This window comes from Balaenoptera borealis (assembly GCF_965194805.1).
Source record: "Balaenoptera borealis genome assembly, chromosome: 12".
NCBI lineage: Eukaryota > Metazoa > Chordata > Mammalia > Artiodactyla > Balaenopteridae > Balaenoptera > Balaenoptera borealis.
The window spans coordinates 64,107,937-64,180,025 of NC_138869.1; the positions used below are offsets into that span (position 1 = coordinate 64,107,937).

The 72,089-nt window shown below is 37.9% G+C and overlaps 2 long non-coding RNA genes across 2 annotated transcripts in view; one reads left to right on the forward strand and one right to left on the reverse strand.

The window, feature by feature from the left end:
- Positions 1-342: 342 nt before the first annotated feature.
- On the reverse strand, positions 343-34,407 carry LOC309608007. The gene is made up of 2 exons (XR_014232612.1): positions 34,378-34,407; positions 343-16,715 (listed from the first exon to the last, which is right to left on the reverse strand). It is a non-coding gene; the product is annotated as an uncharacterized lncRNA (long non-coding RNA).
- A 22,551-nt stretch (positions 34,408-56,958) lies between these two features.
- The window catches only part of LOC309608005, a 702,496-nt gene continuing 687,365 nt past the window's right edge, over positions 56,959-72,089 (forward strand). Inside the window, exon 1 of the long non-coding RNA XR_014232610.1 lies at positions 56,959-57,077. This is a non-coding gene — a long non-coding RNA (uncharacterized lncRNA). The remainder of the gene's footprint in view (positions 57,078-72,089) is intronic.

Consider the following 72,089-nt stretch of genomic DNA (forward strand, 5'->3'; position numbering starts at 1 on the left):
GGGCAGCACTAAAGTGTGATGATCAGACAGCTGGGTCCTCACCTGTCAGCAGGAAGAGTGCATTTCATGAGTCTACTTTTATATGAAAACAAATGAGAAAATGATGCAGGGAAGGCTGGCCTAGAAATTGTTAAATAAATGCAAGAAAACTAGAACAGAAAAGAAAGTGGGAAAAAATGGAAAATCCTGTAACTCAAAGGACAGAAGTTAAGCCAGGATAAATCACTGTCATGTTTTTTCCTCCTATGTAAAAAGTAAGTGTTAAATAAAATATCACTTCTGTTTTGTTTCTTACTGTTGCAGACTGACCTTTTTAAAAAAAATATTCAAGCCACCCTTAGGTTTTGTTTTTGTTTTTCTCTTTCTAGCAAACACAATTCTTTTTTTTTTATGAATAAAGTTGTAAAGTATTTAAAGTGTACATTGTGGTGATCTGATACACACATACATTATGAAAGAATTCCCACATCTAGTAAATTACCACGTCCATGATGTCACATATTTATCTTTTGGGTTTTTTGGTGAAAGCATTTACGTTCTCTCCTAGCAAATTTCAATCATACAATACAGTGCTATCAACTACAGTCACCATATTTTACATTAAATCCTCAGACCTTATTCATCTTACAGCTGAAAATTTTTATCCTTTTACCAACCTGTCCATATTTCCCCCACCCACCAGCCCCTGGAAACCACTTTTCTACTGTTTCTACAAGTTTGAATTTCTTTAAGAGTCCACACATAAGTAACACCATGTAGTATTTGTCTTTCTCTTTCTGACTTATTTCACTTAGCATCATGACCTCAAGGTCCATCTATTTGTCACTAATGGCAGGAATTCCTTCTTTCTCGTGGTTTAATAATATTCCATCATATATGTATACCACATCTTCTTTATTCATCCATCCACTGATAGACACTTAAGTTATTTCCATATTTTAGCTATTGTGAATAATGCTGCAATGAACATGTACAGAATTTCTTTGATATCCTGTTTTCATTTCCTTTAGACATATACCCAGAAGTAGGACTGCTAGGTCATATGGTAGTTCTATTTTTAATTTTCTGAGGCATAATGTTTCCCATAATGGATGCACCAATTTACATTCCCACCAACAGTGCACAAGGACTCCCTTTTCTCTACATATTCACCAACACGTGTTATCTCTTGTCTTTTTGATGATAGTCATTCTGACAGGTGTGAGGCGATATCTCATTGTGGTTTTGATTTCAATATCCCTGATGATCAGTGATGTTAAATACCTTTTCATGTACCTATTGGCCATCAGTATAACTTCCTTGGAAAATGTCTATTCAGATCCTCTGCCCATGTTTCAATCAGATTGCTTGTTTTTTTGTTGGGGTTTTTTTTGTGGTTTTTGTGTGGTTTGGGGTTTTTTTCTTTCTTTTCTTTTCTTTTTTTTTTTTTTGCTATTGACTTATATGAGTTATTTATACATTTTGGATATTAACCCCTTATTAGATGTATGATTTGAAAATATTTCTCCCATTCAGTAAGTTGCCTTTTCATTTTGTTGATGGATTCCCTTGCCATGCACAAGTTTTTTAGTTTGATGTAGCCCCACTTGTCAATTTTTGCTTTTGTTGCTTTTGGTTTTGGTATCATATCCAAAGGATCACCAATAAGACTGATGTCAAGGAGCTTATGTTTTCTTCTAGGAGTTTTATGGTTTCAAGTCTTATATTCAAGTCTTGAATCCATTTGGAGCTAATTTTTGTGTGATGTAAGATAGGGGTCCAGGTTCATTCTATTGCATGTGGTTACCCAGTTTTCCCAACATCCTTTATTGAGGACACTATCTCTTCCCCATTGTATAGTCTTGGCTATTTTGTCATAAATTGACTATATATGCTTAGGTTTATTTCTGGCCACTTTATTCTGTTCCCTTTATCTATGTGTCTGTTTTGGGGCCAGTTTTGAATACTATAGCTTTACAATATAATTTGAAATGAGGAAGCATAATGCTTCTACTTTATTGTTTTTTCTGAAGATTTCTTTGGCTATTCAGGGTCTTTTGTGGTTCTGTACAAATTTTAGGATTGTTTGTTCTAGTTCTGTGAAAAATGCTATTGGAATTTTGAAAGTGATTACACAGAACCTGTAGATTGCTTTGGGTAGTACGGACATTTTAACAATATTCATTCTTCCAGTACATGAACACAAAATATCCTTCCATTTATTTTTGTCTTTCTCAATTTCTTTCATCAATGTCTTATAGTTTTCAGTGTACAGACCTTTCATCTCCTTAGTTATTTGTTCCTATTTATTCAATTTATTTTGATGTGGTTATAAATGGGATCGGTTTCTTAATTTCTGTACTATAGTTTGGTACTAGTGTTTAGAAACACAAGTGATTTTGGTATATTAATTTTGTATCCTTCAACTTTACTGAATTCATTTACTACTTCTAACATTTTTTGTAAAGCCTAGGGTTTTCTATGTGTAATATTGTGCCATCTGTGAATAGAGACAGTTTTACTCCTTCCTTTACAATTTGGATGCCTTTTATTTATTTGTATTGCCTAATTGCTCTGGCTAGGACTTCCAGTACTATGTTGAATAAAAGTGATGAGAGTGGGCATCCTTGTCTGGTAAACCCAATCCTTCTTAAACTGAACATCCATCCCACTTTATTTCAACTAGCAGTCAGGCTTACTCCCTGAATATGAAACACTCTATAGTATGAAATACACATAAGATATGAGTAATGGATACTTTAGACAGCAACTAATAACAGATCCTCTGAGTAACATAGTGCCTACCAGGCCAAAACAGAAATACAACATAACTGGTAGTGGGTCCTAGGGAATTATGTAACATTCCCTAGACAGTGTGTTTTTCATGAGTCACAAGACTACAAAAATACTTTCTTGCAATATGAACTGTATAAAATGAATTTTTTGGTCTGAGAGTCAAAAACATTAGCTTAGGTTGAGCAAAACTATTTCATGAGCCAAGGCTACAGTTTGTCCAAACATTTTCAGAAGCACATTTAAATGCTCTAATGTCTCTATGGATTTTTTCCCCTCCAGTGAACTAGATCCAAGTTAATGGGAACAATTAAATCTACTTTCGTCAGATCTCTTAACTGAGTTTTTCCAAGTTTTCTTTCTTAGATGCCTTTTGAGATTTCTTATTTGTTCCATCATAGTCTCTTGTAATTAAAACCTATCCTGACCTGTGAAATGCGTGATAAAACAAAAACATCTAACAATATTTAGAGATTGAGTGGATGTGATTTGTGGGATGACCATGTACAGCATTGTATGAAAATACAGCTCAATGCAATGTCTAATCTGCTGTGACATTCAAGTTTTAAGTGATGCTCAAGGAGATGGAAGGATTGGCTCCACATACATCCCAACCTACACTGGTCTTCTGTCTGTTAACTTGCTAATGAACCATGATTGAGTAAAGTAATGAAGAGTTTACAGAGAGCCCCAGGAAACCAATTTCAAATTTTGCAACCAGCAGGCTTTAACCTCACTGCAGCCTTAGCTAATTTTGTCTGGAAGTGGACTTGGATACTAAATGTCATCCCTGCCTTCTGATTCAGACAGACTTTTCTAATCCCCGTATACTTGCCCATTAATGAATGTCTCTTCATAAGATCCATTTTGTTTCTCTCTTTGGTTGTTATAAATAGGCTGAATAGCTAAAAATTTTTACAATGAAACATAACATTTTAACCACTTTGAAAATTAGAAACATTGAAAAGCACCGATCTTATGTCTGACCTATGTAAGGCAGGAAACTATATGTAAGAGAATCGTCTGAAATTAATTTATGATAAAATTAAGCAAAAATTGTAATAATTATGTAGTGTGTATATCTATGGTTTAAAAGAGTTTTTTTAAATGTCTTTCAGTGTGTATCCAATCATTCATTATAATTTTTGACTGTAAGTAAAGATGTAAGTCAGGCTTCATTGATAATCACCAGGCAAGTGAATGAAGCAGGTTTCCTTCAGACAAGGCCAAAAATCTTTTAACTTTAAAGCACAGTAAAGAGTAAGAATAATTTCTCCTTTTATTCTCACTTCCATTAACTCCCTCATTTAAAACTGTCTGTAAATGATCACTCATCATCATGAGCCCCTTCTGGTTTAATAAATCAAAGAAATGGGAGTGAACTGCAATCTGTCTAATATTCTTAAAAATAAACTTTATATACTCAACAAAACTTTTGAAAAATAAGCATGGAAATGTGTACTGATTGGAACTGCTGGCAGCAAATGTGTAGCTGGTGGCAATGCCTTCACCTGGTGACAACACAGGAGTCCCCAGCCATAACTTCAGACACACTGGGCTAGGCTGGTATGTCACTAACTAGTCTTAATCTGTTTAAGAAACATTTGGTTCCATATAAATATTTGATGAATGTGAGCATGTCTGTCTCTAATTCCAAGGAAATAACCCATTTTTTTCCTTTGATTATTAGAGAAGCACCAAAGTACAATTTATTTCTACATACGCTCCTTAAAATTGACTGTTCTAGCATTTGAAGTCGATTGGGAGAAAACCGTCTTAGAGCTGATTCTAATGACTCAAGGAAGGAAGTATTCTCAAAGATAAAGAAAAACCAGGACCCTTTAATGCTGGTGTGTAAAGATGTAAGTCAGGCTTCATCAGTAATCACCAGGCAGGTGAATCAGGCAGGTTTCCTCCAGAAAAGGCCAAAAATCTTTTCACTGGGAGGCACAGTAAAAAGTAAGAATAATTTCTCCTTTTATTCTCACTTCCATTAACTCCCACATTTAAAAGTGTCTGTAAATGATCACTCATCATCACGAGCCCTTTCTGGTTAAATATATCAAAGAAATGGGGGTCTGTCGATAGCTTTTCAAGATGTGAGCTGTGCTACTCAATTGGGGGGTGGGGGAGAAACAAGGCTCTTTTATTCCTTTCCATTTAAAAAGTATAGAAAGTAAAATGCATCATCCAGATGAAAATGACTCTAGACATTCGGGCTATGATATTGTTATCTCTGAGATCCTTTTCCACTGGTTTCAGCTGAGTGCAGAATGCAGGCCTCTTGGGGATAAAAATCTAAATGCTCCAATGGTACTGAAAGACCCACATGCCGGTCAGTATTAGTAAAGCTGGACATTTCTTTTGCATATTCCTTGTTTGAGTAGGATGCTTATTTTAAATTGTAATGTACAAGAAGGCAAGATATGTAAACCTCAAAGTCTACATATTTTCAGTAACCTTGCACAAATGTGAAATTCTTTTTTGCTTTCATAGTTCCATGCTTGTCCGAGTCCGGTCTAATAAATGCTGACACTCTTGGCTCAGTTTAATTAACAAAGAGCAAGCTGTGTGGAACACAGCACTAAAGCAGGGCCATGGAGGGCTCCAAGCATGCTACTGCCAATCATGGATCAGAGTGTACTTCCAAAGGAGCCCTGGGTGAGACATCCTGGCAAGGTCTCTGCTGCTAGGCAGGACGTTCTCATGGAAAATGCTTTTCATTTGCTCCTTAATGGTAACTGCCTACACATTTCATAATAATTCCAATATTTAAAATCTGGGAACCTCTCTAAAGTTTACAGATGATTTTTGTGCATTATCTCACACAACCCTAGGACAAGCATGTTTGTTTTTGACACAAGAGGAAATTGAGGCTAAAGAAGAAAAAGGATTTAATCAAAACCATAAAGCTACATAGAGTCAGAGGCTGGATGTGAACCCAGGTTTTCTAGCACCAACCCATCTTTTTCTCTTTTACAAGAGCTGCCTAGAAAGTTCAAGTATAGAAACACACGATTGTGACCATTATACATGCAGGTGATAGCCACAGGCACACTGCAAACTTAGCAGCTCTAACAGTGGTTTTATCATCTAGCACAGAACTTAAGTGGCAAAAAGAAATTTTATAATAAATGTTTACTGAATGAGCGACAGTATGTGAATACAGCAAACTGTTGATATTACGTAACACTCCTCACGTCATGTAATATGAAACATAAAATAAAAGTCAATGAAAGCATTCTCACCTTAGTTGTTCTTTGATTTGCTCACCTATAATCACAAATGCAGCACGTACAACTTAGTTTTTCTCAAGGGTGGCAGACTGGGTGTTAAAAATTAATATTGCTTATTACAAAACATCATTGCAATGCAAAAAATGAGAGAATGAGCTAATATACTAAACAGAATTGACATTAATTCAACCATATTTCGTGAGGGGGATAAGTTCAATTCCCAGTCAGAATATCATGGCTTTTTCCAGTATTTAGCTCCATGAGACTGAATGTCCATCTCTCACTGCAAAACACATGGATAAGTAAGGAAGACACGTGAATGTAATTCAGTAATGCAAATGATAGGGAGAGAGTAGGATAATTAAATAGTTTAGAAATCCCACCAGGGGACTAAAGACAGAGTGGGAATTTTAAGGGAGTTTGGGAGACAATTGTAAGGTAATGACCACTGAAGAAGAGAATCTAGTAACTTAGCAACAATATACCTTACCTTGAAGGAAGACCAGGTACATTCAAACTCCAGGCACACTCAAGCCACAAACCCTGATAGTTAAAACACAGACAATTGATATGGAGTCTGAATCTTGTTATATGAGGTCAGGGAGTTAACAGTCCTTGAAGAGTAACATTTCTGCATGTAGCCAAGACAGGGACATAGGTGAAAGGGGAAAGAAACTGGGGAAAAGGGACATTATATTGAAACCTGAGATGAATTAACATACTTTAGTATATGTCACCACCCTTCTGCTAATATACATATGATTTAAATAGTGCCTTGGCAGTTAGACCCAGTAAGACCATATAGGGTCAGAGGAGGAAGTAATGATGTAAGCCCTTGACATCTACCCAAAAATAAGGAAGAAGGTGGTCTTCTCCCCTCTCCCCTTTTCCTTTGATTTTAAAAATGTAGCCGTCTTTGTTCCTGGGACTGCACCTCCTTGCCTGCCCACTTGTATCACTCACAAGAGTCCTGTGCTAATAAACTCTTTGCCTGCTACTTTGCCTCATGCTGAATTCTTTCTGTGTTGAGACAAAAGAACCTGAGCTTCAGTAAGTCCTGACACCAGGTGAATGGTTTCAATTAAAAGACAGTGGGTTCGAGTCCCCTCCTAAGTTAGAGGTCCTGATTCAAGTCCCAATCTGAGTTTCGGCTGGGTTCAAGACCCATCTGAGCAGGAGTCCAGTTTCACAAATGACAGTGGAATCAGGACCTCTTACACATTATGAGCAAAGTCATGCACACTATGTGATTGGTGCTATTTTAGATATTTTTTGCATGAGGACAAGGGAACAGAGTTGAATTTAAAACATGGTATTCATTAACACATGTAACATTGAACGGGCATATTCCCTACACCAGACAGGAGGAGAGAGAAAAGATGCATAATACAGACTCTATCCACCTGAAGATGCTCAGTCCTCCTGACTTGGAACTCTGAGTGTGGGGGGACATGGCAGTACAGGCAGTGAGAGAATTATATGGCGAATGAAGATGTGGATTTCTGCCCTCACTGTGTCCATCTGCAGCACTGACCAGCAGTTCAGATTTGGTTGAAGGAGTTGTGTCTCAAGGTCCAGCCCTCCCCTACACATCATGGAATGCAACAGGCTTAGGGCAAACTATTGGAATCTTTTCTCTTCCACTGTAGTCTACTAAAGTATCAAAAAAGGCTGCATGACAATTCAGTCATGGAGACAAAAATATTGGGCTGGCCAAAAACTTTTTTCGAGTTTTTCTGTAACATCTTACGGAAAAACCTGAATGAACTTTTTGGCCAACCCAATAGAATCATGGCTTCTTTACTCTGAATGAAGAATTACTACAAAATAGTAATTATGATAGTACAGGATTGAAAAAATAAGTTTAATCAATGCCCTATGGTATTCACACATAAAATACCTTTAACTTACTGGTGAAATTAACAGAACTTATGAAAATGTAGCCTGTGACAAGTGAAAGTTCAAGGAGATAAGGCGTTGAGTATATATCTAGATAAACACTAAATATTACAAGGAAAGAAATTTCGTAAAAGCAGGTTGACACAACCATTTGACCCATTGAAATTTAACAAAGATACAAATATTCATGATTTTAGGCTTCCATTTTTTCATAACATGGTCTATTTTTTCTGTAATTTTTTAAAGAGCATGTTTTGTACACAAATCCTCTGCTGCTAATTGAAAATGTATTTGAGGGAAATGCATCAGTGAAACACTTTATTCATTTCCAGTAACATTCGATGACATTTGCAGAAATAGCTCTCCATTATCTCCATTGTGTTACTTGGTAAATTTAGCAGAAAGAAGGGGATGGAAAAATATGAAAACACGAAATGTGAAAATAATGAAACTTTAATGTAGCACTAAAACTGTGACAGATGTAAAGCTACAAAGAGTCATTAAATTCTTCCCAGTCCATCTCTTTTTATCTCCCTCATCCCTTCACTATCAATTATTCCTAAAGTTGTTCCTTTTTCCTGCTAGACTCAGGGAAGCAACTTGCTTGTTATCTCTCCCTCTAAACCTATCTCTGGCACCACAAGAGTGACCCCCAAATTGCGTGGCATGGAATTTCTCTAAGTGAAGAAAATTGTGGTGATTCTATCACAGATGTTTTTAGTCATTATAGTAGCTATAGTGTTTATTCTTAGATTCATTCTCAAAATGGCTAATGCTGTATTTTGCAGGAGTCAGGTAACTGACTCATCATAAATTTGTCCATTGTTTCCCAGACTCACAACATATTGCAATAAGAACTACGTTGGTCTTTTTAGCATGGATCAATGCTTATGAAAATAGCCTTAAACTGTGCTCATTTGTCATTGTCAACTATAGATAGCCACCTAAACACATTTAAAATAAAATTATACTGGAATTGCCACATGCTATCAGATTTATTCAAAGTAATAAGAACTATTGGCTCTGTAGGGCCCAATTTTAAATTGTGGGAGCTGACAAATGTGGTCATTCATCCACAGCAATATTTAAAGCCATTAGCTCATACCATATATAAAGAAGGAAATACCTTACAGTAGAAACCTCTTTTCTTTGGAGGATTTTTAGTGCCACTATCCTGTTTTTTGATAACTCAAATATAACTCCTAGTCCTATAGAATCACAAGAAAAATCCAGGCAGGTGCAGTAAAGATGGCTGGCTGGTAGTTACATGCTACTAAATAAAGGTAACATCCAAGTAATTTACTCTCTAGTGGGCCTGAGATAAGAAAAAGGTGGAGTGGGGTAGAGGATGAATATCTAAAAGGAGCAAGGGATGTTGATAAGGAACATCAGAAGCTTTCTTTACTCATATCTTTCCTTTGTATATATCCCTAATGGAAAAATGTGCTTCCAGGAATTAACCTGCATGGCAACCCTTCAAATTTTAGGATCACCTTTGGAGGCAGAATAGCAAAGTAGCTGAAGACATGTATGTTGGAATTGATCTGAGTTCTGACACACAGCTATTGTGACTTTAAGAAAATTACTTGAATTCTCTCTGATAATATGTGCAGTGGAGTCACAGCTTACATGAAAAAATAAGATTATAAACTCAGAAGAAAAATATGTAAATTACTCTCGGATATTCCTGTGTAGTTTTCTCTTTTGTTCTTTATAAACTCTTTCCATAAATTTTTACAAGGAAGTTGACAAATCTTTCCTGGTCTATGAAGTATCATGCTTCACTTTTTGTCAATGATCAGGAATTCCTAAAATTATGCACACATGTTTACATTCCCACCCACAGTGTAGGAGCGTTCCTTTTTCTCCATACCCTCTCCAACGTTTGTTATTTGTAGACTTTTTGATGACGGCCATTCTGACTGGTGTGAAGTAATACTTCATTGTAGTTTTGATTTTCAGTTCTCTAATAATTAATGATATTGAGCATCTTTACATGTGCCTGTTGGCCATCTGTATATCTTGGAGAAATGTCTATTTACGTCTTCTGCCCATTTTTTTATTTTTTATTTTTTTTTTATGTATTGAGTTGGCCAAAAAGTTCTTTTGGGTTTTTCGCAACATCTTATAGAAAACCCGGAACGAACTTTTTGGGCAACCCAATATATATTAAGCTGTATGAGCTATTTGTATATTTTGGAAATTGATTCCTTGTTGGTGGCATCATTTGCAAATATTTTCTCCCAGTCCATAGGTTCTCTTTTCATTTTGTTTATGGTTTCCTTTGCTGGCAAAAGCTTTTAAGTTTAATTAAGTCCCATTTTTTGTTTTTATTTCCATTACTGTAGAAGATGGATCCAAAAAATATTGCTGTGATTTCTATCAAAGGGTATTCTGCCTATGTTTTCCTCTAGGAGTTTTATAATATCCAGTCTTACATTTAGGTCTTGAATCCATTTTGAGTTGATTTTGTAAATAATGTAAATTGATGCAACCACTATGGAGAACAGTATGGAGGTTCCTTAAAAAACTAAACTAAAAACCTTAAAAGAGTTACCATATGATCCTGCAATCCCACTTCTGGGCATATATCCAGACAAAATTCTAATTCAAAAAGATACATGCACCCCTATATTCATAGCAGCACTGTTTACAATAGCCAACACATGGAAACAATCTAGATGTCCTTTGGCAGATGAATGGATAAAGAAGATGTGGTGTATATATACAATGGAATATTACTCAGCCATAAGAAAGAATGAAATAATGCCATTTGCAGCAACATGGATGGACCTAGAGATAATCATACTGAGTGAAGTAAGCCAAACAGAGAAAGACAAATATCATATGATATCACTTACATGTGGAATCTAAAAAAAATGATACAAGTGAACTTATTTACAAAACAGAAATAAACTCAAAGACATAGAAAACAAACATGGTTACCAAAGGGGATAGTGGGGGAAGGGGGGGAGACAGGGAGAGATAAATTAGGAGTTTGGGGTTAACACATACACACCAATATATATAAAATGGATAATAAACAAGGTTCTACTGCATAACACAGGGAACTATATTCAATATCTTGTAATAACCTGTAATGGAAAAGAATCTGACAAAGAATAGAGTTAGATAGATGTAACTGAATTACTTTGCTGTACACCTGAAACTAACACAGCATTGTAAATTAGCTTTACTTCAATTTAAAAAATAGTTTAAAATTACACGTGATTTTCATACCTTTTGTCCCTAAATATTTCAGATATTTTTAAGAGGTGTATGAATTCAGACTTGTACAATATCATAGGGGAAAATTCTGCTACCATGACCACCACATTTTTTTCCTACACAAGGCCATAGACTTGAATTTCCTCCTTAGCAGAGGTTCTTCAGTTGCAAATAGCAGAAACTCACAAAAGCTACTTAAACAAAGGAAAATGTGTTATAAGGACATAGGAATAGTTTATGGAACTCATAAACAGCTGGGTATCTCAAGGTTCTGGCATCAGCAACTGAAAAGTGTCAGGAAACAAAAGTACTCTGAGTTGTGTGGACTTCATGGACTCGAGTTCGCTTCTCTGAACATAATCTGTCTATTCTTTTTCTCTCCCTGAAAACTAGGTTTCCCTCTCTCTGAGAAGATTATGGATCAGTATCCCCCCCAAATGAGAAACTCAGCCAATGAAGACACAGCTGACACGGACTCAGGAACTTCTGCAATAGAAAAGAGGATCTTCTCCGCTGAGACTTTGTTAGAGGTTGGTGATCATCTGATGTAAAAACGGCTGTCAGTGTTCAAGCACATCGACAAACATTTCTCAAGGAAAAGGTTCTGGGTGAGGCAGATGCTCCAAATGGTTCTTCCAAAATACCACCAACAGCAGATACTTGCATACGGAGGAGGTAGGGATTCTTAGAAGAATTTCTCTAGGGTTCATTAACAAAGAAGAGGTAAACCAGATAACCACAAGGGAAACATTGTAAGGTCCTAAGAAATTAAGGGATTAAGATTTAGTTTTGTGATCCCCTTAAAAATGATCACCCAAGGGCAATTAAACTCATATCTATATGTAGCATATCAGAACATCAGAGAAAAAAATACATTTCAAATTACCAGAATGATTTCTTAAGAAACTTCCTCTGAGGTGTTGTTTAAGTATAGCCGGATTCTGTTTATGGTTATATAACTCACTATACTTCTTTGTTAATGACAATATTGGTTTTAAAATCCAAAGCAGTCAATCAGAAATAATAACCTGTTTCTGAAACAAAATATGAATCTTGAAAAACCCCAAGGGTGTAATAACAAGTTGTCTATCATGCCTGCAGAAAAATATTTCATTTTGATAAATAGTCACAAGAGTGTAAGATTGCATTTTTCTTTGGATTTAAGACAACAGTTTTTTACCCCGTGAATGTGCTGCTAAATATCTAGAAATTACATTTTCATATAAATTGCATTTTTCAAAAAAAAACCACATGATTTATCCCATTTAAATATATCAAGAAAACACTAGGATATTCTATTCAATATATACATTAGTTTTATTCCCTCAGGTCACTAACTTTTGCAGAATTTACTTAAGCAGTTAATATTTTCCCAAGAATAAACTGTATCTGAATATAAGAAAAACTCACACAATATGCCATTAACACTTCTCCATCCATGGCTCTGAGGAAAACACTGTAAATGTTTTAATAAGGCAGACAATTTTTTATTGAAGTTTATAACAGTGTTTTAGTGGTGAATTTCAAAATAATGTTTTCTTCTAAAATTGTCTATTTCTAGGAATTGATGTTAGTTTCATAGGATATTCATTATATTTGTATAATACTCTACAGAAATTTTTCACTCTTTAATTTCCATCTGTGATGGGAACTGAAGATCATACTTAATCTGAAAGACCTCCTAATAGGAGTTTATTAGTTTATTATGTGCAATTAGTTTATTATGTGCCACTCACTGTGCTAAGTTCTTTATATTGATGAAATCATTTCATCCTCCCAATAATAGTATAAAGTAAAAAGCATCATTATCCCCATTCTAGAGATGACAAAATGAGGCTTAGATAAGTTCTGTACCGTAACCAATGTCTCAAGGTTAATCATTGATAAAGCCGGTATCTGACCCGTGTATAGGACTCCAAAGTATTGATCTACTACATTACAATGTTGTGCCAACAAAAGGGTTTTAGTAAGATGAATAATTATCCTCAGGTTGACTGGACCCCAGAAATAATATCCTGGGTGTTACTTGCCAGGCTGTCTCCTTTCTCAATAAGGTTAGAGGAATTCCGCTGTGATTCACAGAAGCTGTGATGAATCTGAGGCAAAGTGGTTCTTTGATTGATGAGAATCTGTGTCATGTGTCATCAGGTTACCCTTTCCCTTAAGACTGTGTTTTTCAATCGTTTTTCTAGAACTTAGAATTCACTTCTCCAGGGAAATAAAATCTTCAGTCTCTGGATATGATCTCTGAAAATAAAAACAAGGGGTAGGGAACACTAGTCCTCCATGGAGAAGCAAATCAAATCAGGTCCCCACGGACAAGACTGAGAACACACCACCAGGACCTTAGGCTGAGGCACCCAGCCCTCACCTAGCCCCATTCAGCCCAACTGAGGACATTTCCAAAACTTCAAAGCCTCAACTTTATTTTAACTTTGAACATTTTATATACTTTTAGGATAAATTTGAGAGAATTTTCAACAGAAATATTTACTTCATATTTTTGTGGCTATTAATTCAATCCCTGGATGGTTATCAAGCACTTGCAATTTAGAATATCTCTTTGTAATTCCTGGATTTCTTTTCCTAAAGTCTGACATGTTTAGAATATCTTCATTTTAATGAATACTTAAGCCTTAATGAAACTGATAGAATGACCTCTTCTTAAGCTCAGACAAAATATTCACACCATATTGTCAATGGACCTAGTTATAATCTTTTTATCCTTCAAAGACTAATTCCCTGCCAATTTGGATTAAATTTCTGTTGCATAATTACGAAGAACCTCAGGAATCTCTATGCCCTTTACAGTCTTAAAAAAAAGACCTTTAACTTTGCTTAATCACTTTCTTGTCCACAAGGATCGAGATACGGGATGTCTGCCCTTTATCCCTAGAACTTCTCCAAATTCTTCCCCTAATGCACCAGTGAGTGATTTCTTATATTTAGAATATGTTTGCTCTCTGTATTTTCATGATGCTATAGAACTTTTGAGCTTTTTAAATGGAGTATGGGTGTCAGTGGCAAACAGTAGAGGCACTGAGGACACTGCATGGCTGGTTTGAGTTTTTCTCCTTCACCAAGCAGAACTGGACTTATTCATTGATAAATCTTTTCTTGTTCTTTAAGCAAATGTATATTGATCTGAGTTCAATGACAAAAGCCAAAACAGGATAAAATCAAAGAATATGAAAAAATATAAGGAGCCATTGTGCATCTTTACATTTTGTCTCCTAACTGGGCTTCCCACACCCATTCTTGCTTTCTCACAGATTCATCTCTACCCAGTAGAATATCCTTTTTAAAACATGAACCTAAACATAAAACACCAGGCTTTAAAACATAGAACACTAGGTTTCTGCTTAAAGTATTCAATAATTTCTATGGTTTTCTGGCAAGATCAAAACATTGAAAGGCCTAAAAACAGAAAATCTGAGTCTTGCTTACCTCACAATATTACTGCACCAAAATGACTTTTCTTTTTTTTAACATCTTTATTGGAGTATAATTGCTTTACAATAGTGTGTTAGTTTCTGCTGTATAACAAAGTGAATCAGCTATACAAATACACATATCCCCCTATCACCTGCCTCTTGCGTCTCCCTCCCACCCTCCCTATCCCACTCCTCTATGTGGTTACAAAGCACCGAGCTGATCTCCCTGTGCTATGCGGCTGCTTCCCACTAGCTATCTATTTTACATTTGGTAGTGTATATATGTCCATGCCACTCTATCACTTCATCCCAGCTTACCCTTCCCTCTCCCCATGTCCTCAGGTCCATTCTCTACATCTGGATCTTTATTTCTGTCCTGTCCCAAGGTTCTTTAGAAGTATTTTTTTTTTGGATTCCATATAAAATGGTTAGCATACAGTATTTGTTTTACTCTTTCTGACTTACTTCACTCTGTATGACAGACTGTAGGTCCATCCACCTCATTACAAATAACTCAGTTTAGTTTCTTTTTAATGTCTGAGTAATATTCCATTGTATATATGTGACAAATCTTCTTTATGCATTCATCTCTCGATGAACACTTAGGTTGCTTCCATGTCCTTGCTATTGTAAATAATGCTGGAATGAATATTGTGGTACATGACTCTTATCGAATTATGATTTCCTCAGGGTATATGCCCAGTAGTGGGCTTGCTGGGTGGTATGGTAGTTCTATTTTTACTTTTTTAAGGAACCTCTATACTGTTCTCCACAGTGGCTGTATCAATTTGAATTCCCACCAACCGTGCAAGAGGCTTCCCTTTTCTCCACACCCTCTCCAGCATGTGTTCTTTGTAGATTTTTTGATGATAGCCATTCTGACAGGTGTGAAGTGATACCTCATTGTAGTTTTGATTTGCATTTGTCTAATGATTAGTGATGTTGAGCATCCTTTCATGTGTTTGTTGGCAATCTGTATATCTTCTTAGGAGAAATGTCTATTTAGGTCTTCTGCCCATTTTTGGATTGGATTGTTTGTTTTTATGATATTGAGTTGTATGAGCTGCTTGCAAATTTAGAGATTAATCCTTTGTCAGTTGCTTCATTTGAAAATGTTTTCCCCCATTCTGAGAGTTGTCTTTTCATCTTGTTTATGGTTTCCTTTGCTGTGCAAAAGCTTTTAAGTTTCATTAGGTCTCATTTGTTTATTTTTGTTTTTATTTCATTTCTCTAGGAGGTGGGTCATGAAGGATCTGGCTGTGATTGATGTCATAGAGTGTTCTGTCTATGTTTTCATCTAAGCGTTTTATAGTGTCTGGCGTTACATCTAGGTCTTTAATCCATTTTGACTTTATTTTTGTGTATGGTGTTAGGGAGTGTTCTAATTTCATTACTTTACATGTAGCTGTCCAGTTTTCACAGCACCACTTATCAAACAAGCTGTCTTTTCTCCATTGTATATTCTTGCTTCCTTTATCAAAGATAAGGTGACCATATGTGCATGGGTTTATCTCTGAGCTTTCTATCCTATTCCATTGATACATATTTCTGTTTTTGTGCCAGTACCATACTGTCTGGATTACTGTAGCTTTGTAGTATAGTCTGAAGTCAGGAAGCCTGATTCCTCCAGCTCCCTTTTTCTTACTCAAGATTGCTGTGGCTCTTCAGGGTCTTTTGTGTTTCCATACAAATTGTGAAATTTTTTGCTCTAGTTCTGTGAAAAATGCCAGTGGTAGTTTGATAGGGATTGCATTGAATCTGTAGATTGCTTTGGGTAGTAGAGTCATTTTCACAATATTGATTCTTCCAATCCAAGAACAAGGTATATCTCTCCATCTGTTTGTATCATCTTTAATTCCTTTCATCAGTGTCTTATACTTTTCTGCATACAGGTCTTTTGTCTCCTTAGGTAGGTTTATTCCTAGCTATTTTATTCTTTTAGCTGCAATGGTAAATGGGAATGTTTCCTTAATTTCTCTTTCAGATTATTCATCATTAGTGGATAGTAATGCAAGAGATTTCTGTGCATTAATTTTGTATCCTGCTACTTTACCAAATTCATTGATTAGCTCTAGTAGTTTTCTGGTAGCATCCTTAGGATTCTCTACGTATAGTATCATGTCATCTGCAAACAGGGAGAGCTTTACTTCTTCTTTTCCAATTTGGATTCCTTTTATCTCTTTTTCTTCTCTGATTGCTGTGGCTAAAACTTCCAAAGCTATGTTGAATAATAGTTGTGAGAGTGGACACCTTTGTCTTGTTCCTGATCTTAGATGAAATAGTTTCATGTTTCACCATTGAGAATGATGCTGACTGTGGGCTTGTCATATATGGCCTTTATTATGTTGAGGTAAGTTCCCTCTATGCCTACTTTCTACAGGATTTTAGTCATAAATGGGCGTTGAATTTTGTTGAAAGCTTTTTCTGCATCTATTGAAATGATAATATGGTTTTTCTCCTTCAATTTGTTAATATCATTTATCACATTGATTGATTTGCATATATTGAAGAATCCTTGCATTCCTGGGACAAACCCCACTCGATCATGATGAATGATCCTTTTAATGCGCTGTTGAATTTTGTTTGCTAGTATTTTGTTGAGGATTTCTGCACCCATGTTCATCGGTGATATTGGCCTGTAGTTTTTTGTGTGAGTGCATGACATCTTCGTCTGGTTTTGGTATCAGGGTGATGGCGGCCTCGTAGAATGAGTTTGGGAGTGTTCCTCCCTCTGGTATACTTTGGAAGAGTTTGAGAAGGATAGGTGGTAGCTCTTTCTAAATGTTAGATAGAATTCGCCTTTGAAGCCATCTGGTCCTGGGCTTTTGTTTTTTTGGAAAATTCTTAATCACAGTTTCAATTTCAGTGCTTGTGATTGGTCTATTTTTGTTCTCTATGTTTTCCTGGTTCATTCTTGAAAGGCTGTACTTTTCTAAGAATTTCTCCATTTCTTCCAGGTTGTCTGTTTTATTAGCATATAGTTGCTTGTAGGATCTCATGATCCTTTGTATTTCTGTAGTGTCAGTTGTTACTTCTCCTTTTTCATTTCTAATTTTATTGATTTAAGTCTTTTCCCTTTTTTTTTTGTGATGAGTCTGGCTAATGGTTTATCAATTTTGTTTATCTTCTCAAAGAACCAGCTTTTAGTTTTATTGATCTTTGCTATTATTTCCTTCATTTCTTTTTCATTTATTTCTGATCTGATTTTTATAATTTCTTCACTTCTGTTAACATTGGGGATTTTTTTTTTCTCTAATTGCTTTAGGTGAAAGGTTAGGTTATTTTTTTGAGATTTCTCCTGTTTCTTGAGGTAGGATTGTATTGCTATAAGCTTCCCTCTTAGAACTGCTTTTGCTGCATCCCATATGTTTTGGGTCATCGTGTTTTTCATTGTCATTTGTTTCTAGGTATTTTTTGATTTCCTTTGATTTCTTCAGTAATGTCTTGGTTATTACGTAGTGTATTGTTTAGCATCCATGTGTTTGTAATTTTTACAGTTTTTTTCCTGTAATTGATATCTAGTCTCATAGGGTTGTGCTCAGAAAAGATACTTGCTTGATACGATTTCAATTTTCTTAAATTTACCAAGGCTTGATTTGTGACCCAACATATGATCTATCCTGGAGAGTGTTCCATGAGCACTTGAGAAGAAAGTGTATTCTGTTGTTTTTGGAGGGAATGTCCTATAAATATCAATTAAGTCCGTCTGTTTAATGTGTCATTTAAAGTTTGTGTTTCCTTTTCTTATTTTTCTTTGGATGATCTGTCCATTGGTGAAAGTCAGGTGTTAAAGTTCCTTACTATGGTTGTGTTACTGTCGATTTCCCCTTTTAAGGCTGTTAGCATTAGCCTTATGTATTGTGGTGCTCCTATGTTGGGTGCATAAATATTTACATTTCTTCTTCTTGGATTGATCCTTTGATCATTATGTAGTGTCTTTCTTTGTCTCTTGTAATAGTCTTTATTTGAATGTCTATTTTCTCTGATATGAGAATTGCTACTCCAGCTTTCTTTTGATTTCCATTTGCATGGAATATCTTTTTCCATCCCCTCACTTTCAGTCTGTATGTGTCCCTAGGTCTGAAGTGGATCTCTTGTAGACAGCATATATATGGGTCTTGTTTTTGTATCCAGTCTATGTCTTCAGTTGGAGCATCTAATCCATTTACATTTAAGGTAATTAGCAATATTTATGTTCCTATTACCAGTTTCTTAATTGTTTTGGGTTTTTTATTGTAGGTCTTTTCCTTCTCTTGTGTTTTCTGCCTAGAGAAGTTCCTTTAGCTTTTGTTGTAAAGCTTGTTTGGTGGTGCTGAATTCCCTTAGCTTTTGCTTGTCTGTAAAGGTTTTAATTTCTCTGTTGAATCTGAATGAGATCCTTGTTGGGTAGAGAGTCTTGGTTTTATGTTTTTCCCTTTCATCACTTTAAATATGTCTTGCCACTCCTTTCTGGCTTGCAGAGTTTCTGCTGAAAGATCAGCTGTTAACCTTATGGGGATTCCCATGTATGTTATTTGTTGCTTTCCCTTGCTTCTTTTAATATTTTTTCTTTGTATTTAATTTTTGATAGTTTGATTAATATGTGTCTGGGCGTGTTTCTCCTTGGATTTATCCTGTATGGAGCTCTCTGCACTTCCTGGACTTGATTGACTATTTCCTTTCCCATATTAGGGAAATTTTCAACTATAATCTCTTCAAATATTTTCTCAGTCCCTTTGTTTTTCTCTTCTTCTTCTGAGACCCCTATAATTCGAATGTTGGTGAGTTTAATGTTGTCCCAGAGGTCTCTGAGATTGCCCTCAATTCGTTTCATTCTTTTTTCTTTATTCTGCTCTGCAGTAGTTATTTCCACTATTTTATCTTCCATGTCACTTATCCATTCTTCTGCCTCAGTTATTCTGCTATTGATTCCTTCTAGAGAATTTTAAATTTCATTTATTGTGTTGTTCATCATTGTTTGTTTGCTTTAGTTATTCCAGGTCCTTGTTATACGTTTCTTGTATTTTCTCATTCTATTTCCAAGATTTTGGATCATCTTTACTATCATTATTCTGAATTCTTTGTCAGGTAGACTGCTAATTTCCTCTTCATTTGTTTGGTCTGGTGGGTTTTTACCTTGCTCCTTCATCTGTTGTGTATTTCTGTCTTCTCATTTTGGTTAACGTACTGTGTTTGAGGTCTCCTTTTCACAGACTGCATGTTCGTAGTTCCCATTGTTTTTGGTGTCTGCCCCCAGTGGGTAATGTTGGTTCAGTGGGTTGTGCAGGTTTCCTGGTGGAGGAGACTGGTGTCTGTGTTCTGGTGGATGAGGCTGGATCATTTCTTTCTGGTGGTCAGGGCCACATCTGGTGGTGTGTTTTGGGGTGTCTATGAACTTGTTTTGATTTTATGCAGCCTCTCTGCTAATAGGTTGTGTTCCTGTCTTGCTAGATGTTTGGCATGGGTTGTCCAGCACTGGAGCTTGCTGGTCGTTGAGTGGAGCTGGGTCTTAGTGTTGAGACAGAGATCTCTGGGAAAACTCTTGCCAATTGATATTACAAGGGGTCTGGAGGTCTCTGGTGGACCAATGTCCTGAACTCGGCCCTCCCACCTCAGAGGCTCAGGCCTGACACCTGGCCACAGCACCAAGACCCTGTCAGCCACACAGCTCAGAAGAAAAGGGAGAAAAAAGTAAGAAAAAAATAATTATAACTAAATTTAAAAAATATTAAAATAAAAACACTTTAAAAATTATTTAAATAAAACTTAAAATGTAATAATAATTAAAAAAAAAAGAAAAGAGCAACCAAACCAATAAACAAATCCACCAATGATAACAAGTGCTAAAAACTATACTAAGATAAACATAAACATCAGGAACAAGTCAGTTGCAGACAGCAAACCCCAAGTCTACAGTTGCTCCCAAAGTACACCATCTCAATTTTGGGATGATTCATTGTCTATTCAGGTATTCCACAGATGCAGTGTACATCAAGTTGATTGTGGAGATTTAATCTGCTGCTTCTGAGGCTGCACAGAGAGATTTCCCTTTCTCTTCTTTGTTCACACAGCTCCGGGGGTTCACCTTTGGATTTGGCCCCACCTCTGCTTGTAGGTTGCCCTCTGGTGTCTGTTCTTCACGCAGACAGGAGGGGTTTAAAGGAGCAGCTGATTCGGGGGCTCTGGGTCACTCAGGCTGGGGCGAGGGAGGGGAAACAGAATGTGGGGCAAGCCAGTGGCGACAGAGGCCAGCATGATGTTGCAACAGCCTGAGGCATGCCGTGTGTTCTCCCCGGGAAGTTGTCCGTGGATCACAGGACCCTGGCAGTGGCGGGCTGCACAGGCTCCTGGGAGGGGAGATGTGGATAGTGACTTGTGCTTGCACACAGGATTCTTGGTGGCTGCAGCAGCAGCCTTAGTGTTTCATGCCCATCTCTGGTGTCCATGTTGATAGCCACAGCTCGTGCCCGTCTCTGGAGCTCTTTTAGGTGGTGTTCTGAATACCCTCTCCTCGTGCACTCCAAAACAATGGTCTCTTGACTCTTAGGCAGTTCCAAACTTTTTCCCAGACTCCCTCTCAGCTAGCTGTGGCACACTAGCTCCCTTCAGGCTGTTTTCACACAGCCAACCCCAGTCTTCTCCCTGGGATCTGACCTCTGAAGCCCAAGCCTCAGCCCCCAGCCCCCACCCACCCTGACAGGTGAGCAGACAAGCCTCTCAGGCTGGTGAGTGCTGGTCAGCACCAATGCTCTGTGCAGAAATCTCTCCACTTTGCCCTCTGAATCCCTGTTGTTGTGCTCTCCTCTGTGGCTCCAAATTTTGCCCCCCCGCCCACCCCCTGTCTCTGCCAGTGAAGGGGCTTCCTAGTGTTTGGAAACTTTTCCTACTTCACAACTCCCTCCCAGAAGTGTAGGTCCCATCCCTATTCTTTTCTCTCTGTGTTTCCTTTTGCCTTTTGCCCTACCCAGTTACATGGGGATTTTCTTGCCTTTTGGGAAGTGTGAGGTCTTCTGCCAGTGTTCAATAGGTGTTCTATAGGAGTTGTTCCACATGTAGATGTATTTTTGATGTATCTGTGGGGAGGAAGGTGATCTCCACGTCTTACTCCTCTGCCATCTTGAAGGTCCTCAAGATGACTTCTTGATTCAGCTTCATGGTCTGATTTCAGGCCCTTCAACATGCCCTGCTCCCTCTCACCACAGGGCATTTGTACATGTGCCCTCTGCCTGGAATGCTCTCTCTTCACCCCCACAACTCCATTCTGACAATTTCCCATTCATTTCTTAAATTCCCATAAAGATACTGCTCCTTTGGGGAAACCTTCTCTGAATGCCTCCCCTCAACCAGGTTGAGTAACCAGTTATATACTCTGACTTCTGAAATAAGTCTTTTACCACTCATAATTGTAATTTGAAACTTTTATGACTATTTGGATTGATATACAACTATCTCACTATCATGTAAGCCCCAATAGGGCACAAAGTAAGTCTGTTTTGGTTTACCATTTTGTCTGCATCACCTAGCAAAGTCCTGGAAAATAGAAATATCCTTGTTGGTTAAATGAATCAATTGGTGTTTCTGGGCCAGGCTTTTCTAAAACACAGGTCTGTAAAATCATTATGTTTCTTGTATTCTACATTTAGTGTACCAATATCCTGGACCACTGCAGCCTGAACAATTCATTCTCATAATTCAGCAAAGGGAAAAGAGGACTTTTCAACCGTTGACTGTAGCATTTAGATTTCTTCACACTATTATTTTTTGCTCTGCTATAATTGTGGACTGAGTCAAAAGGAAGCATAATCATATCACAAGACCCCTGGGGCAGGTAGGGAGGTTAAAGAGTGGGAAGAAGTCACTGGCCAGGAATATGTGTAGACAGACGGTAAGAAGCCCCTAAACTGTGGTCATTATCAAAGCAATGGTTAGAGTAATTCAGGACTGTAAGAACACAAAACCTCAGAATTGGGGAATCTGTAATGGAGGAGAAATGCAATAAAGAACAGCTGGGTCTGGGAGGAGTTTTGAATTTACACGAGAACTGAGCGATTACCACTGTATATCAGATCCTGGGTATGGTCATCTGAAAAGAGGGGCCTGGGTTCAATATAAGAGCTAAGGGATCAGTTCCATGTTATCAAAGTCTTATATGATGATGAAAGGTAAGTCCTCGAACATGGAGGGAAAAAAATTGTGCCACGTCTTTCATGGCTTCCAGAACATGCAAATATATATCGATTCTGTGAAATAATGAGAAAGTCCATTTTAAACTTCTTGTCTCTATAATATCTGTAGACCAGAAAATGCTAACGTACCTGACAAGTTCTAGATTTTGGAAAACATCCAAAGATGTGGACAAGCAATGGTAACAAATCCCTAATCTAAAACGTACACAAATTCAGATGCACAATTCCACAAAACCCTGGATCTACACAAAGTCTGCAAGATTCATCTTTAATTATGTTTTGTAACATTCTGGTTCATAAGCCAAACTGTCCCCAAATTTGCATGGTAACCATAGTTATCAACACCATATATTCTTAGTGGAGAATGTTGCAGATTCCTGAGAAACACTGTTGTTAGTAACTTAGGTCATGCTACTTATCTATTAAACTGCTGGTAACAAGTGTGTGGAAGGCTGAATAGTGGGTTCTCAAAAGAACCTGTGAGCTTTATATGACAAAAAGGGGGTTTTCAGATGTGAGCAAGTTAAAGATATTGAGATGTGGATATTGTCCTGGATCATCAGGGTGGGTCATAAGTGCAATCACATGTATCCTTGTATGAGAGAACCAGAGGGAGATTTTACCACAGACAGAAGAGGAGAAGGCAGTGTGACCACAGAGGCAGAGGTTGGACCAATACAGCCTCAAACTCAGGAATGCCTGCTGCCACCAGAAACAGAAAATGGCAAGAGACAGACCCTCTCCAGAGCCGCATGAGGAAGTGCAGCCTTGATTTGGCCCCTGATACTGATTTCCTACTTCTGGCCTCCAGAACTATCAGGGAATACATGTGTGTTGTTTTGAGCCACAAATGTGTGGTGATTTGTTACAATGGCCACAGGAAGCTAATACAATGTGTAAAAGTTGTGTTCAAATTTCCCAAGAGGTAAAAACCAGCCAGTTGATTGAGGCTGCCATTTTGTCAATGAGAAAGGAGAGTGTCCACCCTTCCAGCCAGGGAGCTGGCTTCCTCACAAACCTAAGTCAGGACACCTAAGACATCTTTGTACATTTGTTCATACTTTTGTGCTAAGTTTCATTAGATAACAATCACAACTATTTGAGAGCTCAAACTACGGGAGTATCCCTTAAAGAAACTATTTATACACTATAATTTAAAGCAAAAAAAGACCCTATTATTCAAATTGTCTAATAGTTTACTATAGCAGGCTCAACAGAACACTTGAAAAACATGAGTGCAGACACCATAAGATGATTGTAAGTATGTCCACAAACATTTCAGGAACAGACATTAGGAGAAATAAGCCAATTAGAGATAAGCCCCCTGCCCTCACTTCAGTGTAAGGGAACTGGGGGCCACGGGCCTCTATGAGGCACAAGCCCCACTGAGGGGAGACCAGTGAGGCTGCTGGTCCTGCATTGTCCATACCTTGTGCTGATGATGACTTAGGGTCAGCCCCATCCCTGTCCTCAGGATGGAATAGATAACCCATGGGTCTTCTAGCACATTCACTGGATCCATCCAAGGAAATCAAACTACGCTGAAGTCATCGTCCCTCAACCTGGAGTTGGAAGAAGGGGAACCAGCAAGTTGTCCTCACCTCCTTTACTGATTTTCAGAAGACCAATAGGACTAATCCTCTTTAAAGTGCCTGAGATAAAGCTTATTCAATTGGCTTCAAGGTAATGTTGTGCTAAGGAAGACTGTGCTGACTGCACCGAATAGCTCACTCCTCAGGCACCTGGGTTGTCTCCAGGACTGGTTCCACCATCACATCCTTCTCTTCATTGTTTTCACTTTGATCCACTATTGCTCAAAGTGATGCTTCCCATGAAGCATTTTTTTCTAAATTCACACCACAGCTGGCACACTCCTCAACTCAGACAGAGGCAGTGACTGTGAGGGTGATTCACACACCCAGTACCTACTTCTCCCCATTAGGGGCAAGTTAAAATAAAGGTGGAGAGGCAGGGGCTGTGTGTCTGGGAGAGCAGAGACTCCAACACCCAACACAGTTCTCCCTCAGATGCAATTACTTCAGATAAAACAACATAATTGACAGCAAAATCACTGCTTCTTTGTCTCTCCTGCTTCCCCTTGGACAATTGATAGGATATCGGTAAGATGACTTATCAATAGTTACATGTTTTCTCCTTCATGCGGAAGTGATAGCTTAGCCATAGCACCAGTGGAAATCAAAACTTGAATTACTTACACATTATCAACAGGAAAGAATATTCTTCAAAGCTGCTGAAAACCCTTCTTCAAAGTTTATTAGCTCTAGAGCAAGAACATTTTGTCAATTGCCTGTTCATCCAAATAGTCCACTTGTTTCAAAAGACAATAATATTCTTGAAACGAGAACTGTTTCCAAGGAGAAACATCATATCTGACTGTCCATCATTCTTATCAAGAACATAAAGCACATGAGAATTTACAATAGGCTTATTACTAGCAACTATGTAGTATAGTCTACATTCTATAGGCTTAGTGGTCTAACGAGGAAACTATTCTAAGTTTAATTTTTATAGACTTAACAACTGTGGAAGTACAAGACCTTGTTTGTATGTTTCAGAAGAAGGAACCCTTAAGTCATGTAATTTAGCCCAAAGAATGTCCTCTTCTATGAGGAAAGGTAATCCTTCTTAGTTGAGTGAACTATTTTAAATAAGACACACAAAGTAGGGAGAGGAAGGGAAAAATACCCACCTCACCATCAGGTTAGTAGAAAGAATGGAATCTGGTGCCCAAAAAGGTGACAGATGTCAATTTATCCAGCATCTAGCATGTGGCGAGCATCACAGGAATGGTGTTGATAACTATGGTTACCATGCATCCAGTGTCTAAAATGGTCAGGACCTAATAGACCTGAAGCATCAAAAAGAAGCTTACCCTTGAATATCACCTGCTAACAATGGAAGCCTGAGGTGGATGATGCCCAGAGATGCCACAGGAAGGTGGGTCTTCCTGTGACTGAGGAGCTTAGCCTTGGAAAAGGCAAGGGAAATGGAAACTCTTGGTGAGAGCTGATGTGAGAGACAAATAACAAAAGACAAGTAGGAAATGAACTACGGTGACAATTAGGGATTAAACTTCCTGAGAGGAGGTTCAGTGAAGGGAAAATCTATCCTCAGCTGTCCTGTCTCTGTGTCTGAGAGGTGCCACCCAGTGCTGTAGGAAGCAGGTCTGGGGAACATGCGAGAACAGAGGAGTCAGGACCCCATTTTGGTTCAGATGCTTGAGGCTTGAATAACAGTGAGGAGATCCCCATAAACTAAAAAGGCCAGGGGTGTAAAAGGCCTTGAGGTCTGCAACCAAGATCAGCTTCACCCCACCCTAGCCCCTCTCCCATACCTACCTTTTTTTCAGCAGGATAAAAAGTCTAAACAGAGTCTCAAATGCCAACAAAAGGGAAGAAAGATACGAGATAGGTTTGTACAGGAAACAGGTTATATGTTTACATGTGTCAAACAGGAAAAGAGCCTATTAAGCTTTGCTTTATTCTTTGTCTTGTACTTCTCATGACCACACTATGGGATCATTACAATCCTCATTATACAAAGGAAAACTGTAAATGATGGGCTCAAGGTCACCTAGGCACGAAGCTGCCACCGGATTTGAAGCCGGATCTGGGCTACTTTGTCTGACTCCTCAGCCAGGGAATGTGCGCATTTCAGCAGCTCAAAGTCTTGAGCTTAACTGCACAGTTAGTCTACAGTTCATGGTAAAAGCCTTTCACAAAAGTTGTACATTCTTTCTGTTCTAGACTAGCTGAATTCTGGCGTAGGGTTTCTCAGTCTTAAATTGCTAATAAAGGTTATATTTAATATATCAAGACCCTTTTTTGGACCTTGAGGTTGAAGTTTAAAGACATTGGACTGGTGAGAATTTTTTACTTTCAAGTGATAACTCAATCAAGCTTAAGCCTAAACAGAACATCTGGAGGGTGAAAAGGCCCGTGGAGTTGGCTGCATGTAGTGGATCCAAGGACTCGAATGTCAGCCCAATGCCCTTTCTTCCTCCATAGATTTTATCTCTGCTTGCCCAGGCTGCCTGTCACCAGGGGCCTGGGAGTATGACTTGGGGCAGCTCCAAGCGAGCAGTTTACAACTAGTGACAAGAGAAATTTAGAAACAGAAATAAGAATTCTTTCTCATGTTTGCAAAATCCCCAGGTAAGATCAGACATTATTACCACCTTCTGGATACTGTGATCTCTTGTGGGCCAGGAGAAGGCCCTCTAGTAGCTGAGCCCTTCAGTCATAGTCAGGAGTGGAGTCATTACCTGGACCGGGAGACAGCATCCACATGGCCACCTGGGGAGTTACCGTGAGCAAGGCAACCACACCAAGTTGGATCTACTACAAACACACTTAAACAACTTTATTTGAGAAATACATACCAGACCTGCTAATGCAGGTTCAGAGGCCAGGGCCAAGTCAATAAATTCAGATGTATTTGGAAGAAAAGCAAGGGTTGATTGACTCTAAAGAAAGTAGAAACTCAAAGTAGTCCAAGAAAGAGTCATTCGGAAGATACCTTTTGTAAAGCTCCTTTGGTGAAAATAAAAGCTGATGAGGGTCCTTGTGAGAGTGTTTGGGACACTCTGTATTTGAAAGTGGAAAGAAAAGATTTGCGGACAACCATAAACTCAACCTGTGCTTTTGCCACCTTCTTCATCTCTTTTAAAGTAAACAACAGAAGAGTAACAGCTGATCAAATGAAACAACTGAAACACAAAACATGTCTGTACAATGTGGTCAAATTAAGACCCCACTGGTAGTAAATGCTCTGAAAGGGCATTATTCACTGGAACGAACAAATTCAGGAAACAGCTATCATACATTGGATGGTGAAAGGATAAAGAAAATACTGTAGTAAAAAGCCACTGAAAATGTTTGGAATAATACCTAAGGTGATGTTAAACAACCATATTTTGAAGTTAAATGAAATCATAAAGGAACTGGTTAAGTTAAACTTAAGTATAATTAATATTCCACAGACTGTGCTAAATGTCCACATATTTTCTTTTTTTTTATTGGAGTATAGTTGACTTACAATGTTGTATTAATTTCTGCTGTACAGCAAAGTGATTCAGTTACACATATATATATACTTCTGCATATTCTTTTTCACTATGGTTTATTACAGTATATTGAATATAATTCCCTGTGCTATACAGGAGGGTCTTGTTGTTTATCCATCCTATACATAATAGTTTGCACCTGCTAATCCCAAACTCCCAATCCTTCCCTCCCCCACCTCCCACTTGGCAACCACAAATCTGTTCTCTATGTCCATAAGTCTGTTTCTGTTTCTTAGATAAGTTCATTTGTGTCATATTTTAGATTGCACATATAAGTGATTTCATATGATATTTGTATTTCTCTGTCTGACTTACTTCACTTAGTATGATAATCTCTAAGTCTATCCATGTTGCTGCAAATAACATTATTTTGTTCTTTTTAATGGCTGAGTGATATTCCATTGTGTATATGTATCACATCTTCTTTATCCATTCCTCTATCGATAATGTCCATGTATTTTCTGATTTAATCCTCATAATCCCCTTATGAGGTCTATCCTGTTATTAGTGCCCATTTTAAAGGAAACTTAAGTACCATGGGGTTCATTTGTTCAAGGTCACACTGTGAGTGGAGGGCACAGCCAAGATTTGAAGCCGGCTACCTGACTCTAGCATCTGTACTTTCAATACTATTCTATAGAGACGTATAATTAAGGAAAAATATAAAGATATAGTGAAGCAAGCAAAAAATGCATTACTCTTCCATGCACTGTTCCTGCCTCTCACCTGGGATTATGGCAAGAATAAAACCTTGTTGTATCTGGTATTCTAAGTGATTTCCTTCAGCCTGGACCAGCACACACTGGGAGTGTGAGCAGCCAACCCAATAGGAAGTTAGACCACGTATTTCACGCCCCCCTTTGCTAACTCTCAGCATGAGGTGAGAACCAAGTCTGGTAGCAGCTCTCTTATTCTTGGTCTATTCTTGGTCCCTATTCTTCCAACGGACCAGATTCTTCAAGCTTCCTTCACCTTCTCATCATCAAAACTTGTTCTCCTGAAAGTATAGACCAATTCATACTAACATGCAATCAGATAATAGGCTTAAGTTTCAATTAAAAATATAAAAACCCTTGAGTCAAATATGTGATGCCCAACTAACAGAATAATCTCAGTCATGAGCTGGTGGGAGAAGCACTTGGCAGCTGACGGGGAGCGGAGAGATGAGGGTGGGGCCGGAGGGGAGTCAAACACCTTCACGATGCTCCTAGAACACATCCTCACAGCTGCTGTGAGCTCGGTGTGTTTCGCTCCAGCGGTGCCAGCTACATAAAAGGACTCAGGAAGAGTTAGGGCAGAAATAACATTTGCACAGACTTCCAAAAAGCATATAAGAAGCCAAGGACTAAAATATTTGAATATAAACCTAATGGTCATGTATTTGCCAGTAGAAGAGCCTTGCACTTAAGCAAGTGTTCGAGCATATTTGTTGAGCCGAGTGATGAAGACAAATGAGGTACTGGAGGGATAATCCTGCCGAGGGCACTGCTCGCCAGCAGGGGCTGAGGGGTGTTCACTGGTGTCCACAATTTCCAAGCCTTCCTGGCATACCCAGAGTTGCAGCAAGTAAAAATCGACCCCTCTGTTGTGTATAGCACCCTCCTGGCAAGAACTCTTTGAGGTGAATTCACTGAGGCTCTGATAGATGTGGAACCATTTGGCTTTGTGTGTATTTATAAGCAGTATTCCTGGCTCTGTAATTACTGTCTTAGGTAGGAGTGCTCATTACTGGGCTCTCCCACTAGTGAGATAGACACACACATACATCCATCTAGCTCACTAGTAGATATTAGGAATCTACTAGGCCATGAAAACATAATAAGAAATAGAACAGAGTTTGCACACACACACACACACACACCCAGAACACTAAATAACAATGCACTATTTTTTTCTACATTTAAATTCAGTTAGAAAATTTTATTAGCTATCTTTATTTGCTTATTCTTCAAATGAACTTCAAAAATTTATTAGCTATTCTTACTTGTTTATTCTTCAAGAGATATTTAAAATTACTACCACTTCCAAAAGAAATCTAATGGGATTATTATAAGCATTGCATTATAAATAAATTTTTAACATTCTTTTTAAATATTCTTTCCCATTATGGTTTATCACAGGATATTGAATATGGTTCCCTGTGCTATACAGTTGGACCTTGCTTTTTATCCATCCTATATATAATAGTTTGTATCTGCTAACCCCAAACTCCCAATCCATCCGTCCTTCAACCCCCTCCCCCTTGGCAACCACAAGTCTGTTCTCTAGGTCTGTGAGTCTGTTTCTGTTGGTAGATAAGTTCACTTGTGTAATATTTTAGATTCCCCGTATAAGTGATATCATATGTCATTTGTTTTTCTCTTCCTGACTTACTTCACTTAGTATGATGGTCTCTAGGTCCATCCATGTTACTGTAAATGGCATTATTTCATTCTTTCTTATGGCTGAGTAATATTCCATTGTATATACGTACCACATCTTCTTTATCCATTCATCTGGTGATGGACATTTAGGTTGTTTTCATGCCTTGGCTATTGTGAACAGTATGCACTAATTTTGAGAACTACACTCAAAGAGCCACTAAAACTCAGCAGCAGTGCCAATGTGTTTTGAGAGAGGTATGATAAAAATGCAAATCTGAAGTTGCCTATAAAAACAGAGGTGGGGAAAAATCAATTGTTTTTAGAGGAGCTCTGTTATCCATGTGTGAGAGAAGCAGAGGGCAGGTGGATGAGAAGCAGGTAGCAGAACCATGAAAGCTGGAGGGGTCTAGGATTTCAGGTGGGGCTGAGAAACTGTGGAGTTGTAAGAGAATTGATAAAAATGCTAATCCAACTGAATTTAGAAGCCTATGTGGATTTCAGAGGAAAAATATATTTGGATACTAACTTTCCACACAAATCCCTCATGATTCACCTGTGATTGCTTTGAACTCTTATACAAGTAGGACTTTCTGATATTTTTCAAACTTGAGATCTTTGAAGTGTGCCTTTGATTTTCCTAAGCTGAAGTAGGATGAGGCGTTTTGAGACCTTTAAATTCTCAGCAAAAAGTCCCAACGTACTTCAGAATTTTGGAGACGAATTCGCACTACTATAACAAAGGGTGTTTTAAAAACAACTAATAGTCTTTAGTTATTAATGGGTTTTATGTATCCTGTATCATTCACCTGGGTAGGTATATATATATATATATTTTAAATCCTCAACTTGCTGATTGACCCAGAAATCAAAGCCAGCTGGAAATAAAATTCTGGCATGGTTTTTAAATGCACCAAATTTTCAAGGAATACAGCTATTGTGTATATGGAGGATCATTACATTTTGTTTTGTTCAGAAATGTATTAAAATAGAAAATCACATTACTGATGACATCAGTGGTACTGGAGTCACCAATATAACACATTTTTACATCAATATGCATTTACTAATGTTGCATTTGTGATGATTCTGCATGTATGTGTGTCTATACTTGGTGTTTATTTCAAAATGTTAAATAAAAAGAAAATTTTTCTTCCCTTAAATCCAAAGTCATTCATTGTAAATATATGCAAGATTCTAAATGCACTGCTATATATTCTAGCATAGTTGTCCCTGGGCTACTATGGGTTGAGAAGGAAATGATATCTTAGTCCCTCTCTCCCTACCCTCTCTGCCCCCAACACCCATACTTATTCAGCTATAGAAATTCATAGGTTCATTTCATGTCAGTCCTGAACCGGAATGTAGAAGAGAATTCTCTTGGCACCTTCACCTGCATTGCCTAGAGTTTAGATTCCCACCTGGAAAAGCAGGGCAGGCTTAGATGTTGGTGATGGCAACTATTAAAGAGTGCTACAGTGGCACAAGCTGAGTGTCCGAGGTTAAGGTGCAGGGGCGAAGGGGCTGAGCTTTCTTTGAGCCTGGAAGGTGACCGAGCTGGAGGCATTTGAACAGTACACAGCTCAGAAAAAGCACTTACAAGGGTAAGGATTTACAGAGCATGCTCAAAGGAGCAAAAGCCAAGGGTATGGACAACCACACATGTGCCCAGAAAGTATGTGGTCCATATCAGAGAGAAGGATGGGGCTGCAGGTCCCTGGAGGAGGAGGGAGAGTTCTGTCATGCCCACTAAGGCAGCCTGGGAAAAGAAGTGCGTTTGAACAGCTGCCTCAGTGATGGTGCCAGATTTTAATGAACAACCAGGTTAAGATCTTGCCTTCTCTTCTAGTTCCTCCGTACTGATGATTCTAAGGAGCCAGAGTCAACAGCTAAAAAGTGGGTGGCTCAGCGAGATAGAATCCTCGATGCAATTGGCTGTGCCGCATGCCAGTCCCCAGGATGAAAGCTGTGGAGCCCAGTTACCTCTGAGCTGGAGTTGGGGGTGGGGGGGAGGTTCCAGGGTATAATCAAAGGAGAATCTTTAAACGGCATATGGAATGAAAGTTTTTTGTTTGGGTTTGTTAGCAATTTTATTGGAGTATAATTGCTTTACAATGGTGTGCTCGTTTCTGCTTTATAACAAAGTGAATCAGCTATACATATACATATATCCCCATATCCCCTCCCTCTTGCGTCTCCCTCCCACCCTCCCTATCCAACCCCTCTAGGTGGTCACAAAGCACTGAGCTGATCTCCCTGTGCTATGCGGCTGCTTCCCACTACCTATCTATTTTACATTTGGTAGTGTATATATGTCAATGCTACTCTCTCACTTCGTCCCAGCTTACCCTTCCCTCACCCCGTGTCCTCAAGTCCATTCTCAACATCTGCATCGTTATTCCTATCCTGCCCCTAGTTTCTTCAAAACCATTTTTTTTTTTTTTTAGATTCCACATATATGTGTTAGCATATGATATTTATTTTTCTCTTTCTGACTTACTACACTCTGTATGATAGACTCTAGGTCCATCCACCTTGCTACAAATAACTCAATTTCGTTTCATTTTATGGCTGAGTAATATTCCATTGTATATATGCACCACATTTTCTTTATCCATTCATCTGTCAATGGACACTTAGGCTGCTTCCATGTCCTAGCTATTGTAAATAGGGCTGCAATGTACATTGTGGTACATGACTCTTTTTGATATTTTTGATATTGAATATTGAATTATGGTTTTCTCAGGGTATACGCCCAGTAGTGGGATTGCTGGGTCCTATGGTAGCTCTACTTTTAGTGTTTTAAGGAACCTCCATACTGTTCTCCATAGTGGCTGTATCAAATTACATTCCACTAACAGTGCAAGAGGATTGCTTTTCTCCACACCCTCTCCAGCATATGTTGTTTGTAGATTTTTTGATGATGGCCTTTCTGACTGGTGTGAGGTGATACCTCATTGTAGTTTTGATTTGCATTTCTCTAATGATTAGTGATGTTGAGCATCCTTTCATGTGTTTGTTGGCAATCTGTAAACCTTCTTTGGAGAAATGTCTATTTAGGTCTGTTCATTTTTGGATTGGGTCGTTTGTTTTTTAATATTGAGCTGCATGAGCTGCTTGTAAATTTTGGAGATTAATCCTTTGTCAGTTGCTTCATTTGCAAATATTTTCTCCCATTCTGAGGGTTGTCTTTTCGTCTTGTTTTTTGTTTCCTTTGCTGTGCAAAAGCTTTTAAGTTTCATTAGGTTCCATTTGTTTATTTTTGTTTTTATTTCCATTTCTCTAGGAGGTGGGTCAAAAAGGATCTTGCTGTGATTTATGTCATAGAGTGTTCTGCCTATTTTTCCTCTAAGAGTTTGATAGTGTCTGGCCTTACATTTAGGTCTTTAATCCATTTTGAGTTTATTTTTGTGTATGGTGTTAGGAAGTGTTCAATTTCATTCTTTTACATGTAGCTGTCCAGTTTTCCCAGCACCACTTATTGAAGAGGCTGTCTTTTCTCCATTGTATATTCTTACCTCCTTTGTCAAAAATAAGGTGACCAATGTGTGTGGATTTATCTCTGGGCTTTCTATCTTGTTCCATTGATCTATAGTTTTGTTTTTGTGCCAGTACCATACTGTCTTGATTACTGTAGCTTTATAGTATAGTCTGAAGTCAGGGAGCCTGATTCCTCCAGTGCCTTTTTTCTTTCTCAAGATTGCTTTGGCTATTCGGGGTCTTTTGTGTTTCCATACAAATTGTGAAATTTTTTGTTCTAGTTCTGTAAAAAATGCTATTGGTAGTTTGATAGGGATTGCATTGAATCTGTAGATTGCTTTGGGTAGTATAGTCATTTTCACAATGTTGATTCTTCCAATCCAAGAACATGGTATATCTCTCCATCTGTTTGTATCATCTTTAATTTGTTTCATCACTGACTTATAATTTTCTGCATACAGGGCTTTTGTCTCCTTAGGTAGGTTTATTCCTAGGTATTTTATTCTTTTAGTTGCCTATGGTAAAGGGGAATGTTTCCTTAAATTCTCTTTCATATTATTCATCATTAGTGAATAGGAATGCAAGAGATTTCTGTGCATTAATTTTGTATCCTGATACTTTACCAAATTCATTGATTAGCTCTAGTAGTTTTCTGGTAACATCTTTAGGATTCTCTATGTATAGTATCATGTCATCTGTAAACACTGACAGCTTTACTTCTTCTTTTCCGATTTGGATTCCTTTTATTTCTTTTTCTTCTCTAATTGCTGTGGCTGAAACTTCTAAAACTATGTTAAATAATAGTGGTGAGAGTGGACACCCTTGTCTTGCTCCTGATCTTAGAGGAAACGGTTTCAGCTTTTCACCACTGAGAACAATGTTGGCTGTGGGTTTGTCATATAAGACCTTTATTATATTGAGGTAAGTTCCTTCTATGTCTACTTTCTGGAGCATTTTTATCATAAATGGGAGTTGTATTTTGTCAAAAGGTTTTTCTGCATCTATTGAGATGATCATATGGTTTTTATCCTTCAATTTTTTTAATATGGTTTATCACATTGATTGATTTGCATATATTGAAGAAATCTTGCATTCCTCGGATAAACCCCACTTGTTCATGGTGTATGATCCTTTTAACGTGCTGTTGGATTCTGTTTGCTAGTATTTTGTTGAGGATTTTTGCATCTATGTTCATCAGTGATATTGGCCTGTAGTTTCCTTTTTTTTGTGACATCTTTGTCTGGTTTTGGTATCAGGGTGATGGTGGCCTCGTAGAATGAGTTTGGGAGTGTTCCTCCCCCTTCTATATATTGGAGGAGTTTGAGAAGGATAGGTGTTAGCTCTTCTCTAAACGTTTGAGAGAATTCGCCTGTTAAGCTCTCTGGTCCTGGGCTTTGTTTGTTGGAAGATTTTAATCATAGTCTCAATATCAGGGCTTGTGATTGGTCTGTTTATATTTTCTATTTTTTCCTGTTTCAGTCTCGGAAGGTTGTGCTTTTCTAAGAATTTGTCCATTTCTTCCAGGTTGTCCATTTTAATACCATAAAGTTGCTCATAGTCATCTCTTATGTTCCTTTGTATTTCTGCAGTGTCAGTTGTTACTTCTCCTTTTTCATTTCTAATTCTATTGATTTGAGTCTTCTCCCTTTTGTTCCTGATGAGTCTGGCTAATGGTTTATCGATTTTGTTTATCTTCTCAAAGAACCAGCTTTTAGTTTTATTGATCTTTGCTATCACTTCCTTCATTTCTTTTTCATTTATTTCTGATCTGACTTTTATGATTTCTTTCCTCCAGTTAACTTTGGGTTTTTTTTGTTCTTTTTTCTCTAATTGCTTTAGGTGTAAGGTTAGCTTGTTTATTTGCGATCTTTCTTGTTTCTTTAGATAGGATTGTATTGCTATAACTTCCACCTTAGACCTGCTTTTGCTACATCCCATAGGTTTTGGGTCATCGCGTTTTCATTGTCATTTCTTTATAGGTATCTTTTTATTTCCTCTTTGATTTCTTCAGTGATTTCTTGGTTATTAAGTAGTGTATTGTCTAGCCTCCATGTGTTTGTATTTTTTACACATTTTTTCCTGTAATTGATATCTAGTCTCATAGCACTGTGGTCAGAAAAGATACTTGATAAGACTTCAATTTTCTTAAATTTACCAAGGCTTGATTTGTGACCCAAGATATGATCTCTCCTGGAGAATGTTCCATGAGCACTTGAAAAGAAAGTGTATTCTGTTGTTTTAGGATGGAATGTCCTATAAATATCAATTAAGTCCACCTTGTTTAGTGTATCATTTAAAGCTGTGTTTCCTTATTTATTTTCATTTTGGATGATCTGTCCATTTGTGAAAGTGGGGTGTTAAATTCCCCTACTATGATATGTGTTACTTTCAATTTCCCCTTTTATGGCTGTTAGCATTTGCCTTATGTATTGAGGTACTCCTATGTTGGGTGCATAAATATTTACAATTGTTATATCTTCCTGGATTGATCCCTTGATCACTATGTAGTGTCCTTGTTTGTCTCTTGTAATAGTCTTTATTTGAAAGTCTATTTTCTCTGATATGAGAATTGCTACTCCAACTTTCTTTTGATTTCCATTTGCATGGAATATCTTTCTCCATCCCCTCACTTTCAGTGTGTATGTGTCCCTAGGTCTGAAGTGGGTCTCTTGTAGACCGCATGTATACGGGTCTGGTTTCTATATCCATTCAGCCAGTCTATGCCTTTTGGTGGGAGCATTTATTCCATTTACATTTAAGATAATTGTCAATATATATGTTCCTATTACCATTTTCTTAACTGTTTTGGGTTGTTTTTGTAGGTCTTTTCCTTCTCGTGTGTTTCCAGCCTAGAGAAGTTCCTTTAGCATTTGTTGTAAAGCTGGTTTGGTGGTGCTGAATTCTCTTAGCTTTTGCTTGTCTGTAAAGGTTTTAATATCTCTGTCAAATATGAATGAGATCCTTGCTGGGTAGAGTAGTCTTCATTATAGGTTTTTCCCTTTCATCACTTTAAATATGTCTTGCCACTCCTTTTTGGCCTGCAGAGTTTCTGTTGAAAGATCAGCTGTTAACCTTATGGGGATTCCCTTGTATGTTATTTGTTGCTTTTCCCTTGCTGCTTTTTATATTTTTTCTTTGTATATAATTTTTGATAGTTTGATTAATATGTGTCTTGGTGTGTTTCTCCTTGGTTTTATCCTGTATGGGAATCTCTGAGCTTCCTGGACTTGATTGACTATTTCCTTTCCCATATTAGAGAAATTTTCAACTATAAACTCTTCAAATAGTTTCTCAGTCCCTTTCTTATTCTCTTATTCTTCTGGGACCCCTATAATGCAAATGTTGGTGTGTTTAATGTTGTCCCAGAGGTCTCTAAGACTGTCCTCAATTCTTTTCATTCTTTTTCTTTTTTATGCTCTGCAGGAGTTATTGCCACTATTTTATCTTCCAGGTCACTTCTCCATTCTCATGCTCAGTTATTCTGCTGTTGATTCCTTCTAGAGAATTTTTAATTTCATTTATTGTGTTGTCCATCATTGTTTGTTTGCTCTTTAGTTCTTCTAGGTCCTTGTTAAAAGTTTCTTGTATTTTCGCCTTTCCATTTCCAAGATTTTGGATCATATTTACTACCATTACTCAATTCTCTTTCAGGAAGACTGCCTCTTTCCTCTTCTTTTCTTTGGTCTGGTGGGTTTTTACCTTGTTCCTTCATCTGCTGTGTGTTTCTCTGTCTTCTCATTTTGCTTAACTTACTGTGCTTGGGGTCTCCTTTTTACAGCCTACTTGTTTGTAGTTCCCATTGTTTTTGGTGTCTGCCCCCAGTGGCTAAGTTTGTTTCAGTGGGTTGTGTAGGCTTCCTGGTGAAGGGGACTAGTGCCTGTTTTCTGGTGGATGAGGCTGGATCTTGTCTTTCTGATGGGCAGGACCGCTTTCAGTAGTGTGTTTTGAGGTGTCTGTGACCTTATTATGATTTTAGGCAGCCTCTCTGCTAATGGGTGGGGTTGAGTTCCTGTCTTGCTAGTTGTTTGGCATAGGGTGTCCAGCACTGTAGCTTGCTGGTTGTTGAGTGGAACTGGTTCTTAGCGCTGAGATGGAGATCTCTGGGAGAGCTTTCACCATTTGATATTATGTGGACCTAGGAGGTCTCTGGTGGACCAATGTCCTGAACTCAGTTCTCCCACCTAGAGGCACAGGCCTGACATCCATCTGGAGCACCAATACCCTGTCAGCCTCACAGCTCAGAAGGAAAGGGAAAAAAAATAAAGAAAGAAAAAAAAATAAAAAGAAATGAAGTTATTAAAATAAATAATTTAAAAGTTATTAAAAATAAAATAATTAAAAATAATTTTAAAAAAGAAAGAAAGAAAGAAGAGAGCAACCAAACCAAAAAACAAATCCACCAGTGATAACAAGCACTAAAAACTATATTTAAAACAAACAAACAAACAAACAAATATGGTCAGACAGAACCCTAGGACAAATGGTAAGGGGAAAACTATATGGACAAAATCACACAACAAAGCATACACATACACACTCACAAAAAGAGAAAAAGGAAAATATATTTATATATCTATATATATAAAAAAAAAGGAAGAGAGCAACCAAATCAGTAAACAAATCTACCATTGATAATAAACTCTAAATACTAAACTAAGATAAACATAAACCAGAAACTAGCCAGTCGCATACAGCAAACCCCAAATCTACACTAGCTCACAAAGTCCACAGCCTCAATTTTGGGATGATTCATTGTCTATTCAGGTATTCCACAGATGCAGGGTACATCAAGTTGATTGTGGAGATTTAATCCAATGTTCCTGAGGCTGCTGGGAGAAATTTCCCTTTCTCTTCTTGTTCACACAGCTCCTGGGGTTCAGCTTTGGATTGGCACCACTTCTGTGTGTAGGTTGCCTGAGGGCGTCTGTTCCTGCCCAGACAGGATGGGGTTAAATGAACAACTGATTATGGGGCTCTCGCTCACTCAAGCCAGTGGGAGGCTGGGGTATGGAATGCAGGGCTAGCCTGTAGCGGCAGAGGCCGGAGTGACGTTGCAACAGCCTGAGGCGTGCTGTGTGTTATCCTGAAGAAGTTGTCCCTGGATCATGGGACCCTGGCAGTGGCAGGCTGCACAGGCTCCCAGGAGGGGAGGTGTGGATAGTGACCTGTGCTTGCACACAGGCTTCTTGGTGGCTGCAGCAGCAGCCTTACCATTTCATGTCCATCTCTGGTGTCCGTGCTGATAGCTGCGGCTCGTGCTCATCTCTGAAGCTCGTTTAGGTGGTGCTCTGAATCCCCTCTCCTCACCACCCTGAAACAATTGTCTCTTGCCTCTTAGGCAGGTCCCGACTTTTTCCTGGACTCCCTCCTGGCTAGCTGTGGCACGCTAGCCCCATTCAGGCTGTGTTCACGCAGCCAACCCCAGTCCTCTCCCTGAGTTCTGACCTCTGAAGCCAGAGCCTCAGCTCCCAGCCCCCACCCACCCTGGTGGGTGAGCAGACTAGCCTCTCAGGCTGGTGAGTGCTGGTTGGCACCGATCCTCTGTAGGGGAATCTCTCCACTTTGCCCTCTGCACCCCTGTTGCTGCACTCTCCTCCATGGCTCTGAAGCTTCCTTCCTGCCACCTCCCGTCTCCACCAGTGAAGCGGCTTCCTAGTGTGCGGAAACCTTTCCTCCTTCACAGCTTCCTCCCACTGGTGCTGGTCCCATCCCTATTCTTTTGTCTCTGTTTTTTCATTTTTCTTTTGCCTTACCCAGGTACGTGGGGAGTTTCTTGCCTTTTGGGAAGTCTGAGGTCTTCTGCCAGTGTTCAGTAGGTGTTCTGTAGGAGTTGTTCCACATGTAGATGTATTTCTGATGTATTTGTGGGGAGGAAGGTGATCTCCACGTCTTACTCCTCCACCATCTTGAAGGTCTTGGAATGAAAGTTTTTATTTGGATTAGACAGGACTACTTAATACCTATAAAAGAGACTGTTCCATATTTCAAAGTAGGTAAAAAGTTAAGAAATTTGCCAGAGACCTCATTTTGGTCCTTGAAAGGGAGCCCCAAGAATGTGGATCTGAAGACAATGATGGGGAAAATAAAGTTATTTCCCCACCAGCTAGAACTTGCTTGAGTATTTTGAAAAATGATAAATGTTAGCAAGGTCAAACTTACTTACCCATGTTATTCACTATATTAGATGGTTCAGTAAGCTTAAGCATCGAAAGGATCTTGATTATATAAAGAAGTTTTTAAAATAATTGATACATGATAAACAATGTTCTCAGAACTAAAGTTTAAGTAGTTGGTTAAATATTTATTCTCTCTGCTATATATTACAAAATACCCGATGCTTAAGAGTGTTCAAAAATTGCAAGAATAGCAAAATAGCACTACAATTATAACTACAAGAGAATCGTTCTTGTAATGCAAAGCAAGGAAGCTATTATAAGCTGAATGCTGAATTCTTCCAACCTCCAGAGGAATAGGAATCGTCAATGGCAACCCTTCTGTGATAAGGTCACAAACATTTCCTATACGTGGAGGGTCACAGAGGCAGAAAGAACAAATCATGTGATAAAATGACCTCAAACACCAGTCTTGCTGTAGATACATGGCAGAAATTCTTATTGTCTCTGTCAAGTAGGAAGCAAGGTAAGTACTGTAATTATTTTGCTTGTGTATTAGGTAATAAAACTTTTTAAATTCAAATATCCAGTGAAGTGTCAAGTGAAATAGAAATTTCATATTAAGTCAAGAATTCCAACTTATGCATCCATATATTTAACTGAATGATCACTCAAAATGGCATCCCTAACATAACATTCTATTTTTATTAAATTTTTTAAAATTTTATATTGGAGTATAGTTGATTTACAATGTTGTGTTAGTTTCAGATGTACAGCAAGGTGATTCAGTTATACATATACATTCATCTATTCTTTTTCAGATTATTTTCCCATATAGGTTTTTATGGAATAAAAATTCCATAAATTCTCAGATAAGATAAATTCTCATTTATCTTAACATAGTTAACTTCTAATAATTCACTTCATCCTACCCTCATATATATAAGGCAATAACATGCTGTACATCACACTTGCTTTTAACTTTATCCTCCTCTCTCCTACCAATATTCAAAAGATCTTTACTTAAAAGCAATAGAGTCAAATGCATTTAATTAATTCCCTACCAATTTTGGAGTGAGTGCCGCATATTTAAATTTTATTAAGTTCTCTTGTGGTCTGCATAGGAAAGGTGGGGCTACTAAACACAGCAAGTTCATTAACAAAGATACATTATTTTAAATCTACTGAAAACCATACTGACATGATTGACTATGGGTTATTCAATTTTACACACGTATGTGTCAGATAGCTTCTTAAATCTTTTCGAGAGCTGCTATAATTCCTTAATGGGGAAACACGTGGTCTCCCAGGGACAGAAGTAATTGCTTCTCTACCTTTAGAAACTCCACTCTACAACAGATTAAACTGAACTCTTGGAACAAGTAGCCCAGAAGAGACTTATCAGTAGTTAGCTCTATTTCTATTTTTTTCCTACAGTGCACAAGCTTAGAGTACTCATGTTGGTGTGGTGATACATGATTAATAGTGTGAGTGGTTTGCTAATCTCCTGTCCTTAATCTTTCTTTTCTTCTGAAAAGGTTTCCTTAGCCATCTTGCCCTGCTTTCTTATGTACCAAAATTTGAGAAGGCACTATGGTAGATTACATTTGTAAATGCTGTAAATACCAGAATTCATCCCTGATACAATTATCGACACTCGTGGGGAGTGGAGATAAGTGACTGGGAGCATCATCCCCGGCTCCATGCCTCATGATAAATCCCCTGACATAAATCCCCTGGTCATCTGCAAAGTAGACCCACAAGGCATAATAAAGAGCAGTTTACAGCACTTTACGTTCACTAATTATTTAATGCAATCACCTCCTTACAGAGAATATTTAATCACTTGCTGACCTTCACATAAAATGACTGTCCTGCAGCTCCACCCACCTCCTCCAGTGCGTGCCCCGCTTTGTTTTGCTGCTAGCAGGGCGGAAGCTGGTCCTCTATGTCTCACCACAGCTCCCTGAGACCAACAATAGCATCATCGCTGGCTGGTGAGAGAGAGGACCACAGATGAAGGGCTGGCTAGAGATAAGGCCACAGTAATGGACAACCTTGGGAAGGGACACAATGCTGTCAGCTTCATTAGCTCCATGGACTAATCAGCTATTAACTCAAGAGACAAGTGTAGATGTTTTTCTGTAATAAGTAATGCTATAAAATTAGCATCATACATTTTAAAATCTGGTTAATTGTCATCATGTGCCTGTTAATCTTACATCCTCAAACTTTTCTAGCATTGACTGAATATGGGAAATTATAAGTGGCATTAACAGACATGGAGAGAACCAATCTCTTGGCAGCGACTGGAGTTCACAGATGTTGGTTCACGACCTCAGGAGTTCTCAGAGTGACATTCGAAACTGGTCCCTGTACGTGGAGGGCAAGGAGAGACAGCCACTCTAGACTGGTAGGTGACAGGCTTAATAAGCAGGGGACTTACATACGAGGCGTGTCATGGGCTGTGGCAAGATGAGGTCTCTGCACACACCCATCAGAATCTTAAGAGTTTATAGAGAGGCCTTAACTGGTTTCAGTCACTTACACAGTCCAGATGGTCTTAGCAATGAAGAGCTCTCTCAAGGCTGCGTCCTTTGACAGCTTCTCATGTGGGAACAGTGGGCAGAATGTACACTGCAAGGACAGGGGTGCGGGGGGAGTCTTGATTGCCCAGGTCCAGCCAAGGGTCACCCTGTGGTCACGTCCTCTCAATGACAGATGTTGATTAAATAGATTCCTGCAGGATGAGAAAGGAAAAGGAAAGAAATTCCACAATCACAGAGAGGCAGCTGGGGCAACAAACTCAGAACAGTGGAGAGAAAACTGCAAGCATGACAGGAGCTATATTGTAGATTCACTTGGAGAAGAAAGTGAAAAATTATTTTAAGATGTATATTTGTAAAGTAGCTTAAACCTGCAAAACTCCTTTATAGGCAGGATCTCCATATCATCTAGACTTTGCAAAAAAATGGAGACACTATTAATAGTCAGGAAACAAGCATTACTGAGTCTATGACCCTGGGTAACTAGGACGAGTGCCTGTCTGACATATAGCCACAAGAAACGGCTGAGCACAGAAGTGAAGAAACATCACTCATACTTAGAAACATGACTTGTGATTGTTAATTTTATGTGTCTACTTGACCAGGCCACCAGGTGCCCAGATATTTGGTCAAACATTATTCTGAGTGTTTCTTTGAGGGCATTTTAAAAGGAAATTAGCATTTAAATCAGCAGACTGAGTAAAGCAGATTGCCCTCCCTCAGGTGGGTGGGCCTCATTCAATCAGTTGAAGGCCTGACTAGAACAAAAAGGTTGACCCATTGATGAGTAAAAGGGAGCTCTCCCTGCCTGGCTGCCTTGAGCTGGGCCATCACTCTTCTCCTGTCTTCAGACTCAGACTGAGGCTCAGCCCTTCCTGGGTCCCAACCCTGTCAACGTTTGGACTGGAGTGTCCATCCCTAGGTCTCCTGGTTGACAGGACTTGCAACTTACACTGGAACTAAGCCATCAGCTCTCCTGGGTTCCCAGGTTGCCAACTCCTGCAGATCTGGGGCTTGTCAGCCTCCATAACAATGTGAGCCAATTCCTTACAATCAATCTCTTCATAAAGAGAAATTGTATGTATAAAGAGACATATATATATATATATATATGTATATATATATATATATACGTATATATATATATATATATATATATACATATATATATATATATATATATACATCCTATTGCTTCTGTTTCTCTGGAGAACCCTGACTGATGCATCACTTATAATTACTCATAAAGGAATAAATATAAGAGAAGCAAACAATGTCTTAAGTCATTTCTATAAGGTTATTCTTTCTGTAGAGGACTTTTCTTCTCTTCTGAAGTGGAAGAAACCTTCACTAAAAGTTACTGTGACTTATCCAAGATAACTAAAGCCTTGGGCTTAGCTGAACATGGGATAGAGAAAAACAGATAACGACAAATCCCCAAGTAATTAAATTCTTATGTATCATACTTTCTACATTTTTTTTTTAAGATTCTTTTTTTGGTAATAGGATCTCTATTTTTTTTAATTTATTTATTTTATTTATGTATTTTTGGCTGTGTTGGGTCTTCATTGCTGTGTGCGGGCTTTCTCTAGTCACAGTGAGTGGGGACTACTCTTTGTTGTGGTGCACGGGCTTCTCATTGTGATGGCTTCTCTTGTTGCAGAACATGGGCTCTAGGTGCATGGACTTCAGTAGTTGTGGCTCACGGCTCTAGAGCACAGGCTCAGTAGTTGTGGCACACGGGCTTAGTTTCTCCACAGCATGTGAGATCTTCCTGGACCAGGGCTCATACCCCTGTCCCCTGCATTGGCAGGTGGAGTCTTAACCACTGTGTCACCAGGGAAGTCCCATCTACATGGATATTGAAGTGTATAACTTCATCAATAAGAATTAACCACTTCAAAATCACCTCCTAGGCCCTCTGTTTCTGCCCCTGCTGCACCCTCAGAATTTCACACGTTTCATGAAGCCATGATAGGGGATTGAACCATCAGGGCAGATTGGAGGCCTGGTCACCTCAGGAGAGCAGAAACCTGAAGTAATGAGAAGAAATGAAGGATAGTTAGGTGTCAAAATCATAGCAGCAAAGTCTTGCTGTGAATTTAAAGGAAGACCAAGCTGAAGTAAAAGCTGCGTGAATAGCCACAAGTCAGCACCACGGACAGCTCCTTCAGGAGGCCTGGGCCAGATGGACAGCCGTCCTGTGCAGGCAGAGAAGTGGGTACAAAGCTTGGGCTCGTGGGACACTAGGAGCTCTGCCTCTTCTTCCCACACAAGGAAGTCCCTGCAACCGTCTGCCAGGGATGGGGAGACAGAGCGCAGCACTCAAGAGCCTGGAGTCAACCAGGTCTGACCAAATTCTGGTCCTTCAACTTCTCTACTGTGCCATCTTGAATACATGGTTTATTCTCCCTCAATCGCAATTCCCTAAAATGCAAAATGGGTGTAATACTATAATTACCGTTTATCTCTTTTGAGGGAAATATTGTCTGCTCTTTTTTGAAGGTCAGTTCCCTGGGATGGGTGAGCAGAAACGGATGTTACTGAGTCACTAACTCCTTGGGTTTGCTTTAGTCTCTATCTGCCCCATTACAGGAGAGAACAGGGAACATGAGAGCACTGGGGTGTGGGTAGGTGGGGAAAGGTGTAGATTAAAAAGGGGAAAAACACACAGAAAACTAGTGAGAGGGGCTTCCCTGGTGGTGCAGTGGTTAAGAATCCGCCTGCCAATGCAGGGGACACGGGTTTGAGCCCTGGTCCAGGAAGATCCCACATGCTGCGGAGCACCTAAGCCCGTGTGCCACAACTACTGAGCCTCCGTGCCACAACTACTGAAGCCCGTGTGCCTAGAGCCCATGCTTCACAACAAGAGAAGCCACCGCAATGAGAAGGCTGTGCACCGCAACGAAGAGTAACCCCCACTTGCCACAAGTAGAGAAAGCCCGCGTGCAGCAACGAAGACCCAATGCAGCCAAAAGTAAATAAATAAAAAAAAATTTTATTCTTTTAAAAAAGAAGAAAACTAGTGAGAGAGGAAGACTAATTTCATCCATTACTAATTAAAGCAATTTTCCTTGGGTCCAGCCCTATTTGCCAGAACACCTTGTGGGCAACAAACTTGACTGACTGACCTGGGTACAAACTTTCTGTGAACAAGGAGTCCTTGCTGGAGTTGAGGACGATGTTTCTGACCAAGGAACAAATAAAGCTGATGGTGAACTGCTGATCCCTGGCCTTCAGGCCTGGGTCTCATTCACAAAGTCCTACAATGGAGACAATCCATCACGCTTGTGCACTAGGCCACACTCATGAGAGGCCGGGCCCTGCTTCCTTCTCTGCAGGACTAGGGCTCTGACTGGCTTCAGGACATATCCCTTCCTAAGGCGTGTTTTAATATTGATTATCATTATTGTATTTTATTATGTGCCAGCAAGGATGACAACCTTTAAAATCAAGTTGTCCTCTTTAGTTCTTAATAAAGATTTTTATTTACAGTAATACCCTCCAAATTTTTGGCACACTCATCTCTTTATTGAAAGGTCAATCTGAATCTATCATTTTATGACCATAAGTTGTTTCATTTTCCCGAAGTGGAATGCCGCCTGCCTTAAATGTGGGGTTGAACATGCAAGATACTTAGAAAATTTAATATAAAAGCCTTAAGTAAATGGTCTCTGCAATGAGCTATTTGTATCCTGAACTGTCATTAAAGACAACCTGTCATAAGTTCATCCAATATTTCATTTTATAGCATAAGTTCTGTTAAATTTTCATAAGGAACTAATAATCACTGCTAATGCCACTTCTCTTTCAAAAGTGTACCTAAGCCACAAGCAAAGTTTTCTTCTTGAGAAGAAAAGTAAGCCTTCTTATTCAAAAGTAGACTTCCTGTCAGTGTCCATCATGGAAGCCAGGCCTGTCGATGAACCTAAATGCAAACCTAACAGGAGAATTATTTTGTCAGGTAAAAACCTTGGTCCATCCTACTTAATATTTAGTCACTGATAATGGAGTCACATGGTGGGTGATTCAGGAAGGCCTGGACTGGCTGCCCTAAAAAGGCTCACCAGAGGCATAAGCTCAATAAATGACTCACTGGGTTAATTTTTTATTTCGTTTTATTGGTCCCATACTTTCCTTATTAGAGTTTCAAGAATTGCCTATAGTACTAACATGTAATTTCATAAATGAGTCTATATTCACCCATCCAATTCCTTAATCATACCTTTTCCTTCAAAGTGAAATTATAAGAAATAAACTATTGATTAAAATCAACTACTGCTTATATAATAAGCCATTATACCTATTATTTTTTCAAAGGATGTAAGGAAAATAATCCATAGAAGGTGTAGTCTCTGTCCTCATATGACTGCTATATAAACTTCCTTTAAAATTTGTATTCCACTGTACAAATTCCATCATGTTTTATTTCTCTATTCCTTAACTGATAGGTATTATGGTTAATGTCTTTGTCTTACATATGTTTGTGAACATATATACAATATAAAACAATGTAAGGGGGAATACCACATCACATTCAAGATGATTTTGTTTCTCAGAAGGGGAGAGTAAGATCTGAGGGGGATACAAAACATGTGTCTTTTGTATGTGTATTATTTCATTACATTATAATTAAGACCTGAAGTTGACAGCAGAATGTCAACATTTTAAAGTTTGAAGGGCGTTTAAGGATTGTCATAATTTTTTAAATTTATTATATTATTTCTGCTGTTCTTGTATTAAATACTTGGTATTTTTATAAGCAGAAACAAGTGTGCTGGGAAGACAGCCAGCTATGTCTCCCTGTGTCTCCACTTCTCCCCTGTGTCTTCACAGCACAAATACAGCAATGAAGCAAACAACAACAACAAAAAATTTAAGAAAAATATAGGGTATTTATTACCTCCATCAGTGGTTTAGATGTTAGAGGATATCAAATCTCGTCATCCTGGTGGGTTCAAAGAAAGTCAAGAGCAATGTGGGGTTCAACAAAGGAGGAAGCTCTCAGCCAGAGTTGGGAGTGTGGACTCAAGGAAGAGGCTCACTGTTCATGGTCATGGGCAAAGCAAATGGGTTTTGTGAGCACCATGACTCCCTGGGAAATCCATGTCCACGAGCAGCTTGCCTCCTTGGGAGTTGGCATGTGGAGTCCACATGCTATACAAACTTCTTAATAAAATCTGCATTCATGTGCAGTCATGTGGGGAAAGCTCAGGGTCATAGATAATCCTAAGGACTTAAACTCAGTCTGAGCTCCTCACAGATGCTACATATTTAAGTGAATACAGTAGAATTTAAAGTATCTTTTTACCCAAAATATGAATGGGATGGGAATTGCTTCATTTTATTTGATCAATTTGGATTCTAATTTTTAAATTCTGACCTGGAAGTGATGAGAATAAGGCAGAGGGGAAATTTGAAAATGAAAAAAAGGAGGAATGAATTAAATGGGAAGACATGAAAAGGAAAGATAAGATTAAATAAAGAAAATTGGTGTATGGGAATGTTGATAGGAGTGGTGGGAAATGCCCTGGACTCTGTTTCAGGAGACTTGGTTCTGCTCCCAACTTGGGAACAGTGGTTAAAAGACAAGGAGTTGTATTATTGTCAGTCACAAACATGGGGCCTGAAAGAAATCAACTTCCCAAAATACCTCCAGTTCTAATAATCACTATGATTCTAAAGGCAAAAAAATATATCTATGTGTGTGTATGTGTACATGTAATCTACATTATATATTATGTGAAATATCTTAAAACATTGTTATGGTTGTCTCTCTCATACTTGGAAGCCTCAGAAAATTTAATAAAAAGTCATAAAGGAAGGAAACACCAAGGACATCTCATAAAGGCTCCCACCCAAAAGAGGAAGTGTATGATTTCAATAACCACTGACTTTTCTCAACACCAACACCCACTGAACACAAAAGACACCTTTAAAAGGACCTAAATATGACATAGAACTTAATATTTTGGAGTTATATTTGCAGCAATGCCACCAGTTTGAATTTATAGCACTTTTCAAGGTACTTTCATTTACTTTCTCATTTTTCTTTTCCAAATTTCTGTGATAATTTCAAAGGATAAGGTTAAAAATTGTTATTTTATAAATAGGAAAATAAGACAGAATTTTAAGTGATTTATCCAATCATAACCAACTAGTGCAAGATAAGAGTCAGACTTGGCTTCCAATTTATAGTGCAGTGCCCTGTTTTACAAATGGTAATAAAATCTAAATATTTCTCTATGGATTATCATGCAATTAACTATGTACAACTCTTAAAGCATTAGTTGAAATGTTTATTTGAAGTGTCTTAAACAAGTCCACACAACTATTGGGTAGATAAGATAAGATCTAACCTGGTATCTTTGCATTTTAAGAATAATGTTCAATTATTCCAGAAAGTATTTTATTTCCATGGTTGAATTAGGTTCAATCTATTAATGTTTCTCTTCTGTATTTAATAAAACCGTCTCTCCCAAATGAGTCAGACTATTTTACATGTAGAGATGGAGTACGGTTAGTAGTTAACATGTGGGCTCTGGAATCAGATGACATCATTTACTAGCCATGTGTCCCTGGTTTAATCATTTAAGTTACTTGTACCTCAGTTTCCTCATTTAGTGTTGTTAGTACAAATAAATTGCTTAGAGGAGTTTCTGGTTTATAAAAAGTTCTTGATGAATCAGTCACAATCATGCCAGTTGTCTGTGGATGAACACTAGAAGGTAATAACTACACATCATGTATAACCATAACTTACCACACACTGCCCACCTGTGGTGGATGGGGTGTAGCTATGGATTGCCCTCAAGAAGCAGGTCACATCTTCCTTTCTTGCTATTTAATGAAATCATGAACAGTTCAGCTTTGACAGAAGAGTCCCAAAACTCCCCAAAGATAAACTATGTTCATGGTAACTAGCAGGATGTAGATGATTTAGAAGCACAATGCATCCACATTTCTTCTGAGTCAGGAGTGTCCACAGCTCACTGTAAAGATTTTGGTGAACCACTGGTTAGGGGAAATAACCTGTTTTCTACCAGGTGTTATAGATAAGCAAGATTCAGAACTGGTGTCAAACACTAAAAGCCTAAACCCTCGGTTTGAGTGGCTTGGTGCTTTGTTTCTCTTAAACACAGGGGATAAGGAGAAAAGAATGATTAAGAAGTACTATGTTTATGATAACAAGAGGTGGATGGAATCAAATACTCATTTGACTGAGTGGCATTTAGGTGGTAAATAGGCACAGCTATAGCTATACCTTTGTTATTGGAAATCAGAAACTGTAGTTCATAACTTTCCTAAAAACATAATTACCAGGTTGTAGCAGAACACGATGTACAGGATTAAATGGTAAAAGAGGTGATAAGTACTTGGAAGGCATGAAAAAAAACAGATAGACAAATACGGCCAGAGTATTTCTATTGGAATGGAACTTGTTGTAGAAGAAAGAAAGAGAGAGAAAGAGAGACGGAGAGAGAGAGAGACAGCGAGTGAAGGAGGAAGGGAGGAAGGAGAAAATATCAGATCCCTAATTTTATTGTCTAATACTGGTACATTCAATATTTAGCTATTACTTATATACTCATTTGAAATATAGACAGTAGAACAGTGATTTTTAAAAACTATAGTAAATCCATAGAACGGAATATTAGACACCATTAATATAATGGTTTTGGAGTATACTTAATGCATATCTGAAAAATATTTCATGTCATAGAAAACTGCTCATGATGACTTTAAGTGCAAAAGCAGGATACATATATATCTATGTATATGGAGGATATGTTGTATTGGGTTTGCCAAAAAGTGACCTCGGTTTTTAAGTAAAAATAAAAGGCACATTTTTCATTTTCACTAAGAATTTTATTGAACAACGTGTTCACCCTTTTGTTCCACTACCTGCTGCCATTTTTCAGGCAACTTCATAATTCCATCTTCCCAAAACTTTTTATCTTTTTGAGCAAAGAACTGTTCCAGGTGCCTTTTACAGTCTCCCAGAGAATTGAAATTTTTTCCATTAAGAGAATTTTGTAAAGATCTAAATAAATGGAAATCTGAAGGTGCAATGTCTGGGGAATACGGCGGATGAATTGGAACTTCCTAACCAAGCTGTAACCGTTTTGGCCTGGTCATCAAATAAACATGAGGTCTTGCATTATCCTGATGGAAGAGTAAGCATTTTCTGTTGACTAATTCTGGATGTTTTTCGTCAAGTGCTGCTTTCAGTTGGTATAATTGGGAGCAGTACTTGTTGGAACTAATTGTTTGGTTTTCCCCAAGGAGCTCGTATTAGAGGACTCCCTTCCAATCCCACCATATACACAACGTCACCTTCTTTGGATGAAGACCGGACTTTGGTGTGGTTGGTGGTGGTTCATTTCGCCTGCCCCACGATCTCTTTCTCTCCACATTATTGTACAGTATCCACTTTTCATTGCCCATCACAATTTGTTTTAAAAACGGAACTTTTTTTACTTTTAAGTAGAGAATCTCATGCAGAAATATGGTTAAGGAGGTTTTTTTCGCTTAACCCAATGTTAAGCGAAATGCTTGGAACCCAAACATCAAAGTGACTAACATAACCAGGCTGGTTCAAATGATTTTCAACACTTGATTTGGATATTTTGAGTATGTTGGCTATCTTCCACATGGTATATCGTTGATTTTTCTCAATTAATGTCTCGATTTGACTGCTATCAACTTCAACTGTCCTACCCGACCGTGGAGCATCGTCCAGTGAGAAATCTCCAGCACAAAACTTTGCAAACCACTTTTGACACGTTCAATCAGTCACAGCACCTTCTTCATACACTGTACAATCTTTTTTTGCATTTCGGTTCCGTTTTTACCTTTCTTGAAATAATAAAGCATAATATGCTGAAAATGTTGCTTTTTTCTTCCATCTTCAATATTAAAATGGCTTCACAAAAATTCACCAATTTTGATGTCTTTTTTTTAAATGCACACTTATGTGACAGCTGTCACATACAATCTAACAAAATTGTTTTGAATGAAGTTAAAGACAACTAAGTGCTACTAGAGCCATCTTGCAAAAACAAATGAACGTTTTGGCCAACCCAGTATAAAGTATAAAATTATATTTAAATATCATACATACACATAGGAAAAGTAAGAAGGAAATATGCCCAAAAACGAACTGGTATTTCCTAGGTGATGATATTATAGATCATGTTTATTTGCTACTTATGATTTTCTATATTAATATGTCTTACTTTGACAATCAGAAAAGTTTTGAATCATTTGTACTTTTTAAAGCATGGAAAAGAAACAATCTAAATGATTAAAACATTTTCCTCCATAGGTAAAGGAAAAAATTAATTTTAAATTCTACTTTCCTTGAAAAAGAATGAGATTTTTGAATAGTTAATAATTAACCTTTCACATAAGTTATTCTTATTAATTCTATTCATTACTCATACAATAAGCTTTGTTGCTTTAAATCATCAATAGTTGATCTTGTTTGCTATTAAGAAGGCAAAACCTAAACAAATAAGACATTTCAACTCCTCCTATACCATCTTTACCAGCTTCCAAAGTTTTCTAAGACTTGATCAAATCGCTTTACTCTCATTTCTCTAAGTTCATAATTGTCAACACTTAAGAAATATCGTATGTATGTGTGTGTTACTACTTGAATTACATATATTAATGACATTTTTTAAGGTTAAAATTAAAGTATTTTCAAAATAGTGCATGCCTATATACATTCTCAATAAAAGTATTTTTAATGAAGAAAAATAATATTTATTTTATGTACCTTAGTGGATTCCTAAAAAAATTATGATTTGAGATGTACAGTGAAAGGGAAATATATTGAATGTAGTACCTGCAAGACTGTAAGATTGGGGATCTTGAAACATGGAAGTAAAACATTCTAAAATCTATATACATACATATATGACATATAAATTCCTTTAGAATCTGTATATAACTCAAATTATATGTAATATAAAAACATATAAATTTGTTTCATCACAGAGTTAAAATATTTAATTAGAGTTTACAGTAATAGTGAATCATAGAGCAGGTGTTACAGCAAAGTCTAATTAAATACTTTAACTGTGATAAAATATTATAATTGACATCTCAGAGAACTTCTGAAGAATTAATAACTGTACAACAGACATCAACAGTGTTATCATTCTAAAAATTAAAAGTAAAACCTATCTTTAATATCCTTAATTTAGCGCATATTAAATATGTAAATAGTTTTACATATATAAACCTTTGTTAGCCACAAAGGAGGATTAAGATATATTTCACTGTAATTTTAAGTCTAACGCATAATCTATTTTTTTGGAGCTGAAAAAAGTTAAATACTGATCTTGTTACATTCTTTAAAATGAAGCATTCACCTGAATAACTGTATATTTCCTGTATACAGGTAATAATACTTGTGAAGACTACTATATATGCATGTGTGTATATATATATATATATATATATATATATATATATATATATATGAGTTTAATGAAGGAAAGACACATAAAAAGAATCTGGTTGAAAATCACCTATGTGGTCATGCCAAGAAGAGGCAGAAGAAAGACCACCATTGCACTGTAGTTAAGTGCCAACACCTGAGAAATAGAAATACATTTGAACATGAACACGTTTACCGTTTATTGACTCTGTGGGGCTAAACAAGCTACCACGTCTACAAATTCTTTTTGCGGGAAGGTGAAGTAAAAAGAAAAGATGAGGGAATTCCAAGGACTATATTCTGTATCATAGAAAAGTCAGCAAGGACTGTTAATTCCAGAGAATGCCTTTGGGAACTCTTTTGGCCTTGCATGTTATCCTTAACTTGGGCTGCTCCTTTTTTCTCTCCACAGGAGTTTAATTTTTCAATTTGTGCCACTATTGGTATAAAGCATGCCTCATTAGCTTGTGGGAGGTAGCTAGTCTGCATTAATTCAGTTCTTACATCATTTACTTTGCACACACTCATAATTAGCTTCCAAATAACTTAGGTAACTTCAATAGATTTATGACTACAATTTTACTCTATGTTTGCTTTTTTTTAAACTCCCTTTTTCCCCTTTTTGCTCTTCTATAGAAGTTAAAATTTAAAAAGACAAAGTTCCTTTGGGGAGTGATTTGATGTTAAAATTTTTGGCATTTATTTGTCTTATATGATTAATGCGCAGAGATTTTTGGTATTTTAGTAATTTTCTTACCTTGGAAACTGATAAAAAGCAAACAATTGATTTTTTAAAAACACCTGTTGAAAAATATTTTAAACTATAAATTCAAACCAAGAAAATATCCAAGCCTCAGACCATTTCAGAATCCTATATTTATTGGTTCAATCTATATAGAATAGGTTAATGTTATATTCTGGAAACACTGTTTTTACATGGGACTTATACTACATCAACAAAATCAAGGCCATGAGTTGATACTGATGTTACGGTAGATTTAAAGCAAACAAAAAAAATATAATCACAGTGATTTGTAGCTTCTTCCATATAGAGATGGAATCTATTCCTCTTTCTCCTGAATCTGGGCTTTGCCATGTGACTTCTTTGGTCAGAGAAACTTAGCAAACATTGGACAAGCAGAAACATCAAGAATACCCGCATATGGGAGTGTGCCCTTTCCTGCTGCTTTTGGAGCCCTGTGAAAAGTCTGGGCTGGCCTGCTAGCACATAGAGGTCTATGGCCCAGTCACTTTGGCCACCCAGCCTTGTGAGGAACACCATCTGGAACCAATCAGATCCCAGCTGACCTGCCAGTTAACCAGAGCCACAGGAGTAAACTCAGACCAGACCATCCAAAGAACTAGCCAGTTGACCCCAGTCCAAACTGTTAACCCCCAGAATTGCAAATGGATGAGCTGGCGATTTTTTTAAACCAAGATCTGGGGTTATTTGTAACACAGCAAAACCTATTGATATAGTTGATATATTTTAGAGCATCAAAATAAATTTCAAGATCTCTCCTTGATAATGGCCACAATTTTAGAATGAATTAATCAATGAAAAATTTGATTAAAATAGCCATAAAGACTGCCCTATGATACAGCTTGAATGAATCCATCACAAAGCAACTAAAATATATTCTATATTCATTAGACACCCAAATAATACACAACATGATAAGTATAGTAATAAATAGAGGGTTGGTAAACAACCAAATATGGCTGCTACACCTCACTTCTACAGAAAAAGACCACCAAGAAATCTTAGCGAGTTCCATCAGTAAGAAAAAAAGCAAGCAATATGTTTGGCACTGTGAACTCCATTCAATAAATCTTCTCTTCACCCATAGGTGAGTCCCTTAGCTCTTCACAAGAGTTTATGGAGTCTACATTTATGTATAACTCTGACAAATTAGATCTTCTGGTTTTCAAGAAAAAATCCTATTAAGGCATCAAGTTAGAAAGAAAAATTCTTATCCACAAGCATGCTGACACTGAAGGAAGAGTTGTTATACACAAACAAATTGATGGAAAATGTATAAACAGCATACTTAATAAGCAAGGCATATGAGACCACCGGAAAGTCCCATCCTCCTCAGGGGTTCCCAGTGCATTGTACACACAATTCGTTTCCTGTGATGACTTAAGTCTTCAAAAACTTTTTGAGTATATACTGTTTAAACGGTTCTCTCCAACAACATCAGCAAATATATCCAATTCAAAAACAGGCAAAAGACTTGAATAGCCATTTCTCCACAGAAGATATAAAAATGTCCAATAAGCACTGTAAAAGATACTCACCGTCACTCTCATTAGGGAAATGCAAGTCAAAACCACAATGTGGTACCACTTCATACCCATTAGGATGGCTATTACCCAAAAGTCAGAGAATAACAAGTGTTATGAAGAAGTGACATGAAGAATTTGGAACCCGTGTATATTGCTGGTGGGGATATAAAGCAAGGCAACTGCTGTGGAAGACAGAATGACAGTTCCTCAACAAATTAAGCATAGAATGATCCACAATTCCACTTCGGGGTAGATGCACAAAAGAATTGAAAGCAGAGACTCAAACGGTTATTTGAACACAAATGTTTATAACTGCATTGTTCACAATAGTCAAAATGTGTAAACAACCCAATAGTCCATCAACAGATGAATGGACAAACAAAATGTGGTCTATGCACACAATGGAATATTATTCAACCTTAAAAAGGAGTGAAATTCTGATACATGCTACAACATGGATGAGCCTTGAGGACATGATGCTAAGAGAAATAAGCCAGTCACAAAAGTACAAGGATTGCATGATTCCACTTATAAGAGGTATCTAACTTAGCCAAATTCACAGAGAAAGAAAGTAAAATGATCACCAGGGGCTGAGGAAAGGAGGAATAGCAAGTTATTGTTAAATGGGTACAGAGTTTCAGTTGTGGATGTTGAAAACCTTCTGGAGATGGATAGTGGTGACGGTTGCCTAACAATGTGAATGCACTTAATGCCACTGAATTTTACACTCAAAATGGTAAATGGTAAATTTTGTTATGTGTATTTTACCATAATATAAAAAAGTCAGGGTCAATTAGTTGTTGTATGCACAAAAAATCACTGGTAAAGGAGTACTAGAGGCATAATTTTGGGGCAAGTTTTCATGTAACTTAGATGGGAAGCCTCAAGGGTAAAGAAAATCTTGGCTTGTCCCTGAGCCTGGGTAGGGAAGAAGCATGCCTGATGAGGGAAACAGTGCACACAAAGGCAGAGAGGCTGGAGCAAACCACAACAGAAATCCTCCTTCCTGGAGTGACAAGAATATACACAAGAGGGCCACTGGGGGATGGGGAAAGTGCTCTTGTTATAAAGAGCCATCAAACTTAGGAAAGAAATTAGGACATGATATAATTTAAATATTTATCAACCTGCTGAAAACTTCTTTTGTTGATGAGGGGAATGATGTAATTTTTAAGAAAATAATCCTAAACCATAAACAAAATGAAAAGACAACCTACAAACTGGGAGAAAATATTTGCAAATAATGTGACTGACAAGGGATTAATTTCCAAAATATACAAACTGCTCATACAACTCAATATCAAAAAACAAAAAACCCAATCAAAAAATGGTCAGAAGACCTAAATAGACATTTCTCCAAAGAAGACATACAGATGGCCAAGAAGCACATGAAAAGATGTTCAACATTGCTAATTATTAGAGAAATGCAAAACAAAACTACAAGGAGTTTATCCCCTCACACCAGTCAGAATGCCCATCATTAAAAAGTCTACAAATAACAAATGCTGGAGAGGGTGCAGAGAAAAGGAAAGCTCCTACACTGTTGATGGGAATGTAAATTGATGCAGCCACCATGGAAAACAGTATGGAGGTTCCTCAAAAAACTAAAAATAGAGTTACCATATGATTCAGCAATCCCACTCCTGGGCATATATCCAAAGAAAACTATAATTCAAAAAGATACATGCACCCCAATGTTCATTGCAGCACTATTTAGGATAGCCAAGACATGGAAACAACCTAAATGTCCATCACCAGATGAATGGATAAAGAACATGTGGTACATATATACAGTGGAATAGTATTCAGCTATAAAAAAGAATGAAACAATGTAATTTGCAGCACCATGGATGCACCTAGAGATTATCATACTAAGTGAAGTAAGTCAGAAAGAGAAAGACAAATATCATAAGATATCACTTATATGTGGAATCTAAAATATGGCACAAATGAACTTATCTATGAAACAGAAACAGACTCACAGACATAGAGAACAGATTTGTGGTTGCCAAGGGGGAGGTGGGAGGAGGTGAGATGGATTGGGAGTTTGGGATTAGCAGATACAAACTATTATATATAGGATGGATAAACAACAAGGTTCTACTGTATAACGCAGGAAACTATATTCAGTAACCTGTGATAAATGGAAGAGAATATAAAAAAGAATGTATATACATATATGTACAACTGAATCACTTTGCTGTACAGCAGAAGTGAACACAACATTGTAAATCAACTATACTTCAATAAAATAAAATTTTTTTTAAATAATTAAGATATGAAAACAATATAATTATAAGCCTGTGACACTGTGTAGAAAAGAGTCCATAGATCAGAATTTAAAGCCAAGACTTTGCTGTTCATAAGAACTGTGTCACAAGAAGGAAGGAAAATGCCCAGCAGCAGATGCGGGGGGCCACGGCCTCTAAGTTCTTAACAACCAACTTCAGGGCTTCTTTCATCTAGTCTTTACAGATGACAAAACTGAGACTAAAGAAAATAAATGACTTGTTCATTATCTTTCAGTCAATGAGTGGAAAACATACTGTTGCTTTGTTAGTAATGAAAGGATGCAAATGAAATAAATAGCTCTTCAAAATACATTTTTGGACAAGAATGGACATTTTTCTCAGCTACACAACCCCAAATTACTACAAAATAGAACAAAAGAATGACCTCTAAATTGAATATATTAATATTGAATCACGATATCTCATAGAACAGTCATAGTGTTCCCCAGTCTGAGGTTTTTTTTTAGTTCTAAAGTGAAATAACATAGCACAGGACATGCTGAAACCTAGTCATTGTCCTGCTAACCCACCTCCAATCCTCAGCATAGCGCACCGAAGTAAAACGTGTTCTAGTTCAATGCTGTGTTCTAACACCGAGTAATAAAAATAGAATTGTATTTCTAATTTTACTATCAAAATAAGTTATCTGATAATTGAGTATGTAATCTTAAATTCTGAAACTGAAATGCAATGTTTCTCAATAAACATAGAAACAATGCACAAAAATGCAATGTTTCTCAATAAATGTAGAAACAGGTTGTGTTTTAATCATGTTGACTAATTGCCTCTAAACTACTCATTCCTCGTCTAAATATTAAACTCATTAATATGCACAAAGACAATTCAGAAGTTTTATAATGAACCCAGACTGTGGAAACAAAATTATATTTGTGAATATCAGTTGGGTATTTTTTTTAATTTGTTTGTTTGTAATTAGATGCAACCTTCTTTTAAAGAGGGTAATCATGGTGATTTCAAAACTCCATAGATAAAGATGATGTGGATGTTTCCAGACCTCACCAGCCTGTGAAGAAAGAAGAAACTGCATGAGCAGTAGACATGCAAAACTCACTGGGTCACTGTCCCTACTGGCCCACGGAAGAAGGACTCCAGTCCCCAGGAGGGTCCCCTACCCAGGTATTTCCGGGATTCCTGAAAGGGAAAAACTGATTCTGCTGTGTTGTCTGCTCTGGACTGTTCTTTCTAGGAGGCCTCTAGTCATTGCTTCATGTGCCCTGGGAAATATCTGTGCCCAGGTCAAGGTGCCACCTCCCTGTGTCCCCAAAGTAGCCAGTCTCCAAGGAGACAGAGCCATGCCCATTGCTGTCTGAGGCTGAAAGAAGCCCTCTTTGCAGCGTCATCAATGTCCTTGGAGCATCCTAGCTCCCTTCACACTTCTCCGGAAAGCAGTTCCATCAGGTCTATCAGGGCTCAAAAGTCCAAACGGGTTGTAGCCATCCTGTTCCTACCATTAGTCCTATTTCCCTACCCCACCCCCAGGTGTTCCTGCAATTTAAAAAATTCTTTCTGCTTTAGCATAAAGCAAAATCTGTTAAGCATATCAATGTATGCTAATAGATGTCCTTATGGGTCACAGCACACGGGTTCAGCAAACAGAAAGATGCTTATTTCCAATTGTAGCTCAGCTAAAATCCACTTTAAATTGTCATGGACTGAAATTATTTTCATAATTTAAATGTAACAAGACAAATACTCGAACCATAAGTAGAAGCATAGTTACATAACACACTGGTGCATGCCAGCATCAAGGGATTAAATATTAGCCAGAAATGTCTCTTTCTCTATTTATCCAATCCTATTAACTTAAAGAAAATGAACCCCTGTCTGAAGTCACCTGAAGGAGGGCCACTGGCTATTTCAAAAACATGGTCTGCAAATGATGAGCTGCCATATTTTAATAACCTTTTTTAAAAAATTCCCTGAATTTGGAATTCACCTTCTGCTTGATTAGTTGGTCTCATATAAATCCTCTTTTCTTTGGATCTGCTTTCTGAGTAAATTCTTGCTCCTTTGTGTGTGAATCGTCTTTTAAATGTGTTTTGGGGATAAAATACAAAAAGACAATATTTCCCTTACATGCTTTTTTAAAAGACCAAGGTAATTTGTTTAAAATAGAAAGAGGTATTTTACTATGAGGCAAATTACAAAATTATTGAAGTAAGTTGCAGTGTAAGTATACATATATGCATGTATAGAAACAATCAAATAAAAGCCTAAAATACAAACTCAAAAAATTTTGATAGCTTTCTTTTTTTTTTTTTTTTTAATATATATATGGCCTTTATTATGTTGAGGTAGGTTCCCTCTATGCCCACTTTCTGGAGAGTTTTTATCATAAATGGGTGTTGAATTTTGTCAAAAGCTTTTTCTGCATCTATTGAGATGATCATATGGTTTTTATTCTTCAATTTGTTAATATGGTGTATCACATTGATTGATTTGCATATATTGAAGAATCCTTGCATCCCTGGGATAAATCCCACTTGATCGTGGTGTATGATCCTTTTAACGTGTTGTTGGATTCTGTTTGCTAGTATTTTGTTGAGGATTTTTGCATCTATATTCATCAGTGATATTGGTCTGTAATTTTCTTTTTTTGTAGTGACTTTGTCTGGTTTTGGTATCAGGGTGATGGTGGCCTCATAGAATGAGATTGGGAGTGTTCCTTCCTCTGCAATTTTTTGGAAGAGTTTGAGAAGGATAGGTGTTAGCTCTTCTCTAAATATTTGATAGAATTCACCTGTGAAGCCATCTGGTCCTGGACTTTTGTTTGTTGGAAGATTTTTAATCACAGTTTCAATTTCATTACTTGTGATTGGTCTGTTCATATTTTCTGTTTCTTCCTGGTTCAGTCTTGGAAGGTTATACCTTTCTAAAAATGTGTCCATTTCTTCCAGGTTGTCCATTTTATTGGCATAAAGTTGCTTGTAGTAGTCTCTTAGGATGCTTTGTATTTCTGCAGTGTCTGTTGTAACTTCTCCTTTTTCATTTCTGATTTTATTGATTTGAGTCCTCCCCCTCTTTTTCTTGATGAGTCTGGCTAATGGCTTATCAATTTTGTTTATCTTCTCAAAGAACCAACTTTTAGTTTTATTGATCTTTGCTATTGTTTTCTTTGTTTCTATTTCATTTATTTCTGCTCTGATCTTTATGATTTCTTTCCTTCTGCTAACTTTGGGTTTTGTTTGTTCTTCTTTCTCTAGTTTCTTTAGTTGTAAGGTTAGATTGTTTACTTGAGATTTTTCTTGTTTCTTGAGATAGGCTTGTATAGCTATAAACTTCCCTCTTAGAACTGCTTTTGCTGCATCCCATAGGTTTTGGGTCGTCGTGTTTTCATTGTCATTTGTCTCTAGGTATTTTTTGATTTCCTCTCTGATTTCTTCAGTAATCTCTTGGTTATTTAGTAACGTATTGTTTAGCCTCCATGTGTTTGTCTGTTTTACGTTTTTTTCCCTGTAATTCATTTCTAATCTCATAGCGTTGTGGTCCGAAAAGATGCTTGATATGATTTCAATTTTCTTAAATTTACTGAGGCTTGATTTGTGACCCAAGATGTGATCTATCCTGGAGAATGTTCCGTACGCACTTGAGAAGAACGTGTAATCTGCTGTTTTTGGATGGAATGTCCTATATATATCAATTAAATCTAACTGGTCTATTGTGTCATTTAAAGCTTCTGTTTCCTTATTCATTTTCATTTTGGATGATCTGTCCATTGGTGTAAGTGAGGTGTTAAAGTCCCCCACTATTATTGTGTTACTGTCGATCTCCTCTTTTATAGCTGTTAGCAGTTGCCTTATGTATTGAGGTGCTCCTATGTTGGGTGCATATATATTTATAATTGTTATATCTTCTTCTTGGATTGAACCCTTAATCATTATGTAGTGTCCTTCCTTGTCTCTTGTAACATTCTTTATTTTAAAGTCTATTTTATCTGATATGAGTATAGCTACTCCAGCTTTCTTTTGATTTCCATTTGCATGGAATGTCTTTTTCCATCCTTTCACTTTCAGTCTGTATGTGTCCCTAGGTCTAAAGTGGGTCTCTTGTAGACAGCATATATATGGGTCTTGTTTTTGTATCCATTCAGCCAGTCTATGTCTTTTGGTTGGGGCATTTAATCCATTCACGTTTAAGGTAATTATCGATATGTATGTTCCTATGACCATTTTCTTAATTGTTTTGGGTTTGTTTTTGTAGGTCCTTTTCTTCTCTTGTGTTTCCCACTTAGAGAAGTTCCTTTAGCATTTGTTGTAGAGCTTGTTTGGTGGTGCTGAATTCTCGTGGCTTTTGCTTGTCTGTAAAGCTTTTGATTTCTCCATCAAATCTAAATGAGATCCTTGCCGGGTAGAGTAATCTTGGTTGTAGGTTCTTCCCTTTCATCACTTTAAATATATCATGCCACTCCCTTCTGGCTTGTAGAGTTTCTGCTGAGAAATCAGCTGTTAACCTTATGGGAGTTCCCTTGTATGTTATTTGTCGTTTTTCCCTTGCTGCTTTCAATAATTTTTCTTTGTCCTTAATTTTTGCCACTTTGATTACTATGTGTCTCGGCATGTTTCTCCTTGGGTTTATCCTGTATGGGACTCTCTGCACTTCCTGGACTTGGGTGGTTATTTCCTTTCCCATGTTAGGGAAGTTTTCGACTATAATCTCTTCAAATATTTTCTCTGGTCCTTTCTCTCTCTCTTCTCCTTCTGGGACCCCTATAATGCGAATGTTGTTGCATTTAATGTTGTCCCAGAGGTCTCTCAGGCTGTCTTCATTTCTTTTCATTCTTTTTTCTTTATTCTGTTCCGCAGCAGTGAATTCCACCATTCTGTCTTCCAGGTCACTTATCCGTTCTTCTGCCTCAGTTATTCTGCTATTGATTCCTTCTAGTGTAGTTTTCATTTCAGTTATTGTATTGTTCATCTCTGTTTGTTTGTTCTTTAATTCTTCTAGGTCTTTGTTAATCATTTCTTGCTTCTTCTCAATCTTTGCCTCCATTCTTATTCCGAGGTCCTGGATCATCTTCACTATCATTATTCTGAATTCTTTTTCTGGAAGGTTGCCTATCTCCACTTCATTTAGTTGTTTTTCTGGGGTTTTTTCTTGTTCCTTCATCTGGTACATAGCCCTCTGCCTTTTCATCTTGTCTATCTTTCTGTAACTGTCGATAGTTTTCTTTTTATAGGCATATATACATGCATAGGTACGTATGTCCATGTACATATGTATTTATATATTTAAATTTACCAGGAGTAAGAAAAGTTTCTCTTGAGTGTGTGTTCTTCAACACACAATTCTAAATTTACGTACAATTCTAAAATTAAAGGTAGTCAGTTTTTCTCGTTTGGATTAATGGACTCAATTTCAATAAATTTAAATATGGACCCAATTCATTAACTGGGTCCATTCAAGAACCTAAATATATGTTTGCTACAAAAGTTTGATAATAATCTTCCAAATGCAAATCGTTAGAAAAGAAAGCATCTGTAAATTAACAAAATATTCTTCTGGGAAAAAATAGAGGTTATTTTTAAAGAAATGTTAATAAGATTCAAGATATTCATCATATAACAAAAGCAGACTGTGGGCCTATTTCATTTGAGATGAGTTTCAAGGAACTGGAAAAAAATGATAGGACTCCTCAAGTCCAAAATTCTAGAACCAAAGGGAAATGGAGCTTGCAGTCATGCACTCATCAAAACTGACTAAAATGCTGTATCTAAAAATAAAAAGAATTTCAATGTCAGTTTATTAGGGAGTTATTAGAAGTAGAAGTTGATACACTCTTTAAGGCACTGGAATAGACATCAGATAAGATAATGAAGTTTGTGGTTAAGAAAAAATGAAAAATTAAAGAAATTTTAAATGTACTTTAAAAATACAGATTCTCCTGAAAATCCTGAGCCAAAAGAAAAAGTGAAAATGTTTGGGGAAAGTGACAGAAATGTCTCACCTATCCCATCCCAGGAAATGTTAGGGGAACCACTGACTGAAACTGCCTGCCCTGGCCAGACACCATAGTAACCACTTGCATGAGTTATCTTAAACAGGAAGTCCTGGGAAGGAATGCGGAACTAACAAGCTACTACCAACTGGAAGAATTCCGGAAAGGTCAAAAGGAGAACGGAGATGCCAGTCCATATGTCCAACCAACCTCCCAGAATCCTTCCCGTTGGAATCCATCTTGGCTGAGTGACGCGTGTGTCACCAGGAAGGACCTTGAGTCAGAATAATTGGCCAGAGACAACCCGGAAACTAACCCCATTACCACAAAAACCGAGACTGCGAGCCACATGGCAGAGCAGTCCTCCTGGTTTCCCTTACCCCGCTGCTCTCCGCCCAGGCACTCCTTCCCTATAAAGTCTTTTGCTTTGTCAGCACATGTGTCTCCTCGGACAATTCATTTCCGAGTGTTAAACAGGAGCCCACTCTCGGGCCCTGGAAGGGGTCACCCTTCCTGCAACAGAAAGAGAGAGGACAATTGTGGGATTGCCCCGGGGCAGAGTGATAAGTAGGCAAAGCCTCCTCTATTGCCAATAACTTCTAGAACACAAATAATTATTCCCATTCCATGTGGAAAAACCTGTTAAGGTATGACCAACAAACAAAAGTTAATTGAAAGTATACCAGTCTCTACTCAGTCTCCCAAAAAGAAGGCCAGAGGCTGACTTACTTTCCTAATGTACATCCAATAATCTTTAACAACTGCACCATCACTGGCCCAATCCATACTCTTTCAATGGACAGGATTTGTTTCCTAAACTCTCCTTTTTCCCACCCTGAGCATCTGATACCGAGCAGGACCCTGTGGGACTCCTGGGCACAAAAGCCTTTCTGTGTCCCCCATTTCTTGATTATGGGAGATAAACTTCATTCAGCCTCCTTGACCTTTCCTGAGGTCTAAAGAACAGGTTCAAACAGATGCTAATCAGGGAAGGGAGAGGATGAAGAGATAAAGGAGGAGCAGTCAAGAAACAATAGTGCAGCCTTGGGGCAGGGCCCTGGTTCCCCCTCAAGGGATACAGAAAACAATATCTTTGAGCTGTTTTGCAGATACTGAAGCCCCCACCAGGTGGGAGAAGTTAACTGCATGCCGCCCGCAAGTTCATAGACCGAAGACTGATTGGAACCAGAGGTTGATGGTGCTGACTCCCAATTACCTCATCACCAACCAATCAGAAGAGTGTCCACAAGCTGACCATGCCCACCCTCCTCTTTGAATTATTTCTATAAAACTCCTCACTACCCCTCCAGGTCGGGACACACAGTTTTTGAGGGCATTAGTGTGCTGTGGCCCCCTTTGCCTGGCAAAGCAATAAAGCTATTCTTTTCTACTTCACTCAAAACTCTGTCTCCAAGATTTAATTCAGTGTCGAGGTACAGAGGCTGGATTTAGCTTCACTTCCAACCCTCCACTTCCCCAAAACTTTCCGAAAGGCTCTCTTATCACCTCAACACTCGCCACTGCATGCCCTCCATCCTTACAGCCCATCTAGTTCCCGGACATGACCACAGGGATTTACCTTGGAACACACTGGCCCAAAACTACCAGAGAAAGCTGGACATATCCCCCACACACACACCATGTTACCACCCCTTGCTGCCCATGGAGGGAATCACAGAGAAGCCGGGAGGTAGAGTTGTTCTCTTCCTTTGACTACCTTCCTTGCGAAAAAGTGTCATGAAGAATTCATGTGGCTTTAATTTCTTATCTCAGAATCAGACTTCTGTACTGAATTGTAAAACAAGTGCTCAAAAGAAACCACCAACATTTGGTTGCAGGGAACACTTCTCTCCTCCTTCTCCAGATATACTTGATGATGCCTAAAATCAGGGTGCAGGGAGAGGTCTTTCTTTTGATAATTAAAATGAATGTGCATGTGCTTGGTTTACTGAAGTTGACTCAAAGTCTGGCAGGAAACTAACATCTATGACAGGTATGAGAATCTTACCTACTGGTATAGAATGGGGTGTAGGGGAAAGTATGCCACAAGGAAGCCTAATGTGTTACACACCTAAAAGGAAGAAAAGTCTCTATTAAAGCAGGAAGTGATTCAGGAAATGGATTAATGGAGAGTAAGAAACAGTCTTTGCAGGATTCATAACACTATCTAAAAAAAACTGCTTGTTACCTGGAATCTCTCTAGAGAAAAAGAAGCTGTGTCAAGATGCCTATAACTCTATTTGAAAGATTTATGAAGATTTGTTGTTGCTATTTTTAAACATAGACTTTGCTATAAAGAACCTTGCTTTTAAAAGATTTATTAATCAAAATACTTACACATACACACATACACACACACACACACATCGGTTTTAATCAAGTCAATCTCTAGAAACCTGAAACTTGGGGATGGAGGTGGAAGGTGATGTATAGACCCAGATGAAGGTAAAATGGCAAATTGGTGTTGAGAGAAAAATTGTTGTCACATAACATATTTATAAATTTCCTAGTGACTAGATGAACACATATGTACCCTTCTGAATGGTTCAATGAGCAGATGATATTCTTTAAAATTGTCAATACACTTGCTTTTTTTTCTTGTATGAAAAGCTCAACTATTTCTTACTCATGTAAAAAGTATAGCCCTTAATATATAGAATATTTTAATAAGACCTAAATGATGCTTCTAAATATAATGATTCTTTACGATTTCAGCTCTGTGAGGCTCATCTAAATATTTCTTCTAACACAGTGGTTGTCAATATGGGGTGATTTTTCCTCACCAGGGGACATTTTTTTTCTCAAATTGGAGAATTCCACTAGCATGTAGTGGGTAAAGGCTAGGGATGCTGCAATGCACAGGACAGCTCCTAAGAATTATCCAACCAAAATGTCATTAGTATGGATTTTGAGAAACCCTCCTCTAGTACAGTGGATGTAGGATAATTTGTGAATATTCTTTCCCTTTTACTTCCCCATTTTCCCATCTTACTCCAAATCCATTCAGTAGTCTTTATCCAGAATGTTAGAATCCATGTGATCTAACATGGTTGCTTTGTAAGTAGTTCAGCTTGCATGGTCATTTCTATGGTCCCACTGTACCATGCCAAGGGACACTGCTGGTTTTCAAACTTCAGGCCACCTACATTGGACCAGGTGGATCTGTACAAACAACAGCAGCAGAAAGCATGAGCTGCCAAGAGGCCAGACACAACTTGCCAGGAGCTCATACTCAGGAACAATGAAGCCCTTTTAAAATAGTGATTTGGAGTAAAAGTTAACCAAAAGCAAAAATCTTGCTTAAGATTTGTTTTTTTAATAGACTTATTTTTTAGAGCAAATTTAGGTTCACAACAAAGTTGAGAGGAAGGTACACAGATTTCCCATAAACCTCTGTCCTCACGAATGAATACCACCCCCCATTATCAGCATCCCCCACCAGATAGTACAAATTTTACAACTGATAAACTTACATGGATGCTTCATTATCACCTAGAGTCCATAGTTTACATTAGGGTTGTACATTCTATGGGTTTGGACAAAATTTAGTGACATTTGTACATCATTATAGTATTATACAGAATATTTTCACTGGCCTAAAAATCCTCTGTGCTCCACACCTATTCATCCCTTGCCATCCAACTCCTAGCAACCATGGATCTTTTTACTGTTTCCATAGTTTTGCTTTTTCCAGTGTCATATAGTTGGAATCATATAATGTGTAGCCTTTCCAGATTAGCTTCTTTCACTTAGTCATATATACTTAAGTTTCCTCCTTGTCTTTTAATGGCTCAATAATCATTTCTTTTGAGCACTGAATAATATTCCATTTTTGGGATATACCACAGTTTGTTTATTCATTCACCTACTGAAGGACATCATGGTTGAATTTCTTCCAAATTTTGATAATTATGAATATTAACATTTGTTTTTTAAAAGCAAAATATTAATATAAAGTCTCTGAGAAAGACCAGTAATTAGAAGTGGAGTAGAAACATTTGCTCTTATCTTGTCAAAGTATTTATCAAATACTATTGCATTGGTTTGTTTTCTTATGTCTCCCCATCTAAACTATAATGTATAGAAACCACATAATATTTGGTTTGGTATTTCTAGTACACAGTATTGTACACAGCACATAGTAGGCTCTAAGTAACTGTTCAATGAACAGATAGATTAGGACTGAATGATCAGGAGGCAGACTATGTGTCCTAACTTTAGCACCACTTGGCTGTATAACCTGGGGTAGTTGTGGTATACTGAGTTTGTTTCCTTGACTGGAAATAATTAGATTTGATGAATGATATTTTTAAATACATTAAGTCATTTAGAATTGGCAATTATTTTGCTAGAAAAAGAAAAGACAAAGTTACTAATCTACTTCCTATTCTAATTTGGAATACTCTCTTTGCCCCATCAATAAACCAAGTCTGCAGAAAAATTTCACATGCAAAGTTAAATTAATTTTATATCATGCCAGGCATAAAAGAAAGATTGGTTAGGTTACATACTGAGAAGGTGGGGAAAATCCTGCAAAAGGCTAGAGAAAGAAAAGAATATTTTATTAAGCTTTTATTTATTGCCAGACATTGTGCTGGGAAAAAAAGAAAGATGAGGGACTTCCCTGGTGGTCCAGTGGTAAAGAGTCTGCCTTCCAGTGCAGGGGACACGGGTTCGATCCCTGGTCAGGGAACTAAGATCCCACAGGCCGCTGGGCAGCTTAACCCATGCGCCTCAATGCGAGAGCCAGTGTACCTCAAACTACAGAGCCCATGCGCTCTGGAGCCCACATGCCACAGCTACAGAGCCCACCTGCTCTGGAGCCTGCATGCCACAACTAGAGAGAAGACCATGCACTGCAATGAAGAGCCCACACGCCACAACAAAAAGATCCTGCATGTCACAATGAAGACCTGACGCAGCCAAAAAAGAATTTTTTAAAAATAATAAATAAATAAATAAATAAATACAATATTTTTAAAAAATAAAAGAAAGGTGAGTAGGATGTTATCTCCTTGCTTAGCAACCCACACAGACAAACCAAGGGACCACCCAAGAATGATGTGAGCAGGCTTTTCTCTGTGAGGGAGTGGGCTGGAGGAAGCAGGACCACCAAGGGGCTTTAACACCTTCCACACCCTCCTCATCTCCACCCCAATTTCTGCCTCCTCAGAGTGACTGCTCACTAAGGGACACAGGCCATGTTCCTCAGGAACCAGGTAAAGTTGGTTAAAAGACTGAGAATCATGACTAGATTGAGCTGGAGAAAAGAACAAAGTAAGCAATGACCAATTTTTTTTTCTTTGCATTTAAAAAGATGCCGTTGGAGAAAGGGAATGACATATCTCAGAGCACTACAGATTGTATTTTAACTACAAATAGATTTCAAGAAGCCGTGGTATTTTGTAGAATATTGCTAAATCTAAAGTGGTCCTCAAACTTGGGTGAGTATCAGAATCATGGAGTCACAAAGAAGACTCTCTGAAGTTTAGTCAGGCTGAAGGGAAATGTAAAGTTTGTCTTGATCACACCTCAGTGAGTTTTATTAGTTTTCCAGGTAAGAATCTAATTGGTAGGCACTCAGGTTTGAAATATTTAGAAAAACTCTCAAAACTTCCCCAAACTAAATTAAATGGAATCGTTACCAAACTGGTTGCCTGGACCCACACCAGGGTCCTAGCCCAGGCCAAGACGCTTTGTCTCAGCCAGGGAGCTTCTTTTTCTGCTTGGATGCTGAGACTGGAACAGCACAAGCTTCATTCAATGGCCAAAGAATGGAGAAGTGGGAACCTAGTTCACAAATCAACTTCTCAACCCAATTTGGGTGGAGACACCAAATATATAGGCAGGTGGATGTAAAAGGGAGGGAATTGGAAAGAGTGGGAGGGATACTCATGAGCTATCTGAGAATAAGAGTGAGGTTTGGACCAGGAATGGAGGGAACTCTCCTTTCCAGTCCTTGTGTGAGGTTTTCTGGTCATTGTCATGGCAATCGTCAACTGTCTGGTACTAGTAAGTGTGTTATTTAGCTAATGTATTACAATGAGCATGTAATGAGGCCCCAGGTCCACTGGAAGTCAACTCTTCCACCATCTTGGGCCTCATTGGTTCTAACCACTTCTTGTTTTTCTCTTTGCAACTTCCTCCTGGAATGTAGATAAGAGTAATTGGTTTCCATTTGAGGGAGGGGTGGGGGCATGATTCTGGGGTGACAGCCTTGTTAACAGAATGCTGGCAGAATAACATAATAATATCAATTTGACTTTCATTCGTGTTCATGAATTATCCCCTTACTATCTGTGACAGGTGTAACTTCTATGTGAGATTTTAAATAAAGAGAACCCAATGTAGGATTTCCAGAGAAGATACAAAGCACATGACACATACTTGGGTTCTGAAATTCACGTTTAATTGGGCATCATGTATTTCTAGTCACTAAACCTGGCCACCCTGTGATGGAGATGGCGTTGTACTCTCCCCAACATCCCATGGAAAGCTCCTAATTAAACACCTTAAAGCTATTGCCTCAGTATTTTCATGGAGGAGAATTTTTATATGAGACCTTAGCCTATAAGCACAGTAACCTTCCTGAACATCATTCTTCACCACTCAGCTGCAATAACAATGCAGCCTGTGATATACCTGTGGCCAGGGTCTCTCAGCCATTGTTCACCAGGTACCCTCTGGTAGCTGGGGTGCCTTGATTTGTGGAAGCCACTTATTCTCTTTTAAATGTGAGGAGTTCAGCAGGTCAAAATATAAACATTTCTTTTCAACCAGGTTCAAAGAACACGAACAATCTACAAAGGACAGAATCAAATGCCCATCCAAATTGCAAAGCCCTGAGTTCCAGACCCACCAGACTTTGGTTTTGTGAATAGTTTATCAACCATTTGAACAATAAGGAGCAGCTGACCTGCTTGGCTTAGTCATCAAAGGGATCTGTTGTTATCCTGTAATGACAAAAGCGGGTCTGCAGGACAATTTAACCTCAAAAGCCATTTCTTTCAATTTTATCCTTTAAAAAACTGCCAGATAATTAACTTCACAGCAGTTTTGTTGGCAAAGTAATACTACAGATAAAATGAAACATTCATTAATAATTGACTGTGAAAACTGGAGTTAAATAACTTCCAGACAACAGAAGAAGATAGAACAGAATGACGGGAGACTTTGGCAAGTAGAAGTAATCACCGGAGTCTTCGCTCTGAAGGGCTAAAATATGAAAGCAAGTGGGAGATCAAAAACAAGAGGAAAAAGCATTATTACAATACCTGTATTTTCATATATTTATGAGCTAAACAATTGCTTATGGTGTTCAAAGTCCAACATAAATTCTCCTTTAAAAGACACATTCATTTACTCAGAAGTTTTTCATTTGTGTGAAGACTCAAATAAGAGAACTCACAGACATGATAATGAACCAAAAACCCATCACCGCATGTAATGAAATACACAATTAAGCCAGTGATAACTATTCATTCAAAGCAAGCACTTTATTTCCACTTTCAGACTTACATCTTATCCATTTTACTGTCCTTTAAGTGCTATTGACAATGATACCTTCCAGTTACAGTGTGACTGGGTTTTTTTCCCCCATACACAACCTTCTAAATAATTTTGGCCAAAAAATGATATGAGTTCAAAGGAATCTTGGATGAATAAAACCTTTCATCTACAAAGTATCTGCAATTCCTTTTATGCAGAACACAAAACAAAAGACAAAATTAATTTTCCCTCCCTCAAATGGATGTGCATCTCCGCATCTGTATCTAGGTTACCCATGCATGCTGAGCAAAGTCAGAAGAGAGAGTGGAGAGACAAACCTCACACTAAAGGTAATTTCTTAGTGTTTACACCTGCATGTTGTTAAAGTGATGTTATGTTCACATTGCTTTGCTCTGAAGATCGCTAAATACATCATATCTTTCCTACTGATAATTAAGTATCTTTGAGGATAAATAATAATTAAATGTCTATTTTTTGTAATGGGGAGACCCAGATACTGAACTTGCTCCTAAATTGCTATGGGCAATGCTCAGACATAGAAAATAAAATTTCCATTTTTGTTAACCTGCTCTGAGGAGCAGACAACATTATATCCTTGGGAATTATTTTAAATAAGTTCTTAAAAAGGAAAAAGCAATGATATTGCAGAAAAGGGATATAGGGCAAGGATATAGTCATAAACAAAAATCTCCATTGCAAAAGACGTCTGTTGCACTTATGGTGACATTAGAACATCAACAATCTGTTTTGAACTGGTTCATAATTTCTGGTGCATTGCAGAAATAATGGCTAATGTGCTTTTTTTTGGAAGGAATTCCTTTATTTTTATTTTTTATTTATTTATTTATTTATTTTTGGCTGTGTTGGGTCTTCGTTTCTGTGCAAGGGCTTTCTCTAGTTGCGGCAAGCAGGAGCCACTCTTCATCGCAGTGCACGGGCCGCTCACTATCGCGGCCTCTCTTGTTGCGGAGCACAAGCTCCAGACGCGCAGGCTCAGTAGTTGTGGCTCACGGGCCTAGTTGCTCCGCGGCATGTGGGATTCTCCCAGACCAGGGCTCGAACCCGCGTCCCCTGCATTGGCAGGCAGATTCTCAACCACTGCACCACCAGGGAAGCTCGGCTAATGTGCTTTTTAACTTGTAATTTTCAGAGCCATAAACCTTAAAATTGACTCTGAAAATATTGGGACTCTGTATTGTAAAATCTAAGAAAGGAAATGCCTGATGTCTTTTCTGTATGTTCTTGTTCAAAGACAAACAACTCTCTAGATCTATG